Here is a 72,089-nt window from a genome sequence, read left to right as displayed (position 1 = left end):
ACAAAACAGCAACAACAACAAAAACAACCAGAACAGAAATCTGACTCCTAGCTCCCAGATATTGTCAATTCCCTGTGTTTCAAAAAGCTAGAAGACAGACATTATTTTGACGGATTTTGGTGAAAGAAATAGGAAGTATTTGGAGAGATAGAGATGTTTAGCAAACTTTAAATATGTATCAAAACATCAAATAGCATTCTACAAGTATGCACACTTTTTATGAATCGGTTAAAGGCAAATTGAAGTAAAAATAAATGTAGAAATTGTAAAGGTAAATATGCTGAATAGTCTAAAATAGAAATCTGACTTTTAGGTAATATTTTTAGTTTCAGTAAATGGGGTGTCTAGAAGGTTCCCCCAAGTACCCACATCCAATAGACAGGAACTAAACATTCAAGAATCAACCTTGAACTTTGGAATCTAGGTACAAAGGTCTCTGGAGATTTATCTGTGAGAATAACATTAGAGAAATTGTTAGTTTTGCAAAAACTGGCTGAATTCTAGCACGTTTAGTAGTTTGCTTCTAACTTTATTACTCCCCCAACAACAACAACCACAGCAAAAAAAAACCCTATTAATTGTAGTTTTACAAATGCATTTGCTTAGGGTATATAGCAGAAAGGTTTATTGTAAAATGCCCCACTATAGTCTTGTTTCACCATTAATAAGCAGTTCTTTCTGTAAATTGTTTTGTGTGTGTGAAGCATGTGTCTGTGTGTATACATGTATGTGCATGTGTGTGTGTAAATGCAGGCACATCTATGCAGGTCAGAGCACTGCCTTAGAGGTCATTCCTGTCCTTCACTGTTGTTTAAAACATAGTCTCACTAAGTTGTTCAGTCTAGGCCTTGAACTCACTCTGTGTTCCCAGCAGATTTTGGTCTTATCATCAACTTTTGATGTAGCTGACATTAAAGATCTGTGTCAGCAGGTTAGGCTACTAATTTTATATTTGTATTTTATATTTTATCTCTCCTTAAGATGTGGTCTTTGTAGTGATATGGTAGCTGCAATATCAAAGAGTAGAAAGCTGTAAATACCTCTGACCACCACGAAGCAGTTACTACTCGGGCTGCATCTCCACTATTTTGTTGTTGTTGTTGTTGTTGATACTGTTGTTGGTGGTGGTGGTCATGCAAGCAGTGGTCTCAAACTCATAGAGTTTCCTACCTCTGACTCCTAAGTCCTGGAATAAAGGTGGATGCCCCCTCTAGTTTATTATTGGCATCTTGAGAGCAGGAACAATTGAACTTCTAAAGCCACACAATTAGTGGGCCAAATTACATCTGCTGGCTGGTAGAGCAGGGGGCATGGAAGGGAGTTTGGGACTAGCTGTTTTTCTTTCTTATATCCTTTTATTGATGGAGGAGGGTTATCTGTCTATTGTGTTATTTTCATTGGTCAATAAAGAGACTGCCTTGGCCCTTTGATAGGATAGAAACTTAGGTAGGCGGAGTAAGCAAAACAGAATGCTGGGAAGAGGGCTATGAGGCAGACGCCATGGAGCCAGCCACCAGGTCAGACATGCTGAATCCTTCCTGGTAAGCCACCACCTCGTGGTGCTACAAAGATTATTAAAAATGGGTTAATCAAGATGTGAGAGTTAGCCAGTAACTAACTCTCTAGAGATAATTGGCCAGGCAGTGTTTAAATGAATACAATTTGTGTGTTGTTATTTTCGGGGCTAAGCTAGCTGTGCGGGAGCCGGGCAGGATGAAAAGCAGGCCTGCCCGCAGTCCCTCACTACATTTTATAACCTTTTGAATTTCTTTTGGACGTATTGGAGCTAACACCAATACTCTTCAAATTATTACACAAAATAAAAACAGAAGGAACTTTGTCCAGTTCATTATATGAGGCCACAATTACCCTGATACTCACACCACACAAAGAATCAACAAAGAAAGAGAATTACATACCAATTTCCCTTATGAGACTATAAATAAAAAATACAATAAAATACTTACAAACAGAATCTAAGAACACACCAAAAGGATCACCAACTATGATCAAGAAACCTTCATCTTGGAGTTGCAGGGATGGTTTGAGATATGAACATCACTAAATGTAATCCACCACATAAACAAACTGAAAGAAGAAAAAATCACATGATCATCTCAGTAGACGAAGAAAAGGCCATGCAAAATTCAACCTCCTTCATGACAAAAGTCCTGGAGAGATCAGAGATACAAGGAACATATCTAAACATATTAAAGACAATTTGCATAAAGTCTAAAGCCATTATCAAAGCAAAAAATCAGGGACAAGACAAGGCTGTCCACTCTTTCCATATCTATTCAATACAGTACTTGAAGTTTTAGCTAAAGCAGTAAGACAACAAAAGCAGGTCAATGGGATACAAATTGGAAAGGAAGAGGTCAAAGTATCCTTATTTGCAAATGATGTATCATGTATATAAGTGACCCTAAAAATTCCATCAGGGAACTGCTAGAGTTGATAAAGACTTTTAGTGAAGTGGCTGGACACAACATTAAATTAAAGAATAAATCTGTATCCCTCCTATATACAAATGGCAAATAGACTAAGAAAGAAATCAGGGAAACAACACCCTTCACAATAGCCTCAAATAATAGCAAATATCTTGGGGGGTGATTCTACATAAGCAAGTGAAAGATTTGTGCAATAAAAACTTTAAGTCTTTGAGAAAGAAATTGAAGAAGTTATCAGATTAAGGAAAAATTTCCCATGCTCAAAATTGGCTATTTTACCAAAAGCAATCTATAGATTTAGATGCAATCCCATTCAAAATTTCAACACAATTGTTTACAGATCTTGAAAGGACAATTAATTCTCATTTTTATATGAAAAAACAACACACACACACACAAAAAAAAAAAACCCAGAATAGCTAAAACAATCCTGAACAATAAAAGAACTGCTGGACGTCTCACCTTCCTTGTTTTTAAGTTGTACTACTGCATTGTAATAATAAAAACCACATGGAATTGGTTTGAAAATAAACACACTGATCAATGGAGTTAAATTGAAGACCCAGACATAAATATACATACCTCTGGAAGCCTGGTTTCTGATAAATAAGTCAGAAATACATATTGGAAAAAAAGACAGCATCTTCAGCAAATGGTGCAGGTCAAACTGTAGAATAATGTAAATAGATTCGTATTTATCAATATACACACAAAACTCAACTCCAAATGGATCAAAGACCTCAATATACAGCCAGATACACTGAACTTGATAGAAAAGAAAGTGGGAATAGTCTTGAACACATTAGTACAGGAGACAGATTTCTGAACAGAACACTGATAGCATAGGCACTAAGATCTATAATTAATAAATGGGACCTCATGAAACTGAAAAGCTTCTTAAGGCCAAGGATACTGTCAATAGGACAAAACATAAGCCTACAGAATTGGAAAAAAAATCTTCAACAACCTCACATCTAATAGAGGACTAATATTCCAAAATACATAACTCAAGATACTAGATATCAAAAAACCAAATGATGCAATTAAAATGGGGTACAGATCTAAACAGAGAATTCTCAGTAGAGGAATCTCAAATGGCTAAGAAACACTTAAGGAGATGCTCAACATCTTAGCTATCAGGAAGTGCAAATCAAAATGACTCTGAGATTCTATCTTATACGTGTCAAAATGACTAAGATTAATAACACAAGTGACAGCTCATGCTGGTGAGGATGTGGAGAAAGAAAACACTCCTCCATGGCTGTAGGGAGGGCAAACTTGTACAACCACTCTGGAAATCAATATGGTTGTTCCCAAAAATCTTGTGACTCAGTCGATGTCAAGATCTAGCTATACCATTCCTGGGCATAAACCCAAAGGACCCTCAGTCCTGCCGCAAGGACACTTGCTCAACTGTATTCATTGAATCTTTATTCATAATAGTCAGAAACTGGAAACAACCAAGATGTCCTTCAACTGAAGAATGAATAAAGAAAATATGTTATATTTACACAGTGGAGTGGCACTCAGTTGTTTTTAAAAATAACATGAAATTTATAGGCAAGCAGATGAAACTAGAAAAATAAACTCATCCTGAGTGAAGTAATCCAGACCCAGAAAGAACAATATGGTATGTATTTACTTATATGTGAATATTAGTCATTAAGAAATTGATAACTAACCTACAATCCACAGTCCCGGACAGGATAGGTAAAGAGGAACTTTTCAGGGGATGCATGGATCCTCTGGTGAAGGGAGAATAGAACAGATTTTACATTTGGACTGTGGGTGGGTGGTGAAGAGGACACGGATGGATCAGGTGAAGGGGGGAGATGGATTGGAGAGAAAGACAGCTGGAATTGGGGGGCATTTGTAAGTGGTCTGGAAATAGTGCAGTGGAGACTTCCTGTAATCTATGAGGGTGACCCTAGTGAGCACCCCTAGAAATGGGAGGATACGGAGTCTCAACTGGCTATCTTTTGTAGCCAGCCCAGCATTCCAGTAGTGAGACTGGGTTGCATTCAATTAAGTTGTTGTATGAGGGTGATCCCCAAATGACCCAGGATGATCCAAAAACTGACAGTGGGGCCCCAATCCTGAGGACAACATCCACACCGTTCATTGGACACTCGTTGGTTTGGAATGGTACTCTGAAGACTATGGGAAGAGAAATGTGGACACCAACCCAGCCACAAAGCCTACATTCTGTTCTGCTTGCAAGATGCGCTGGGGCAGTAAATGCTGGCACAGAACTTGTGAGAGAGGCCAGCCAATGCCAATGTCTGGCTTCACTTAAGGGTCCACTCCACAAGAGGGAGCCCATGCCCTATTATGCCTGGATGTCCAGAATCAGAAACTGGATAGCCCAGAGACCTGGGATAGAAGCAAACATGACTGGCCAAAATAATAATAATTAATAATAATAATAATAGTAATAATAGTAATAATAATAATAAATAAAATAAAAAGGAATCAACGAAATGATTTCTAATGATAGTCTACTATATTCATAGATCAGTGCCTTGTCCAGTTGTCATCAAAGAGGCTTCTTCTGACAGCAAATGGGAGTGGGTGCAGAGACCTACAGCCAGACATGCAGAACGAGAGTCTAAATTCCCTCAGAGCTCAGGGATCCCCTCCCAGAAATATGGGAGAAAAGATGGTATAAGTCAGAGGACATAGAGGACACCAGGGGACATGGCCCACTGAGTCACCTAAGCAGGGCTCACATGGGTTCACAGAGACTGACATGGCACGTATGGGGCCTGCAGGCATCTGCACCTCGCCCTCTGCACATATGTTATGACTGTTAGCATGGCGTTTTTGTGGGACGCCTAACTGGGGGAACAGGTGTATCTTTGACTTATTAGCCTGCCCTTGGGACTCTTTTTCTTTTGCTTTGCCCAGCCTTGCCCAGCCTTGGTGGAGAGGGATTTTGCCTTGTTTTATTGTATTTTTTTTTGTCTTGCTTGTTTGTGATATCTTGGAGGCCTGTTCTTTACTGAAGGGAGTTGGAGGGGAAGTGGCCCCAGGGGAAAAGGAATGTGTGGAGAAGCTAGGAGGAATGGAGAGTGGGGAAACTCTGGTTGGAATTTATTGTATGAGAGAAGAATCTATTTTCATTAAAAAATAGTTGTGTGTGTGTGTGTGTGTGTGTGTGTGTGTGTGTATGGGCACCATTGGAAGCTAAAGCTGTTGAGTTCCCCGGAGCTGGAGTTGCAGGTGGTTGTGCACTCCCAGACCTGTGTGATAGGAAGGGAGTCCTGGTCCTCTGCAAGAGCAGCAAGTGTTCTTAATCACTGAGTCCTTCTTCCAGCCCCTGTTCATTTTCTTCTCCGTGAACTTCTGGCATGGAGATAGCCATGTCCACCTTGGTAGTTTCTAGCCTACAGAGGTCTCCCGTGAAGGAGATCAGTGAAATTCAACCTTCATGTCATAACCCCGCTATGGTGGAGGACCTGTTCACAGACTACTTCATCTGACTTCTTTCATATGTAAGGAATTTGCCCGAGATGTATAACTTACGAAACATCCCTATTATTTGGAGAAAACAACCGATGTATAATGACTGGGGTAACTTCCTGGCTCCTTTCACACTGCTGCTCCTCAGGACAAATGCCCAGCATGCACTCCACAGAGGCTTCTTTCCTAAAGCCCCACGCTGAATGGAACATGGCTGCCTCTACTTCCTCCTCTCTTGCAAGAAGAGGTCATGTTTGTTTAGCACGCTCGTGTCTGTTCAGCTCACACACGCCGCAGCACCTGCCAAAGCACACAGTCCCCAAACCACTCATTCTCCAGTACCCTCACTTTCTGATCCTTGGCTGTCATTACAGGAACTGGATCTAGCTAGACTTTGCCTTTGCTGCAACAGGGGACTATCAGGGCACCTTGTGCAATAATTCGCAAACAGTGGCTTGGGAGAAGTGGGACATAGAAAAAACACATTTCACACTCTGACCTCTCTACGTTGTCACAGGGTCTGTTTGACTGGGCTGGCTTCCCAAGGCATGTGGGGATAAGAAAGAAAGAAAAACAAAAAGGGGAAAAAAAGAAGGTAAGAGCTTAGAGAGGTGGGAAAGCTGAGGTTAAGTCTCGGCTTATCTAATTAGCATGACAACTTGTACAAGATACTGTTATCTTTAAGGCTCAGTTTCTCCATTCATAAAATCTGGAAAACGTGAGCTGGCTGGCTGGCTAGCTCCGTTGGAAAAGGGTCTTGCTGTCGGGTCTGCTGTCCTGTATATGGGACAGGTAAATAATTAGCAGAGTCGAGCGTGTGGTGAATTTCTTTTTGCTGTTGCTGTTGGTGCTGTAGTTGGGGTCATTAATGAAGTTTTACGTGGTCTCAGGTTTACTTGGCCCCAGGACAAAATGGCTACACATCTGACAAAAAGCTTATGGAGGCAGGGTTTACTTTGGCTCACAAGAAAGGCATGGCAGCAGGAGCTGAAAGAAACCAGTCACATTGCTTCCACAGCTAGGAGGTTACACACAACTGAGCCTAGGCTCCCAGAGTTCAGGGCTCGCCCTCCAGGTCCTCACCAAGGAAGCCCTGCCCCCTAAAGGTTCCATAACCTGCTACAGAGTCACACCAGCAGGAGACCAAGTGTTAAAAGACAATGCCTGTGCAGACATTGCACACCCAAGACAACGGTGGCTGAGGTGAAACATCTTTCCGCCATATCTAATGCTCCCACATAAGACAGCCATGGCCATTGTGCTGCTAGAGCTGAGAAAAACTTCGTAACTGTGGGGACAAGAGTCCTTAGACTCCCCTTGTCTATGGAAATTCCAGCAGGGACACCTCTTCTTGGACAGGCAACCCTGAAGTGTGGCAGCTGGTTCATGAGAATTGACTTTTAAGAGCTTCAGACAATAGGACATAAGTCTCCTCAGCAGGCCTGTCTTTACACTACTGGAGTAGACACTGGGGTGGCTGAGTGTCTGTGTGGTAAGTTCTTGACTCTAATGGTGCCGGAGAGACTGCGGTACCTGTTTGTCATGACTTGAAGCTGTGAGAAGTTTAGCACTTTTTGTGCTGTTAAAAGGTCCAACATTCTAAGTCAAAGCCTTCCACATTTGGTTAGCTTCTGAAAGCTAAAGGCGTACAGCCTTCAGGGACCATAGACTAGGTGAACAGGTTCAAAGGCTTGAAACGGCAAAAAGTCACAACAATGGAAATAAGAACAATGGCAATAATAAATGGCATAAGACATTTGATCAACTCAAGATTCAGGCAAATATTTCTTGAAGTGGTTTTAATAAGATGGGAGAACAAAGGCCCACGCGTGTTTATTGGTCAGTGAACTGCTAGTCTCTCTGGAAAATGCCTCCCCGACTTATTTCTGCTGGATGGAGATACCAGTTTACACAAAGCTCTCTCTTGCTGGCTCCTGGCTATCTCTGATGGGTTGCCTTGGTGTCTGCTGGGTTTGGCAGAGGCAAACGAACCAGTGTTTCTTGGTCGTCTCCCTCCCCAGCTCACTGCCGAGCAGAAATTCCTTCCTAGGACTCTGACTTCTGTTCTCTGTAACCAGGAAGCCACTTTTCAAACTGTTTAAAAGCGTGCACTCGGGCATGGCAAGCTTGACCACTGTAGGAGCTGCTTTGTTTGATTGACCGCCTTGTTCTTTCCTCTCTCTTAGCAGCCCTTCTGTTGATTTAGGGAGGACTCAGTGAGAACGCTTCAGAGAGCTTTTTTTGTGGTTTCACAAATCACCCCCCGTCTGTCCCTCCTTTATCTCTTCCGACAAGAGCATATTTAGTGTCACCATGTACAGTCGCTTTTGCCTAGTTTGGCCAAATCCCTACTCATTCTCCTTTGATGTGAAAAACACTTAAATTTACCAAAACAGGAGAGAGAAGGTTGTCTTGTCCTTAATGTAAAGTCGGTTTTGTAACAGTGCCCTTAAGAGGTGAGTTGGTTAAAGCATCACTGCAATCTAAAACACTAGGTATCATTATCATCATCTTTTGTTTATGAATGAAACAGACTTATGAATGAAATAAGATTGTGCAATGATATTGGAGATGCTAAGATGGAGTTTTAGTGAAAAACAGAACAGAGCACATAATGGACCATATTATCATGTCACTAAAATGAAACCCAGTATATACATGTATAGACATACATATCTAAATATCCACATAGGGATGTTTGTCAGGAAATCCCTGGCTGTCATATCTCCAGAAGGGTCCTTTAGTAGAGCACCATTAGGATTATCTACAATGAGATCATTCGGAGGACAAGGTAACTTTTCCTTTCTAGAATCTTCTACAGTTTTTGAAAGCTACAGCATAAGAATGACTTAACTATATTAAAAGATAATATAATCTATCAGAATTGAAAATGTTCTTGTTTATGAGGAAAACTGACTGTCTACATGCTAAGATTTACATGTTACTATACAGTAATTAAGGCATCCACTTATTTTTATTATGTATATTACTGAATGGACTACATACCAGGGAGAGTAAAGAAGTTGGGGACCAGGTACAAGTCCCCACAGGGTTATAAGCAGGACTGCATTCTTGCTGGCTTGACTTGGTTGAACTGATTCAATGGCGTTTGCTTCTTGTGAAATTGCCACATTTGAACTTCCTTTGAAATTGGTTTTGTCTTCTCCCAGGCTTCAGGATCTATATGCCAAACAAAACCAGAACCCATTAAAGGCCCCATTGAATTTCCTGCACACTTGTGAATGTCTGTGGTTTTTCTCATCAAGCCACAAGAAAAGCAAGATGAAGACACGTGTGCCTTACCGCGGGGGCGAAGACTTCACATTCATTATGGATGAAAGACTCAGCCGGGCCCAGAAAGTTTGGATTAAGTTTGGCAAATTTATTGTTACTTTCCAGAAAACTAGCCAAATCTTGTGGGGAAGAGCAGGAGGGGGGCTGCTTGCCCACAGCCACATGCTCCCCTGTGCATCAAGCACACACTGAGATTTGGGCAATTGCTCTCTGGATTTAGGGGAGTTGGAAAGACCACTGACAGGCTCTAACCTTTTGGAATCTTTCCTCCACGAACAGACATTCTCATTGAAGTTTTTATTTTGAATTATGTGATTGCTGGTATCTGCCTCTTGTATTAAATCTAACTCGTAAAATGTCCAAGACTTTGTGATGTGGCTAGCTGTCAGCAAAGCATTGCTATGCAGGATAGCCAAGAGTCCTTCATGCTGTCAGGAGAGTGTCTTCACCAGCATTGCTCATTTGAGAACAGGGTAAAAACTGTGCCCTGCTACACAGACACTTGCAAGGGCCTGGTATCAACATTTGGTCAGTCTTAGACCACCACCTCGTAAAGCAGCATGTACGATACTGGGTTTTCCTTTCTGTTGTTTACTGTAGACCTTTAGAAAACCACTTCACTGGCCCCAACACTACTTTCTCTAGAAGAAATAACACTTAAAATCCATATCCACATTAGAGGTCTAGCAGAAAACTATGGAATATTAAAGATGGTTAAATTAAGGGGACTTAATGAGGCCACTTAAAGTGCTGTAGGCACATTTAAGGAAGAAGAAATGGAAGGTGGAGAAGCCATCAGCAGGGCGTGGCCACAGCCATGGGCAGACTGGGAAGAAAATGTTTAATGGTGCCAGCCAGAACCCTGGCAAGAGAAGAGAGAGGCGCTAGTAAAATGGAAATATTGCATGTACAAAGATGCAACAGCACACAGGCACACCAGCTTTAATTTAAAATATTACTAAAATGTCCATGTCAAAATAATGAACTGTGTAAAGCTATCAATACATTTTGAGAGTGAAAGCGTTCTTCACACTACACTGCAGACAAAAGCAAGCACTGACACAAATGACTTAAAGTATTGGGAACTGTAAATTCTGGCATGCGTGGCTGTCCCTTAGCAGTTGAACTTGTGTTTTCTGTAGTTGACGTTAGCATTTGCTTCCTGTGTTGCTTCTGGCATTTGATTTTTATGGGCCCGCATGTAACTTTCTTATTTAATCTGTCTTGCAGCCATGCATTGTGGTTTTCGAATTTGGACGTGTGGCTATTTTATACTTTCAGCATATATTATCAAGTCTTTGAATGTTTTCTGTTTTCCCATTCAAGTGAGGTCATCACTTGTCTAGGAAAGAAGTTCTGCACCATAATCTCTCACTCCCTGACCATCTGTCTTAAGTGTCTAGGGGGTGTTTCTTGTGTAAAAGAAAAAGCCATGGTAATTTTATATTATTTTCTCTGTCAATGTCTTACCCTTAACTCCACTGGATAAAGACAAGTGATCGTTATCTTAGTTAGAACCCAGAAAATTCTTTTCATTCCCAAAACTAGCTTCTAAATTTCCTTTCCTTAAGGTATTTTCAAAGTATGAAAATTTAGTTACCTACTTGAGAGAGCAAAATTTTAAGTAAAGTTTGTGAGAATTATATTTTGGTTAAAAAGTTTTGATACCATTTAATACTTATAATTTAATAATTATAGGTTTTATTTATAATTTTTGGGATATTTTCTTCTAAAATCATGGTCCTACACTTTTCTTTTTGCCATTTTTGAGATTATGTAGGCCAGGCTGGCCATGAACTTGCTATATAGTCAATGCTGGCCTCAAACTCCTGATCTTTTTGTCTCCGCTTCCCCAGTGCTGGGATTACAGACACGTGCCATCTTACTGAACTTGTTCTGTGTTTTGACCCATGAAATTCCTTTTTTCCAATCTCAGGCAATTTAACATTGTTAGAAAGGAGTTAATAGTCAAAGTTTCGAGCTTGGAAAATATTTAAACTTTTACTTTCCAACACACACATGCAGACACACACACACACACACACACACACACACACACACACTAAAAAAAAGTTCTAACACAGAAGTGGAAAAAAGCCTCAATTACAAGAGATATGGAAGAAAAAAATCATGGGAAGAATAGATGAACAAAGGAGACCTACGAAAGACTTGATCATGCCAGGCAGTGGTGGCACACCTTTAATCCCAGCACGTGAGTCAGAGGCAGGTGGATCTCTATGAGCTCATGACCAGCATTATCTACAGAGTGAGTTCCAGGACACAGAGAAACCCTGTCTCAGAAAACAAAACAAACAAACAGAAAACCAAAGAAATAATAAGATTATATCATGTTCAATTCAATAAATTGATATGAACAGGGAAGAATGCAAAGAATATCTATCTATCTATCTATCTATCTATCTATCTATCTATCTATCTATCTATCTATCTATCTATCTATCTATCTATATTACACAAATAACCGGGCAAAAAGAACAAAATTATAGGAACCAGAAATTACTTTGCTCAGTAATACCCTAAATGTAAATGATCCTAGCTCATCAACTAGAAGATGAAGACTGTCAGATAACAAGAAAAGCTTCAATTATTTTCTACAAGAAACCAACCTTACTAGCATCTTTAATATATTAGTTATTATTAAGCTGCTTCTTTAAATCAACTAAGCAGACCCTTCTTGGGTGGTAGTACATGGGAAATCCTTTAGAAATATTAAATCCCACATTGCACAGCAAATAAGAGAAATATTTTAAGCGACAGTGTCTAAAGGTCACTGCATTTCGTCCTTAAGTTTCTACAGTCCCTTGAGGAATCTTTGCTGTGTTGACCCTGAAGATGGAGACGTTCTTGTTTGACTCCATGTTTAGCACACTCTTCTCTGTGTTCTTGATGGCAATGAAGAGAAAATAATCATAAACTTTGGAAAGTACCCCAGAAGTGATCATCAAATCCTTGGAGACTGGAGCCTGCATGGGGAGCTCCTAGACAGGTGTCCACGAAGAGCTGGCAGCAAAGACAGTATGAGGTCAACAAGGCAGAATCTGGCAAGTCCCAGAAGCAAAGGGGAGCAGTGGTCTAAGCAGGTTCTGGCTTTCCTTCGGAGCTGATTGACTACAGAGCCTCTGGGTGCCGCCATGTGCACAGGTACAGCCAGTTGCTTCTTCAGTCTACAAGAGGCAATACTTCTGGTTCCTTCTTGTAGGGTCCGATGCTTGAGTTCTACTCTTTTGGATTCAGGAAATTCCAATAGGCAAGGCTGAGGACACATGGCTCAAGATCCCACAAAAACACCAGCCCCGAGGGGGTTTTCTCGGGTCCAGCTTTGTCTACTCTCCAAAGATAGTTTGTGATAGATACATGGTGCCTATTTCTTGTGGCAACAGCCATATTGATTGCTGTGTGTGGTTTTGGGCACATGCATGTTGGCTGGAGTGTGTGCATGTGTGTCCACAGGGCAGACCACAGGGCAACCCTAAGTGTCATTCTTAAGACAATGTCCATTTTATTTATTTATTTATTCATTTATTTATTTCTCAATCAGTGTTTCTCACTGGCCTGGAGCTAATGACTTAGGCAAGGTTGACTGGTCACCATGCCCCAGGGATCAACTGGATTCTACCTTCTACCTTCACATAGAACAATTCATTTTCCCTGAGTTCTGGAGATGGAACTCAGAACCATCTCCCCAGCTGCTGGAACATCTCAATGATTTTAAGGTTAGTAGTGAAGACAACATGTCCTCTTCACCATAGAGAACCCCACGGGATCAGGGAACAAGACAGGAACAAAACAATGTGGTTTGATGGCATTCAGGAGGGTGGAATTCTGGGTGGTCAGTCAACACTAGATACACTTTACTACTTCTGATTTTTGAAAGGAAGAAGCACAAAAATGGAAAAACATGTTGGGAATATTTAGATATTCTCCCTAATATGTCATGAAATAGTCTAGCTTTTGCACCGGAAGTTTTCCTTTAAAGGCATGAGGAGGAATCTGGTTTTCTCCAGTTGACGGGAGCACCAGGTCAGAGAGGCACAAGCTGCCCAGAGCCAGGGCTGCCCCTGACTGGCTTCCTGGAGTGCCCGGACCCAGCTAAATCTCCGCACTTGGATGCACTCCATTGCCAGGAGAGAGGAAAACACCCCCTTTGCTTTCCTTTCTCTTCCTTCCAAAGGCCAAACATGCTATCTTTGGATGGGTTTCAACCCTGCTTTCATTCATTAAAAAGTGAAACAAAATCGCCACTGACTTCCTTGACAGCAGTCAGGTTTCACTGGGTCTTCAATGCCTGCCAAGAGGCATAAGTTCCATTCAACCCAGTCACGGTCCTTGGAGCCCTGTGTGTGTGGAGCCCATCCAAGCACAGTAGTGATAATGACTCGGGACCGGAGGGCGTGGGGGGCGGGGGATAACACCAGTGTACTGGCGCGTGGGAAGTCTGAACTACAAACTTCAAAAGGAATCATCAGGGAAGAGGGCCCAAATTAGGGGGGTTTCGGTTCCTGCAAGGTTAGAACACTATCAACATTTTTTTTTATCTTTAGCATAGTGTCTAGATCTTGCAAACAAGAAGTATTCTTTTAAGAGTCTATGCATTGTTTTTTAAAACCAAAGAGAGCAGCAATAGGCAAACACAGAGAAAAACCTTGAAATGGAAACACAGCAGAATCCTCCAAGCTTAAAATATGTTTTATTTTTATTTATTAAAAGAAAATACATCTCTTAAAGGCGGGGCAGGATGTGGAGGGTGTATGACCTGGGTGTGGTGAGGAGAAAATTCTGAGTTGTGAGATTGTTTCTTCCCATTGTATTGTTGAAGAGAGAAAAGCTGAATGAAAACACATGTCCTCAAGAAGTGTCTTGCTGTAAATTAATTAAATATCTCTTTCCAGTTGTCATTTTGTTGGCTGAATAGGGTCTGGGTTAGTTGTGACCACAGTCAGTCTTGTGACAAAGTCTTGGGTCCTGGGGCTAGGGCATGGAGTTGGGACACTGGAGCTGGGTTGGGGTGTTGGGGTGGGGCATGGGAGTTGAAACAGGGGTTCTGGGGCACAGAGACTTGAGCAAGGGCGCTGGGTCATAGGGGCTAGTGGGAGCCTGGTGATAGCTCTCTGCCAGAACTGGACTCTCTGTTGACCGCATGAGATCTGTTTTGGAAATCCACCCTTGGAGTTACATATTACTGCCTTCACAGATAAAGCTGTGGAACATTATACAAGTTACTTGGTCTCTCTGGGTTTTTATATCTTCATATACAAAGTGTCATAGAACAATTGCCTCCGTCCTAGATGACAAAGAATCTCAAGACAGAGAGATGGCACAGCAGACAAGAGTGATTGCTGGATCAGTCAGTGTTCAAACCCCAGTACCTGACTAACCCAAATAAAGTTAGGTATCCTCCTTGATCGGTCCAAAATGGGACCATCCTGTTTTCATGCCCAAGGTCCATATTACCCTGGGAGGATGACACACTGTTCCCCTTACTGGAAACCGCAGAGGACAATGACCCTGGGTACCCGATTTGTCAGCATCACTTTGTCTCCAAGGCGTCACTCGCTGAGCTTTATTGAGAGTGTAGTGGCTCCGCCCCTGCTCCAGCCCTCTCCTCTGGAAGCTTCTGAGAACCCCGGTTCACCTCTTCTATTGTTCTTTTCCTCTCCGATTCCAACGAATGTCCCGAGTTTACTTCCGAGTCCATTTTGAAAGTCTTTTACCTATGAGACCAAATCATGGCAAGGGTGCCCTTGCTTCCTGACGAGATAGGAAATGTTGAAGGGATTATTAGGCGTTTCCCTTCATCTGTGTCTTTTGCTCTCCCTAGAGGCTGAGCCCTCCTCCCTGGATTTCTTGCAGACAATATGGTATCATGAAGTAATGCGGGGTAGTGGTTGCTGGGGCAGATGCTGGGCCTTGGAAGGGAAGGGCCATGTCTGTGGCTTTGTAGAGGGTGGAGTGCTCTGAAAATTTTGCTCCTAGTTTCTAAATGTAGGGTCTTCAACATCTCATCATACTCATAAAGGAGCCATTCATCCAGAAAGCAATTATGGTGGTTGTTGTTTTTTTTAATGACCAGTTTATAAGGCACCAAACTGTAACCAATTGCCTTGGATTTCCTTAGAAATTCATTTGTTTAAAACAATGAAGAGAGAAATGAAGAGATCACCATTCAAAACAGATTTCCTGAGTTTTTAGAAGTTCTGAATAGAAGTTGATTTCTGTGGGAGAAACCGCTGGCTTCAGGACACATTGAGGTTGACGTCATTTCTCTTCAACGCAATGCCCATTGCACCAGAAGTCTCTTTATCCCCTTAGTTGTAATTTCTCATATTGTAAATGCTAGGAATAAGCATTCTATTTATATTAGAGTGTTTTATGCTTTATTAGGTATGATATGCTCATACTAAACAGGTTTTTTTATTATTTATTTCAAAGTTTCTTTGCATATGAAAGTCACTCTGCAGTGGGTAGTAGTCTTTGGACAGAATAAAATCTCAAGCCCAGTCTTTATCCTCTTAGGACAAGGATGACTGACCACAGAGACCCCTGAACAGCAGGGGAAAGGACTTCCTGTCTGTGACATAAAACAGGTGATGTAAATGGGAATGGCAGTGGCAGAGAGACAGCTCAGCAGGAGCAACCATTGCAAGTCAAACCAGAGAGAGAGTCCAGTCCCAAGAACCAGTGGTAGAAGGGGAGAACTGACTACTGAACGCTGGGCTCTGACCTCCACATAGTGCCCCCAACATAATATCCATAACAATAATAATTGCAGCAATAAGAGTATAAAAAACATGGAAAGGGTAGCCACTGACCTGTGAGCAGGAAGCTGCTGGGCGCCAGTTTGGATCAGGGAGCCTTTCCTAAGGAGGCCAGGGCACAGAAAGACGCCGACACTTGGACAGTGGCCTCATCTCAGCGCACAAAACATGATCTCTGTGAGGCAACTTGTATGTAAATGAGTATAATGATAACACCATATTGTGCAGCTGAGCACTCAAGTAACAGGTAAATGTGTCATGTGACCCAGTATGTTAAGCATCATTAGCTTGGGCCAAGTACTGGCAACACTAGAAGGTTGACAGGAATGTTGTCTTCTGTGTCAAAGCCTGTAAACTCTGCAAGTGTCACGAATGTGCAAGTAATTGTAAAGCTGGCAGAAGGAAATGGTTCTGGTTCCTCTTGGAACCCTACACTTCTAACTAGAGACCTGGGAAGCACTGCACTGCGGAAGCCAGCAGAGAGTTCTGACGCAGCAGTACTGGGTCCAGACTTCCCCGTGCCCTGTCACTCTAGCGACATTATGCAGTCTGGGGTGTGAGTTTCCTAGGAGACAGCTTGTGCCCTCTGTCAGTGCTCTTCTGCTGGGTGAAATTCGTTCATTCTGCCTTAGAATCCTTTCTAGCCAGAAGCACCGCATCTTCACGGCTGGAACGGAAGGAGTACTTGCCACCTCGGAACGAAGCGTGAACGCTTTCTCTAACTTTTTCGAATCTTCTGGTGTGGGAGAGATAGGTGATGTGCTCTGAACGTGAAGTATCTCCCACAGACTCTTGTATTTGAAACCTGGTCTCCAGTGGGTATGGTTGGGAGTCGCTGTCGAAACCTTAGGAGGTGGAGCCTGACACAGAGTGCGTGAACAGCTGGAGGTGGGCCTTGTGTTTCATAGCCAGATCCCACTTCCTGTCCTTCGTCTCTTGACTGAGCATGCGTTGTGATCCCCCATTCCATGCCGCATCTTCCCTGGCACATTGGGCTATATCTTCTCCAACTGTGATGAAAAGGAATCCTTTCCCCCTTTAGTTGGCTTTGTCAAGGCAATAAGGAAATTAAAAACTGCAATCCCCAAAGCATGTAGGCACCACTGAATCCATGCTTTCCTGGGAGCTCTGCAGAAGCTGTATTAAGACACCCCCCCCCAAAAAAAAAAAACTTCTGTGGCCAAAAATCCCAGAAAACCTTGAGATATATAAATGAAGTATTTCCTTTCTGCAAGGCTGTTAAAGACTCCCACAATGCATTGCTTTCCTTCCCAATCTGTAGGGAAGACATGGAGGACACAGTCTACATGTCTGGGAACACCTTCTCCATGGGACCGAATTCTCCCGAAAACAGCCTTCCATGAAACATACTCTGGAAAACACCCATCCTGGTGTATTACCGTCAATCTACAAGGAAACTGAAGTACTGTCTGCCATATTTCAAATGAGCCCAGCCGGAACAAGGACGGGCTAAGCATCTGATGGTGGACAGCAATGGTTGTTATCCATGGAGAGCGGTGGGTTCGGAGCGTCTCATCCACGGCAGTACACTAGTTAACCCACTCACAACGAATGAGTGGAGACTTCAGGAAACCCACTGGGTCCTGTCAACTATTTGAATCATGCTATTAAGAAAGCAGCACCAATGTGTCTGAGATTGCATCAGAGGAGCACACGTGAATGGGAGATCCTTCCTCTCTTTTGTGTGTTGAGATTTTCTTACACCGGCCTCTTTCACCTTCATTTCCTGTTTTCTTCAGAATGAGATGGTTTCGCTGTTTGGATGTGATTTTTTTTCATAACTTTCTTTTTTTTTTTTCACTTACAAGCAGTTACAAACCTCCCAGCCTTGACCCATGTTTCCCAGCAAGCTCCTCCTGTGCCTCAGGATACTCTGTGACTTGGACAGACGGACAGACAGACAGGCAGACAGCATCTTCCCTCCTCAAGCATTAAGTCCTACGTTGTAAAGTGTCTATATGGGGACATTTCTCTGTGATGAGAAAACTGCCTATTTAAAACTGATGAATAAGCCACTGTGGTGGAAGGTTCACGTGCAGACCCGGGGTGGGAGACTGTTGCTGTAGATTCCCCTCAAAAGAACATTTTATTGTGCGCTGAGAACTTTCCCGAAGGGCAGTTCTTGGAGACAACACGCCATGTGCCTGTTCCAGCTGTTAAGGTAAGGCAGCATGAGAGGAGGGGAACATAACCAAGTAGCTCATGCTGAGTAGCCTTCCAGTCAATCAGTTTGATTATTGATCCCCGATAACATTATTTATCCCATAGGCCAGTATTTCAGGCATTGTCCATAGGAACGTAAATATTAGGGCCATGGTAGGAGGTTTCCTTCCTCTTGGTTTAAGTTCGAAGTCAGTAGACACCTGAAATATGCCAATTAACAATGCTGGGGGAGTAGTGGAGAAGGTGGATTTGGGGTCTCAGTCTCCCAGGAGATCTTTCTCATGCCTGGCTCTTTCCTGGCAGTGAGAGGTTTGCTCTCGGGCTTCCCAAGGCCTCACATCCTTCTTAGGGCTTCAGGTGTCTTCTGGGAATGAAAGGAGTGAGGCAGTGGCTGCTGTAACTCCTGTAGCTGCTCCGTTCCCATTACTTTCTTGGTTCTCACCATGTCTGCACTGAGCGGACCCCTCAGCATTGGTGTAGACGAAGAGTAGAAAGCTCAGAACACTTGGGTGTGTCTCAGCATCATGGGAGTCCACTTTACGATCTTCCAGACTCTGCCTCTTGCAGCAACTTTGTGCCTCGACTATGGTGTGGCTGTGAGCAGTGATAGAGTCACCCCAGTGGGCTGAGTCGTGCCCCATTCAGGGTCAAAGAGACAAAGATACTATGTGGTACTAGATTTACTTCAGAAAACTAAGGAACTACACAACGTAGATGTCCCATTTGCATTATTTTGCTGTGTTGACATCACGACCAAAAACAGTTTGGGAAGGAAAGGATTTGCCTCAGTTTCCAATCCATCATGAAGAGAAGTTGAACTCGAGCTGGAAACCTGGAGGCAGGAACTGGAGTAGCGACCATGGAGGAACACTGCTTACTGACTTGCTTTCCCTGGCTTTCTCAGCCTGCTTCATTATTCAGACTAAGACCATCTAACCAGGGGTGGCATCACTTACAGTGAGCTTAGTCTCCTCGCCACATCACTCACAAATTAAGAAAAGGCCCCATGAACTTGCTTATTGGCTAGTCTAATGCAGGTAGTTCCCCAGCTGAGGTTCCCTCTTGCAAGGCGACTCTATAACAATTTGACAAGAATTAACATGAATTCAGTTCCCTTTGAAGCCACAAAACATCCAGCCTAACAATTTCACATGAGCATAATGTTCAACCATAAGAGAAACTTCATCTGGTAGAATTAGGTTTGATAATTTGCTGATTAATAGAAAAATTCAGATAATCCTGGTAACCATAGAAATGAAAATTCTGCGTTAAACTTCATTTTCTCTGCCAGCCTGAGTAGATCACATTTGAGGTAAGATAGATTTTTTTTTTCCTAAGTAGGACCTCTGTCGTGCAATCCTTGTTTTGGGTATCAAGAAAAATGAAAACTCTGTGTTTTATCTCATTAGTGTCAAAACTTTCAAATAATACTTGTTAAATCTGCTTCCTCAGCTGGCCCTCCAGCTGTGTCTGAAAGTGGGCCATTTCTCAGCCTCTCTCCCTCTTCTTCAGGCCTAGCTTCTAGCCTTTGTCTCCGCAGGCTCTTATCCACCTGGAAGCCCATGGTTATGTGAACGGCAGGTAGGGAAGGTTATTCTGCCCGTGTCTTGCCTCGTTGTGTAGGATCAGGGTGTTCCTCTCTCAGGTTCCACAATTGCCTTCTTAAGGCCCCCTAAGGGCCCTCAATTCCAGTCATCTCTCCTAGTATTCTCTCCCTACATGTCCTTCTAATTTCTCCTGTTCCCATCCCCCATCTGGCCCCATTCCATCCACAAAATCTATTCTCTTTTCCTTCCTAGGAATATCCATACAACTACCTTGAGCCCTTCTTGCTGCTTACCCTCTCTGGGTCTGTGGGTTGTAGCATGATCGTCCTTTATTCAACAGCAAATGTTCACTTATACATGAGTACATACCATGTTTGTCTTTCTGGACCTGGGTTACATCATTCAGAATGATTTATTTTCTCTTCCATTCATTTAACTGCAAGTTTCATGATGCCACTTTTTTTAATTAGTTGAGTAATGATCCATTTGTAAATATACTACATGTTTTTTTATCCATTCTTCTGTTGAGTGACATCTAGGTTATTTCCACCTTCTGGCTATTATGAATAAAGTCACAATGAACACAGCTGAACAGGCATTCTTGTGATAGGATAGAGTGTCCTTTGGGTATATGTATAAGAGTAGTATAGCTGGGTCTTGAGGTATATTGAATCCCAACTTTATGAGGAACTGCATACTGATTTCCATAGTGGCTATAAAAGTTTCCACTCCCACCAGCAATGGAGGAGTGTTCCTCTTGCTCCACATCCTCACCAGCATGCCAATACCATGTGGTTTTTATTACTATAACTCTGTATTAGTGATACCTCCAACAATTCCTTTAATGTTCAGGATTGTTTTAACTAACTTGAGTAATTTGTTTTTCCATATCAGTTTGAGCATTGTTCTTTCAAAGTCTTTAAAGAATTTGGTTGGAATTTTGATGGGGATTGCACTGAATCTGTAGATTGCTTTTGGGAGGACTTCCATTTTTACAATATTAATCCTAATGCTCCATAAGCATGGAAGATTTTTCTATCTTCTGATATCTTCACCCATTTATTTCATCAGCAACTAGAAGCTTTGTCATATAAGTCTTTCAATTGCTTTTTTAGAGTTATACCAAAATATTTTGTGTTATTCATGGTTTCTATGAAGGGTATTGGTTCCCTGATTTCTTTCTCAGTCCATAAATGAATTTGGCAATTGATGTGGGATTCCCTTCTGAATGCTGTGAATATATTTTATTGCTATTGGCTAATAAAGAAGCTGATTTTAGCCAATGGCTTAACAAAGTAAAGTTAGGTGGAAAATCGGAGCAGAGATGTAGAGAGTGAGTAGGCAGAGTCAAAGAGATACCATGTAGCTGCTGAAAGAGACAGACACTAGATAGAACCATACCAGTAGGGCACAGCCATGTGATAATACATTAATTAATAGAAATTGGTTAATTTAACATATAAGAGCTAGTTAGAAATATGCTAGTGTTGCAATTAGTATAGTTTCTGTGTGATTATTTTGGGTCTGAGTAGTTGGGAACAAACAGTCTCCATCTATAACTTGGCATGCCCACATAGGATCTCTATACTCACATAAAATCCGAGAGAGCTTAAAAAGGAATTCTAGACACAAAAGAACAGAGTTTAGTGCAGCTTCTTGGTAGCCACATATTTTTCAGATGGACTCTGTTTCCTGGTGGCGAGCATGGGTGCAGCTCCTTTTGGAGAAATAGTCTTGACTCAGCATTAGAAGGAGAGAAAGCTTCCTGGTTTATGCTGGGGCAGGAATGGTTCTGGCTTTTTCAAGAGGCCAAGCACTTCAATGGGGTCTATTATCAGTGTGTTACAAATTGCTTAATGATAACATAGACCCACTGTGACCCTGGAGCTGGGGCGATTTGCATGGCTCTCAGAGGCAGTGAACATGCTTCTGCCATGTTGGACTGGGTGGAGCAAGCAGAAAGGGCCCTGGAGTTGGTCCTAGTCACACATGTTTAGCATTTAAAACAAACAAAAAATAAGCACTCATGGTCAGAAAACAATTACAGATATGCGCACAATAAAGATAAATTCAGATGGAAAAAGCATCTGAATGGGTCACAGTGTTGGATAAATGTACATAGGCTTGAAAGAGAGAGAGCAAAAAGAACATAGACAGTTATAAGAGAGTACAGACAGTCATAGATTAAAGGAGTAAAGATAATAAAATAAATATTAAACTTGTAGAGAAAATAATAGAGTAAGAAATATAAGTCACATAAAGATGGAAAATACACAGAGAGACTGGATTATGTATATTATTATGTTTTCTTTGAATTTTTAATTATGAATGAACTAACTACAGAGAGACATCTCATTGTACAGGTTGCTAAGCTAAACCAACATGTATTTTAAAGGTATCTTGACTTCAAAATTTGAGTCTAAGGATATGTTGCTTCAAAAAAAGAGGCTCTGCTTTTGTTTCCAAAGAGGATGAGAACCTATGGATTCCTTCCAGACTAATGTGGCTTGATGGACCAAGACTCCCCCTCCAAAAGGTCTCCATGAAACCCCCCAAAATACTCTCCTCAACAAAAAGCAGGAAGCAGTTTGGAGAGAACTCTGCCCAAATTTCTAAATATTGTTTATAAATGTTTGTTTTCATTTAAAGGGGGATATGCTGTAAAGATGAATACTTTGCGTTGGTATGAATCTTGGTTTATTGATACAAATTTAAGGTCAATTTTGTTATCTTGTTTAAGGTATTAATGTTTATGCAGCTCATTTAAAATGTACCATATAATTTAAAATTACAAATTAATAGATAGCTATCTATAATAGTCAAAAAGAGGAGGGACTGGATAGTCACTGAGGAAAGTGGGACATCCGAGGTTAAGATTATTATGTGGGATAGCCAGTGTGTCCTCTAGCAAATAGGGCCTTCTGCTGGAGCTGTGGGCCAGCGATTACTTTTCGAGGTAAGAAATTAGAAAGATATTTAGAAGGGCAAGTGTCAAATTTACAAGTAAAGGTTCACTTGAACGTGCATATTTTAATATAGTAATCATTTAGTTAGTTTTCAATTCCTAACAAAAACAGTTAAGATCCATTCCAATTTATCTTTTATGTAAGTGCTTGAGTGATGTTAAATAACAGCTTATTTGCAAGTATCTGCCACAGCATCTCCTCTCTGCTGAATTTATAAGCAGTGTAGGGAAATCCATTGCACCAGGATATACGTGGGTCTAAATTGTAAGGGTTTATTGTTTTTTATGTGCTATGTGGTGTCTTGGAATTCTACAGAAAAGCTTGGGATTTCACACCCAGATGACGCACTGCCATGGAGACTGCAGTTACCGTAGGGAAGAGCAGACAAAGCCATTGGTCAATGTGGAAAATGATTTTTCTTCCAACCCCAAAGAAGTCACTCTGCTGTTTTAGTACATGGAACTCTCTGCCAAAATGAAAACAAACAACAAAGAAACACCACATTGTTCTGCTCCTTCCTTTATCTTCCTTCTCGGCTCTTCTTTTGGTACCAATTTTCTATACAATTCATGTGGTAAATTGATGTTTGAGGAAGAAAAGTAATACCCTTTGACGTTCCTTTAAGAAAGCCCGACATATGTACACAGTCAGGATGAGTGAGAAAGGCTGAGCCCCACATGGTCTCTTCCAGTCCAGACCCCTTCATGTCCCCTTGACAGACCAAGCCCTAATTAAAATACACTTTGAAATAAGAATGACATGGACCAAAAGAAGTGTTGTCTGCGCATCCTAAGCGGTCAGTCAGCCATTTCTGTTTCCATAGTGTCGCTGAGCAAGAAAGCCCTTTGCTGGTGTGCCCTTCTGGAGAGAGGAGAAGTGGTCGACGGACCCCTCCCTGCTGCTCGGTCCTGAGGTGATGCTCAGCCATGGAGCTCGCAGGGCAGATACCATTCCAGCCTGCAGTCATGCAGACCTTCCTGCCTCCAACGGGAGTCGGGACCTCAGGAAGTCAGGGGCAGAGCTCGCAGGGAAGCAACTCCTCTTAGGAGAGACCAGAATGCCTCCTTTTCACTCACACGTCTTCCCTTTGCTGTGAAACTCGGTGGAGAGGAACGCGATTCTGTTTTCAGCCATTTATGCATGGTGACCCTGGTCAGCTTCCTGGGCCCATCTTCACGTGGCCTTTCTTCTGCTTGGTTCACATCCTTTCCCAGGGTCATTAGAAGTCAAGCTTGAATTCCCCTTTTGAATTTTCTCTCTCCCAGCCATCTAAGTTGTTCCCACAGTAACTAGCGCTTATTTGATCCATCGTTCTCGGCCCACCGTGTTTCCAGTTGCTCTGTCCATCTTTTATTTTCCTTTTATCCCGAGGCGAGCTACATCACCACCACCACCATGCATGCTTAGTGCTCAGATACGTGTCCTTCAGGTTGGGTCTTCTCACATCACATCAGACAGTCAAGACACTCCCCCACAGACATGGCCATAGGCCAGCCTGATCTAGACAGTCCCTCACTGAGACTCTTCCCAGTTGATTCTAGGTGTGTCAAGTTGACAAATAAAACCACCTGTCCCCAGAGAGGTCCTAAAGCATGTTGGTCAAGGCAAACTGTTTTCCTTTCTCCATTTCATATCTGGTTCTTGGCTTCAGGAACAGCAAAGGCTTTGGTCGCTGTGGAAACTGGCCACTGAAGCTGTACCGAGTGAGCCAAGAAGCAAAGGCAGAGGAGGAAGAATTGGCTACACCTTCAGAGGGGCCGATGAAGCATCCTGGTACCCAGTGACTAAAATGGGTGATCCTTCTGCACAAAAGAGGGAGCTAAAAATTCTAATGGTGCCGGAAAGTGGTAGAGAAGGTTCAGCTGTCTCCCTCACCAGCCCAGGATCCAGCCAGGAGCAGGGCTCTTGTCCTGAGAAATGACAGCACGTTCAGGGTTGTGACAGGCATGGCAAATAGGCCTTCTTGGAAACTCCATGCTAATGGCCACAGGTTCAGGGTTAGCTTCTCTCTGACTCCAACAAGAAGCATCTCTCTCTCTCTTTATTTACAGCACTCACTGTAGACCAGCGCTGGCTATTTTCTTTTGGTGAGTTCTTCAGTCTTCAAGCACAGGCTGCCCGCTTCTCATCCACCCCGCCAGCCGCTAGCCTGCAGCATGACCGTTGGGTTTCAGAGCTGGTGTCAGAAGTTGGAGCCCTCCTCCTGCACTGTCTACCAGTGCCAAAACAATCAGATTAATTCGGGTACCAGCCTGCCAAGCCAGCCAGCCCGGTAAGTCTTGGAGGTATATCTAGACATTCATATGGGCTCATTTTGTTTTTTCTCCCTGGGGGAACCTCAGGATTCTTGCCAGCCAGTCTAATGGCTGTCATCAGATAATACCGCGTGGGGGTTTTGTAAGCTGACATTTCCTGTTGCTGGCTTCCATTTCTAAAGGCCAAACCAAACACCATTTGGACTCTTTGGATCTCAGACTGTTTCTGTCTCTCACTCTTCCTCCTCCTGATCCGGCCCTTGGGTCCCCACACCTCTGCCTTTCTGTCTAGTTTATGCATAGGTGCAAAGCTAGGGTGAGCCTGCAGTTACTGCCCTCCACCCAGGCAGAATTACTAAGACCCCACCTCAGAAAACTGAGGCAGCTGGAGGTGTGGTAATGGCGTTGTTCTAAGACCCATAGGGGAAGCCCTGGCTGGAATGCTTCCTGTGAAGTGCCCAAAGTGTTAGATAGAGTTCCTGTTCCCAAGCTCTGCTTCCTGTCCCTTAAAACAGCTCAGCAGAACACCCGAGGTCCTAGAACAGAAGTTAAGAGAATGAACCAGGAAGGATAATTGCCAGACTGATGGGGCCAAGTGTTTCTCATTAGGTTGTTGTGATCGCTACATCCCTGCACCACTGATTGGCGGTATAGAAAAGGTATGGGGATCCTTGGATGTGGGAGCAATTTGCGCCGGCAAAGCTGCTGGGCAGACAGTAGGGACTCCCCTTCTCTTGAACAGGTGGGTGAATGGAGCTCCGGCCTGAGCAAGGCACAGCTGTGTGTGTTTCTCCGTAGCCCTTACCTCCTGCTTTCAGAAATGCACAGAAATGGCAAGGGACATGGCTAAGTCGCTGGAGTGCTCACCCTGTGTGCCTCCCTGGGATCTGTCTCCAGGACTGTATAAACCAGTAATGGTGGTACACACCTGTAATCCCAGCTCTCCAGAGGTGAAGAGCCAAGGGTCAGTAGTTCAAGGTCATCCTCAGTTACATAGTACCTACATTGCCATCCTGAGCTACAGGAGGCCCTGCCTCAGTAAAATAAAACAAGATAGATTTTGGGGAAAAAAAAAATCAACTACAGGAAGGTGCTGCGTTGTCTGGATTGTGTCCCTAGCTCCTCCAAGGCCTGTGGCCTCAGTATGAATGTGTCCCCATATGGGCCTTTGCTAGCATTGTTCTGACCAATCCCTTCCTCAAGCAAATCTCAGTTCACTCAAATTTATATAAAACTTAGTTGCTCGTGACTGGTTGATTTTAAATCTTGTCTGGTCCCCAAAACTAACCATCACACCGAGGAATGAGAGCAGAAGAAAATGCGAACCCATACTGGGTGTCTGGGGTGAGGACTTAGATGATGCTCTCGGCTAGGACGAGAGCATGAGCCTTGAAAAGAAGGCTGGGGGGGGGCAGCATAAGGCTGTGTTGAGTTTGCAAAACATATGGAATGAGTACCCTGAGTTCTGTGGTTGTTTATGTTTGAAAGAACAACCTAGATCATGGCTTTCTCTAGTTTCGCTCCCCCTTAATATTTTTAAAATGAACATGTGTAAAGTTAGTAATAAGACTAAAGACATAATAAAAATATTCACTCCTCTAGCCGCTAATAGGAAGGATGTGAAATTATGGAAAGCTCATTGCTTAGGGTCACTGCTGTACCTCCCAGGGCCCTGCCCAAGCCCTCTCAGACTTCCCCTGTGGTTCATGACAGGGATCAGTCACTAAGGTTGGGGCCTGCCAATTTTTGAGGCTCAACGATTAGCAAACCCTCATTGTTCTCGTGTCCTAAGGGATATTGGCCAATCTGGATTTCCTGGATAATGTTCCTAGCTCTTCTAAGGCCTGTGGCCTCTAATGATCATTTCTTCACATGGCTTTGGCCAGCATAGTTCTGACCAACCCAGCGTAGGGGGAATCTTACTTCTCTCAAATTTGTATAGTCCTTGAAGCCCCCTTCCTGCATGCGACTCTTGGGTCACTTTCTGCTCAGGAAATAAACCCCCATGTTAGCTGATTAATCTCTTCACTGGGGACTTATTTCATAAATGACTCCTGCTTTTTGCCATTTCAGTGTGTCATTCCACCTAAACCAACACAAACCCTGTCACAGCCTTGAATGTCACAGGCACATGAGCAAAGCCAGAGCTCATGAGCTCTGAATCACCCTAGAACAGCCATCATCTTCAAAAGAAACCAAGTGACCTGCAAAGTCTCAGACATACAAATTCCCTACGGCAACAAAAACAAATATCATCTCAATGCATGGAAAAGAAAAAGAGGAAAGGGGGTTCTGAATTGCGTGAGTACCCCTCTACAGGGATATCAGGGTGAAGAGTATTGAGAAAAGATGTCAGATAGTGACCCGTGTGGAAGCTCCAAAACACTCAGTGGAATAATGCTCAACTCTCCTTTTATTTCAGACATGGGTTCTCCATCCCACCCAAACCACACGGGATGTTAAGGTTAGTGTCTATGGCAAGGAGTGACATGAGCTTCCCATGCAGGCAAGACATGTCTGGAAGACTGTCCAGAGAAATTTACCAGAGGAGCAAAGCCTCATCCAAAATGGCTGTACCATCTTGGATCCAGGGCTGGAGAGAGAGAGAGAGAGAAAGAAAGAGAGAGAGAGAGAGAGAGAGAGAGAGAGAGAGAGAGAGAGAGAGAGAACTAAGCATGGGCATTTATTGCTTCTTGGTTCTGAACAGAGCCATGCCATCCCTGCCACAATGGGGTTTAACCTTCATCCCAGCCAATACCATCAATCTCTCTAAAGCAGTGTAGACTCTTTGTCTCCCCCAGCCCCAAGGATTCTTCATTATCTTTACTGACCACCACCTAATACAGCCACATGATAGTTATTTCCCTGCTTACTATATACATCAAGACATTTTTTGCTTGGTATGAGCTAAATAAATACCCAAGAGAGAGAAAAGATTTCACCTTAAGAAAATATTGATGGTTTAGATTACATTGCAAATGAAATATTTCCATTTTTTTCAGAAAATAACTTTCATAGCTCAAGTCAGCAAAACCACATCAGGGAAGGAGGTGTTTATAACTCATAGCATCATCAAAGATCTCCCTTATATTTTAGGAAAGTCTCCAGATGTTTGGGTTAAGAGGCAGACGGCCTAATCAACACAGGCACATGACCAATGTGAGAGAGAGAGAGAGAGAGAGAGAGAGAGAGAGAGAGAGAGAGAGAGAGAACAATAGCTAAAACGTTCAGGAAAAGGAACTAAGCGGAGAATCACAACCAAGCTACAACTGGGGAGCACAGAGAAGAATACCCACCCACTGTTGGTGCATTGATCAAATCCACTGTTAGGATATTCAAGGCAGAATCCCTACTCCAACTCCATGTGTGCCTTAGGGGACAGAAGTTCTTTTCTCTGTTCAGCCGGATAAAAATAGGTCTCCAAGGACAAATCTGTCCGTCAACGATAGCCTGGGTGAGGCTGTTGTAGAACTGTGTTCAACAACAAGAAAGCAGCCAGCTGCCTTCCTGTCTCCAAATCTCAGTCCTTGGTGGGTCGGGGAATAAGTCAGATGCAGAGAGCTCACGTGTTGTGATGTCTCCATGCACATCAGAAACCCGACAAAAGTAATGTGTGGTGTGAAAGAGAGAGACAGAGACTTCCTTCTGCAAACAAAGTGAGCCAGAAAATGCAGGGCAAAAACGCTGCTAGGATGTTGGAAACCCTGTGTTTCTACCATGGCTTTCAGCATGGGAGTGAGTGGTCAGAGCTAAAAGATTCCTGGGGCTTCACATCCGTGACTGCACTCAGTTCTACCTTCGTATTTCCTTTAACCAACACCTTTGAGATTGTCATGGAAAGTGTGTGGACCCAGGCCACTGTAGATGACAGAACTTGACTAACATAGCCTCCCAGCAGTAGCGATAAATGCCTGTTTCCTTAGGGAGGTCACCGACGAAAGACCAGAGGAACAATTCCATCCACGTTCAGCTTCACGAACCAGGAGATGTTTCTGAGGTCACTCATAGGATCGCAGGTGAGAGTTGACTACAGGGACCCAAGTAACTCAAAAGCAGTCGCATTGCTGAACAGTTTCCCCAGCGTGGGTTCTGACCACCACGGCCCTGAGTTGCAGTATGGAGTCCTGCCTTTAGTCATACACTGCAGCATCTCCCAAGAGCATTTTGAGCTGGGAGGAGGGAGTAGTGCCCAGAATTTTAGATAAGTTCTGACAAATCAACTTTTTTCTCCACCTACAGCTAGTGTTAGCAGACCATTATGTTTCCTGTGTGTTTTTCCACCTCTCTGTTTCTTGTTTTAGAGCCAAGGCTGTGGGACTGTGGGGCCCCAAAGCCATCTCAGCTTCCTGGTGGAGACAGCCGTGCTATGCCCTGAGAAAGCCACCCCCAGCACATGCCTAAGACCAGAAATTCTGTGCTTGCCTCTCCTTAGCCCTTACCCGATTTGGGTCATTCCTACTGATTTGTTGTTTTTATAGATACACTATGCAGCAAGCCTTTCCAGTGTCTCTCTGGGAACCTCTTTATTTTCCAGCATGTGTTGCCATCAGGAGAAGCCCGTGCATAGCGGCTGTCAAAATTTTTCTTTCCCATCCCCATCACCCCGAAAAGGAAGGTGTCTATAACCCATGGAAAGTTTGGTGCTCACCTAACCCAACTCCGAAACCCATATTCTCAGGGTGTCAGTCACTGATCTTACTGATAAACTTTAGTGGGCTTCACAGTACTATGGTACCAATTAAAATTGTAGTGATAGTCTTATGGCTATTTCTCTTTTCCCTATGCTAAAATAAGAAAAGACATTTTGATACATAATTAGTATGATACTAATCAAAATGAAAAGATAGGGCTGAAAAGATGCTTGGTGGTTAGGAGCCAGGGCGGAGTTCCCAACTACACCTACACCGATACAGTGTAGTTACAAATGCCTCCAAGTGCAGCTCCAGGTAACGTGTTCTTCTGGTCTTCATTGGTGCATACACACATGTGCACATACACTAACACAAGCATACTCTCACACACACATAACTAAAATAAATCTTTGTAAGATAAGAAAAAGACAGGAAATGAGCAAAATTCCAATCAAGTATGGTGACATATGCTTATAATGCCAGTGCAGGGGAGAGGTGGAGGCAGGAGCAACACTGTGAGACCGAGGGTAGCCTGGGCTATAAGTCCGGGCATGGCTGTATAACTACACAGCCAGACCTCATCTCAAAATCCCAAGCCAAACAACCCCCACCAAGAATGTATAAAATTAAAACCATTGTGATTTTAAAAAATGTGTAAGAACTTATTCTGAATGGAAATTGATAAACATGGCTAATAAACAGGGCTAATAAATAATAATCTCACTTGTTAAGGTGAAAACTGAATAATAAAAAACTTACCCTTTTATTTACAACTGATTAAAAGGAAGAAACTCTTATTTAATTACCCTTCTCTTATGAAAGGAGTTAATTTTTCATGATTGTCAAAGACTTATATCAGAAACATTATTTACTAAATTAGAATGTATTAGTTGGGGCTGGAGAGATGGCTCAGAAGTTAATAGTTCTCACTGTTCTTCCAAGGACCCAGTGTCCCCTTCTGGCCTCTGTGGGCATCTACACACACAGGACATACACTCACATGGACACACACACAAGCAAAAGAGAAGTAAATATTTAAAAGAAAAACAACAAAAAAATACATGTCCCCGTGGTAAACTTTCCAAATATATAAAAGTAATTCAGGTTGAAAATTACAGAATTCCAGCTGTCAAACCCAGAAACAGAATTCAAGGGCTGAGAAAATCAGAAATCTTAGCAGCAGGTGGGGATCAAACATTTCTGGTTGTATAAACCGTGTTTATCTGTAGAGCCCTGTGAAGACTTCCCTTCAGACTGAGTCTCACCTGGCTTTGGTTCCAAATCAGCCTGACGCTTGCACAGGTCAACAAGAGTTTTGCCAAGGTTCATGAACTTCCATCAGATACGGGCTGAGATTTCTAATTTTTTTTTTAACTTGGGCCATTCAATAACTTTAACCATGTTTAAACTAGATCCCCTTTCAAATGAAGAGCTTCAGGAGAAAGACGGAGGGAGAGACGTGCAACCACTCTTGGATTTTGTAAAGGAAACTTGCTCCTTTTTTTTCTTCTCATCTCCTTTTAAAGTTTCAAAGAAAATTCGTCAGAGCAATAAATAATAAATGGATAGATAATAGATAAATAAATCCAACTTAGTCTGAGTCTAATAGTGCCTTTTTTTCTCTATAGAAGACTCACCAGAATTTATATGACCAGCAAAGTTAGTTTTAATGCAAAACCAGCTTGTATTGCCAAAGCAATGCAGATATTTACTGCTGTCTTATTGTTCAAAGTGTCTTATGTGTATTATATAACTTATTTTTGCAATTACTGTGTATTATATGATTTATTTTATTTCTTTTGTAACCCCCTTACAGACTAAGCCAAGCTTCGTCAGTCACAGCAGGGGCCAGAGACACAGGTCTGGGCTCCATGGGCTCCAGTCTCTGGAATGTGTGCAGAGACCTCCACTCAGGTGAAGCCAGGACTCCTGACTGCATGACAGGAAAGACTCTCAGAGTTGATGTGAAGCAGTGTTGGGTTTATTAGGAAGATATTTTAACATTGGATTGAGCAATAGGTCTTAAGGAAGAGGGAGGGAAGAGAGAGAAGGGAAGGAGGGAGGGAGAAAAAGAGAGAGAGAGAGAGAGAGAGAGAGAGAGAGAGAGAGAGAGAGAGAGAGAGAGAGAGAACTGGCTGGCTGAGGTCTTTTCAAGAGGTAGCTTTTAAAAGCTATATATTTTGGTGTTCTGACTCTGCGTTGTTCAAGGCATTTCTATGGACCTCCCCGCCTTCTTTTGCCTTTTTAGTGAAGTCAGAGGGTGCATCTGTAGTTCACAGTAGAGGAAATCCTCACTGTCTCAAGTGGTTGTGGGGTGGGCAATATGGATGTCGAGAGCCGAACTTGGGTCCCCGGAAGAGCAGAAAGAACTCTTAATGACTGGCTCCAATCTTAAAATTTTGTAACATTCTATTGCAAATAAGACTTGTAGACTTTCCCAGGTGATGTAAATAATCTAGTTGTCCTGTCAAAGATGGGCTAATTCACATGACACAGCAGGCTCGTGTGACTTGGCCACCATGTTGAATGCACATGTGACTGGAACCTTAGAGTCTGCCAGGAAGACCTGGAGGAAAGAAATAGAGTCACTGGTTACAGCTTTCTCCTTAGTGAGGCTACTATCCATCGTCATGGCCGCCCAAACCCAAGGTTCTAGAAGGTTTCCAGTAAGAAAATGACACCGTTTGCTATGGAAGTCAAAGCAACTGCACGGAAGGCTGGATCTGTGAAGCAGACCCTCGACTGTTTATCGTATACACATTCCATTGTTCATGGTTTCCCGGCCTCTTTGTAGCACAGCTCTGACAACTGTCCATCAACAGCAGGGAGGCGACACAGGGGGGGACAATCCAAGTGCAGAACCATTATTCAAATAGTGGAAAGTGTGTCTGTTCGGGTGACCATATACAATCTGTATAGCTTTTAATAGGGAAATACAATAGCTCTTGATTATGCCAAGACTATGAATAACGACATTGTTTAAAGTCTTGGCAGAAATACATAGAGGAGTAATTAATGTATGGAAAATAACAATTGCAGGGAGTCTAATTGTATAATCAAATTAATAATGGAATTCCACAACCTCGGGAGCTCCCCCTCTCCTCATTCATTCACTTACCCTGCTGCTTTTGGTAGAAGTATCATGTTTTTCTGACCCGTCCTCCGTCCCATAAGTCTTGGGATATAATTGAAACCTGAGCTTCGCCAGGACAAGAAACAGTGTTAAAAAGTTCTGTTCTTTATGGCGGTCCAGTGGCTTAGCCTTTACCCAGGGGGCTTTGCGTTAAGTTCATAATGCTACACTCACAAAGCTTCCCTTGGTTTAAATAGTGTGAGAATAGCCTGCATGCAGTGCACACTGGAGACAGAGGCTGTCATTCATATGTTCTGTCAATTTGTGTGTGTGTTGGTACTTTTTAAAGTGATTTATTTTGCTTTCACATATATGTATCTGTGTGTGTCCATGCCCGTGCAAGCCAGAGATGTCAGAATCCCTGAAGCTGGGGTTACAGGCAGTTGTTAACTTCCTGATATATGTGCTGGCAACCAAACTCTGGTCCCCTTTAAGAACAGTAGGCTCTCATAACTGCTGAACCATCTCTTCAGACCCCAGGTATGTTAAGATCTCTTTGTCGGTTAAATCTGAAAACAGACCAATCAACAAACAGAGATTTTGGGTCCCATTATAGTCACTTGACCTCCTGAACTTTGGACAACATAAACAAGTTAGGGCCAGTGATGTTGTTGCGACCTATCGCAAGTACTGAGCATATATCCTTATGCCACGACTCCTGTGCCAACACCGTACAAATGCTCTCTGTGTAAATATGACACATTCAGCTCACGGAAGGAGCCAGAGTGTCAGGGAGGTGTTCACCAGAAGGTTGCGACACTTGGCCCCCTGACTGTGGTTTTATTTGGATTCTCTTAGCAACAGCTTATGGTTTGCTTAAGATGAATAGTTTTCAGGAGACTGACATGGAACTGACTTAGTACAGAATGTGTCTTGTGTTAGTTAAACTCCAAAGGATTAATCCTGCTAGCTTTCCATAAATAACACCTGCTCAAGCCTGCTGGCGTTGTCTGTCCACATGGAACGCACCAGCGCAAATCCTGGCAGAACTGACAGACTGAATAAGCAAAACCACATAATATTTAATTCTTTTTTTTTTAAAAAAAAAAACCCTGTTGTTCTTCTTTTGATAATTTGGAAATTAACCCCCAAACAGCCATTTTCAAGCAATTGTGCAATCACTCGATTTTATGCCACTGTAGAAAAAGAGCATGCAATATTGACTCTCTAGTCTGAGTTTCCCAGTATCTTCTATGGGGATTTAAGAGTTTTCCAGAATGTCTCTGGATATTAGCAACAAGTACATTGCTGACAATCGGCGTAGGGTCAAGGGACTTGGCAGGCTCAGCAGGTAACTTTCTCAAGTTCATGTGGTCGGTAGATTGCAAAGTCGGCTGCACTCTGTACCATGCGCAGCAGCCCACTTCTCTCTGCTGCTCTGCTTTGCAGGCAATTCCAGTGGCAGGCATGCTTCCCTTGCAGGAACCTGAACTGGTGGGCATGCGGCCTGTTTTGACCCAGGCTATCTTTCTGTGTGCCCTTCTGGCTGTCTCTGTCCTGTTTCCCTCTCTCCCGTCCTGCTCTGTCTCCCTCCCCAACAGGTTTAAGCTAGTCTGAGGAAGAACTATAAATCCTCTGGAGTATAGCCCTGGCTCCCTGGCCTGGGACTCTATCTGCCAGTCAACCCAGCTTCCTAAAGACACCTCAGCAAGCCGGATAGTATCTGTGGAGACAAGCTGAGCCGAGCATCGCTGCTCGGCTGACTAATGAGCTCAGGAGAAACAATAAATTGCTGTTTTAAGTCATCAGGTTTTGAGGTGAAGTAAGTCTCTCTCTCTCTCTCTCTCTCTCTCTCTCTGTGTGTGTGTGTGTGTGTGTGTGTGTGTGTGTGTGTGTGTGTCTGTGTCTGTGTCTGTGTCTGTGTCTGTGTGTGTTCTCAGTAGAGCATTTTTTTGGGAGGGGGAAGTGGCTTGACTGCTTCTGTGAGATACTGGAATTCTTGAGGGAGGATAGGCCTTCACCCAGCTACCCTATAGGACCCACATGAGGAGCAAATGAGGCCTCTGTGCATTTAAAAGCAGCCTCCCAAGCAGGTAGTATGCAAAAACTGAGAAAATGTACTTTTTTTTTTTTTTTTGCTATTGTTTTAACAGCTCACTGGGCCAATGGCGCACGGATGTCCGTGAGGACACAACACTAAGAACTTGCTTAGGGAAGTCGCTAAACAAACATGGACGACCAAAGCAGCAGCATCAGAACACAGGCAGCTCCGAGAACTTGACGTATGAGCAACATCTGATATCCAGAGCCATCACACTCTAAAATTCAAAATGTCTGGGTTTTGTAAAATTTGCTTTTATTTGCGTGTGTGTGCATGCACACGATGGTGTGTGTGTGGATACTAGTGGAGGCCAGAAGAGAACGGTGGATCTCCTGAAGGGTGTTACAGGCAGTTGTGAGTCACACTATGTGGGGTCTGGGAACAAAAATGGCGGCCTTTGCAAGAGCAGCAAGTACTCTTAAATGCCAGCCATCTCTCCAGCAACCAAAATGTCTAGTTTCCATCAAAAGTTATTAGGCATATGACAACAGAAACAGAAAGCTTGGTCTCTTCACAGGGAAAAAGAAATCAGTAGGAGACATTCATGAAGAGATTTGACCGTAGCACAACGCCTGCTCTATGTGCTATGTGCTACAGTTTGCGAGTCAGGAAAGGACCTGGAGATACACACACACACACACACACACACACACACACACACAGAGAGAGAGAGAGAGAGAGAGAGAGAGAGCCAAGAATGCCCAAAATGCTCTCTTTATTGTGTTCCAGGGCAGCTTATATAGGGTCTCTTTGACTAATGCCCATGCCCTAACTCTCAGCTGCAAACCCACCAGAAACCACTCCCCAGACATCAGGAGCTTTTGAGAGTTTCGTGCTCAGAGCAGCTGCAAGCACAGGAAAACCAGTTGTTTACTCCAGCAGGCAGGGGTCACAGGAAATTCAGGGTCTGGGGATCCACTGTCCCCAACACTTGACCATGGAATGAAGCAGTAGTCAAATACATTGAATATGTTCAAAGATATGTGAAAAGCATGGGTGAAAAATGAAACTAAGAGGTCAGTGTTAATAAAAGAGTGTGATGGGAATTACTGACTCTCAGCTTGATGGGACCTACAGTTGCCCAGGAGACTAACCTCTGGGCATAACTCGAGCTGTTTTCCAAATTAGGTTGACTTCTGGGCACACCTGTGAGCAATCATCTCCATTAGATTGATTGAGGTTGGAAGAGCCAACTAACAGTGGGTGACACCGCTTCCGGGGCTTGGGTTCTAGTCTGTACAGAGGAGAGCTTGAGCTAAACACCTCGATTCGTCCCCCTGTTTCCTGGCTGTGGATGTGCTGCAACAGTGGCCCCATGCCCCCTCTGCCATGGTGAAGATACCCGCGGGAGAATATAAAGAGATTGGGGGATTCTGTACTGATTGTACATTTTATGTTTGTATATCTCATAAAGCTAAGTGCCATGGACATTAAAGGAGCTTCTGCCAGCCAATGTTTGTCTCTGACCACATGTTTCCATTGAGCCAACATGTTTCATCCATGCTAGAGCATGAGCAACATTTATCATGGATAAACTGCATAAGATCTCAGATCTGCCTGGAAAGCTTTCTTATCCCAATAACTCTGATGTCAGCATGGGGCTTTGAGGAAAGATTTTGAGAAACACAGAAGCATAATTTAAAAAAACTTGAAGGTGGCAGCAGGTTATTACACAAATACTTCATTTCTCTCAGTAGAAATGGTCTCCCCCATGGATTTCAGAGCAGAGTAACTCAGAACCATAGCCTTTGATCAAGAACAACCTAACCAATAATATTTTTAAAAAACAATTTTTAAAATCTATATTAATAGCATAAAGATTCCAATTATTTTAAATAGCTTCTTTAATTCCTAAAGAAGCAGAAGGAATTTTAAACCAAAATGTAAAGACAATAACTTAAAGCATTAACTAGAATTAATTCACAATTTGACTAGATCAAAACTTTTCCCTCCTCAGGTGCCTTCAGATGACTCACATCCCAGTGTCAGCCACAGTATCTCTGGTCCAAGTCACTGAGGGATAGGGAAGTATTCTCCAGGTGCTCAAAGTGATTCATAAACCCTTGATGTGGGAACTCCTTCTGTATATGTGTTGCTTTTATTGGTTAATGAATAAAGAAACCACTTTGCCTGTGATAAGAGTAGAGTCAGGTGAGAAAACTAAACTGAATGCTGGAAGAAAGAAGGCAGAGTCATTGAGAAGCCATGTAACTTCACAGGAGACAGACACACCAGAACTTTGCTGGTAAGCCGTAGCCACATGGCAATACACAGGTTAAAGGAATGGGCTAAGTTAAAATGTAAGAGTTAGCCAGAAATTCGCTTAAGCTATTGGCCAAAGAGTATTGCAATTAATATAGATTTCAAGTCAACAAATGAGCAACCTCTGGGAAACAGACCCTGTGAATAGAACCTTGTAAAAGCCATGCCCTGAGGAAGACACAGTGTCTCCCATAAGCCCTTCTTGGAAGGAATCTACAATTCTGCCTCAATCTGAAAAACGAAGCAAAACTAAAATAAGAACAGTGTTGAAAATGTTCAGTTGCTCACTTGAAATTTTTGTGCAATACTATTTTGGGTGTTTATTCAAAACACTGTTAATTTCTTCTTGCCAGGAAATGAGAACAGCTATCAGGTCTGCGCCGGAGGGTGAGTCCACAGAGCTCAGAGAGCCCTCCCTGGGGCCTTTCTGTGTGCAAAGGCCATCACTTGAAGAAAATGTCTTACGGGATATGGAGGTGTGGCACAAAATTTAAATACAAAACTCCATTCATCTAGAAATCAATTTGGTACAATAATATGGAAAGTTCTCTTGAGTTTCAAAGGTTTCAAAGAAATGTTCATTGTTGTTTCTAATCTTAGTAGTTTGGGTTTTTTTTAATTGACTTCTTCAGGCTCTGTCACACAGAGTCAGATGCTACATCAGTCTAGCACTATCAGGAAAAGTATAGATAAAGGGTTAAGGAGTCCTTCTGCGTCTTCACAGGGTCATTTGAGAGATGCAAGCAATTCCCCCTTTTGGCCTGAATAAAATGCAGTTAGTTCATAACCATTGTCAGATGGACAGCAGTAAGGAGGCCTGGTGTGTCTCAGTCCATAGAGCACAGAGTATATGCTTAGCATGTGTGAAGCCCAGGTTTTATCACCAACATATAAACCAGCCATGAGGGTGCATACCTATAATCCCAGGACTCGGGAGGTAGAGGCAGTAGGATCAGGAGTTCAAGGTCATTCTTGAACTATAAAAAAATACAAATGCAATAAAATATAAAGCGGGTTGAGTTTGGGGATAATTTCCTTGCTAAAGTCTCTGGTGAGAGTTCAAGTAATCATTTTAAGGGGTGGGGGAATGCAGTTTTGCAATGTTTGTGCTGCTTCTCAGAAAATGTTCTGCTGTTAGAATCTGCTCTAGGCTCTCCCCTCTGAATGTCCGAGTAGCCTGAGATTGATTGATAGTAATCAGAATACAAGAGTTCATTTTCCCTGTCAGTACCAGAGCCAAATGGCAGAGAAGACCTTGGCCTCTAAGCTGGGGTTTATTCAGAGATCAGGCAATCTGGGAAGAGAAACTTTCTTAACACTCCAGCAGATCAGTATTCCTTTCCTGTCTCACCTCTGGCTAGCATCTCTACAGGACTCTGAACCAAGGCTGTCAATCAATCCAAAGTTTGGTCTTAGCCTTCTGGCCATGTGGAGAGCCTTGTCTCTGAGGTTTGTGGTGCTGTTGTTTCGCTCAGTGTCTCCTGGACTTTTCCTTCATTATTGTCCCTTTCTGTACAGCAGAAGTTTACTTCCTCCAAAAGCTTCTGAGTCTTGAATTCTTGCCACGATAGCACCTAGGTTGCATCTCAGTTAGAGGCTAACTCAGAGCAAGCCAACTATGCCTGTGTGTATAGATTTCTTTCTATAACAAGGAGCACAAACACACTCTTAAAGGATGAAAATGCCTCCGTCTTATGTCTCCTCCCATTCTGTGCCGTGATGTCCACAAGCAAGCTTAGTAAATTATTGCTGATTCACGCACTGTTACAGTAGGAAGGTCCTGTCATCTTCTCTGACTCAACAGGGAGCAACAGACCCAGTTCTGTCTCAGGTCTATGTTAGGACCAGTGTGTCCTGTTCATGGTGGCTGTCAAGAAGAATTTGGCAGGTTTAGAAAGAGCAGAACAGTGGGCAGGAGATATGTAAGTGACCATTGCTGTTATAAATACCAAGGCAAGAAGGGAGCATTCTAGAAACTCTGCTGATGAGACCACACTAAGCATCTCCCCAGACTCAGACCTCCCTGTTCAATACCTAGCACTTTAACAAGTTATGGCAGATCCCTGGGAGACGCTGGAAGATCTAACTTCCTTGTGACTTGGAGTTAAGTATTAAACAAGATGTTGCCTCCTGAGGTCAGGCTCTCAGGACCGGTGTTGGCCCTCAGCCAGGCTGCCCTTCTGCCTGTGTTTATCTCCTTCCCCATGGTGCCTTAGCTAACCCCAGGTCACAGCTTGTTAAGGCTGCGGGGCTTGTCTGCAGCTGCTGCACGAAGTTCAAGGGTTCATGCCCAAAAGAGACAGTCCAGAAACGACACACTGCTCACCGACCGTCTGCTGGTGTACAGGCCATACACCTAAAATGTTTAACTGATTTATTTTTATAATCATTTCTGTTTACCTTGGAAGAAACACTCTACACTATAAAGTTATATAAACTGACTCTTCTTAAATACTCAGAGACTCCGCACTTCTGTGATCATAAAACGATTTTCACTTTAGAAGCGGTATTAACCACTTACTGATGTACTGGTCTCTTCTAGAAAGCATTTAAATGGCTTAATCCTTTACAACAATACTGTGAGGTACACACATCGGTCACCCCCTTTTCACACCTGGGGAAGCAGGGGAGCAGAATGGTAAAGTCTCTTGTTCATGGTCATAAAGCTTCCAAGTGGTAAAATTTCTCAGTAAAACTTATAAATACTATTTAATCTTATTAAGACATCTCAGAGGCTGGGGCTCACCGTGATGCCCAGGCTAACTTAACTCTATATTCTCCTGCCTCCTCTCCTGGCTCTAGAGAGTCAGGATTCCAGGAATATGCCCCTAGACAAGGCAAGAACTTCTTAATACTGCCGGCGACCCTCAAGAATTCTATAGCTCCAACTTAGAATTAACTAAAATCCTGGGCTAGATAGCACCACCAGGGAGAGACCAAGCTATTTGAAATATAATATTTAATGATCATTTAACATTTTCTTCTAGACATTTTGTACACATGAAACAGTTTAATCTTCCCAATAATCAAGTAAACTTGATCTCATTAAAATCTCCATCTTGTAAGGAAAAAATTTATCAAGGAGATATTAAATGATGTACCCCAAACCACACAGTTTTGAATGGCATCGATGGAGCTTGGACAAAGCAGTTTGATTTAGGTTTCTTTCCTTAGCCACTATAGTCACTGGGCACTTTCTAAATCACGAAGGCACTTAAGCCCTCCTCCAGCTCTGGGTGTACCATGCCCACTCCTAGATGCTCTTTTGTCAGCATTTTATGATGTTGGCAGCTCTGACTAAACATTCTACTTCCAGTGTCTAACAAACTCCTTGCGGTCCAGGAAACAGCCAAGAAGCAGTCACGTGAAGACCACCTGATCATTTCCTGTGACGCACACTGAGACACTCCACACACTGGTGGCACCTCAGTGAGCTACTTTTAAATTCATCCGAAGTCTGTTACTTCGTCTTTAGATGGGTTTTTGTAAAAACAGTGACTGGCTTTCCTGTCAGCGAGTTCCCCACCCCCTCATTTCTTGTCCTGTCTTGACGCTGTATCCATTGGGCAGGAAGTATTCAGAAATTCCACTGTCCTCGTGAAATCCGGTTCAATCACAAATTTAGAAAATTCATGGCATTCACCCTAGAATTTGAGGACCAAAGATCAAGATTATTGAAGTAACAGCTGCTCCCATGGGTTGTTTGTGCTTTCTGGACAGCAACTTTTCACTTCTCTTTTAAGGCATTATTTTAGAAGCAGAGATTTGGAAATTTCACAGGATTCACTGGCAAAACACATCATTTAAGCTGCGGGCTTGGAGAAGCTGTAGTAAGGCCAGTGTTAAAGACTCAAGACTGTAAGACAGTTTAGACAAGGCTTCCACCAGCAGCCAAATGTTCTGAAGCAGAATTCCAGAGCTGTTTACAATATTATTTAGCATAGAGATAGCTCTTTGTGAACGGTAACCATTAATCACTGGCATCCTCCGTTTTGGATGGTGCTTTAAGATTTCTGGAGAGGTGAAAGGGGCATTCAAGCTCACAGCCCGAGTTTCTTCTTCAGTTGGATTGATGCATGCAGGTTTTCTGAGTCAATCCCTATCATATTCCGCAAGACAGGACCCGATTTCTGTGCCAATTTTTTTTTATGTAACAGCTTGAATACACAGTGTCTTTTAAGGTCTGCTTGCAATCCTCAGGTTGTTTACAGAAGACCTTGTGGAAAGGAGTCTCAAATCTTAGGCTGCGTTCCTCGTGCACACCTCCAGTCTGTGGAATCTGTAGTTGATTGCCAAGCATCTCTGTGTCTCATTTTCTTTTTTTAGGTACAGAATAGATCTCTGATTTTCAAATTATGGAAATGTTGAGAGCTAAACATAATAATGTATAGATAATCAGGGCTACAAATTGATCATCTTTTGGAAAAACCACTATATGCCAATATTCCAATCAGCAGCAGTTTATTCTTAAGGTAATTTGTAATTACATTAATATAAAATGAATTCTTTTCATTTACTTACTCAAAGACACTGTATTGAATTCCTGCAAGGCAAATTGCTTCATGAAGTGATGATCAAAAATAGTTCATTCTTGTGTCTTCACAGAAGCTAGCCTACAAGAAACTAATCAGCAAATACACCCACAACACAAGGTATAGATTCTAGTGGGACCAATTTCATGGAGAAAAACAAAGAAGGATGCAGAGAAGGGAGGCTTGCTCCTCTCTAAAGAACAACCAGTATGATGCTCATACAAATGTGTTTGAGGAAAGCTTCCAGGCAGCCCTTGGCTAGGGGACATTCTCCCCAGAGGGCCCTTTACCCACAACCCCACTGGTCTTTGGGGCCTTTCAGAAGTGACAGGGACTGCACAAAGGCTAGAATGGGGTTAAAGAAACAGAATCAGAGGACACAGGCACAGCAGGCTGCCAATCACTTGGTGGTAGACCCCTGCAGGAATTTTGGATTTTGCTCTGAAGCAGTCTAACAGATTTTAAACGTAACATGTGTGGCATGAATTGGTTTTCATTTTAAGATGCTGGTCTGGAGATGAGATCTAGAGCATGGGAGATAGCAGAGAAGGAGCTGAAAATGATGGTGTGGGGCCAGAGATGACTCAGAAGTTAAGAGTACTTGGTCCTCTTGCAAAGGATGCAGGTTTGGTTCCCAGCACCCACATACGTCAGATGACTCCCAGTTGTCTGTTAGCCTCAGTTCTAAGGGGCCTGATACCGTCTTCCTAGTCTCCTTGGGCACCTTCAGTTAAACACACACACACACTCACACTCACACACACACACACACACACACAAAATAGATCTTTCAAAATGGTGGCATAAAGCAGAACAACAGCAATGGAAGCTAGGCTTAAAGTATATTTTGGCATGGTTGAGATGTAGTAAGATATTGATTTTAAGGCCAGAAAGGGAGTTCAGGTTGATGTTGCCTGCATGGTGCGCTATTAAAAATCATGATGGAAAATGTCATTTCCTAGAGAAGTGTGGAGAGAGAAGGATGCAGGAAAGCCCAGAGATACTACTGTCCATCGCGGGCAATAGAAAGAAAGAGGGAAGGAGGCCAAACAGGACGATGATGGCTCTGGAAGACTGGGCAAAGCAGTACTGCAAGGAGGGAGAAGGGAACCCCCATGTGCGATGCCTCTGGGCAGTCAGGTGAGGGCAACATCTGACTGTGCCAATGGAAGGTCACTCTGTGCCTGTGGGATTAGTTGAGTGGTCTTCCCAAGGCCAGGTCCTCCTGCTTACACAAGCTGACACCTGGTGTCTGAGGCTGAAGTCAGCAGTTTAGTGGAGCCAGATGAAACCAGTTGGAACCGAATGGAGCCAGCTGGAACTGGATGGAGCCAGGTGGAGGAGCATGGAGCCTCTCTGTGGCTCACCTGCACATCTGTCCCCGGAGCACCAACACATAGGGAGAGCAGGAGGAGATCTGTAGACGTAAACTTTGTCCTTTCTACCTCTCATCTGTCACCCATTCTGCAGCCAGAGTTAGCTTCTCAAAACAAAAACCTAACAATGTTTTCCCAGTTAAAAAACAGAAAACAAAAAACAAACAAACAAAAAAACCTTCTGTTTTTACATCTTTCATGATAAGAATGCAAATCCTTACCCTAGTCTCCAAAACATTGTTCTGGGAAATTCAGACACAAGGCGTTGCCTCAGCTTCTGACACTTCAGGCCTGGGGACTGTGTTCCATTCCCTGAGAGGATACCACAGAATTGCAACTTCACAATCTTGTATGAGTCCAGAGCACAAGGTTTAATTCTGTAAATTCTGTATGTAAAAATGAGCAAGCATATTTACTTTCACTTTTAAATATTATATACCCAGTTATTGTTTAAACAATATTTGCAGATGATTTATTATCAGAAAATAACTGATTTTTATACTTATTTTATATACATATACCTGGGATTGTACGACTATTTTAACTGGAGAATTTTTTGTCATGCCTTGTCCCACTGCTGCTTTTAAAATAACCACTCAGAGGCTTAATATTAAATATATACTGTTTGGCCTATTGGTTCAGGGTTATTATTAACTAGTGCTTACAACTTAAATTAACCCATTTCTATTATTTTATATTTTACCATGAAGCTCATGGTAGTACCTGGCAGATGTGCAGTTTCTGGGTCCACCTAGGGGTATGTTTATCCTTCTTCAAAACAGTCAAAGGCTGCTTGCAAAAATCTCCAGGGAGGAGGCTTGAGAGGTGGCTCAGAGGTTAAGAGCACTGACTGCTCTTCCAGAGGTCCTGAGTTCAATTCCCAGGAACCACATGGTGGCTCACAGCCGTCTGTAATGAGATCTGGTGCCCTCTTCTGGCCAGCAAGCATGCAGGCAGACAGAACACTGTATCCATAATAAATAAATAAATCTTAATAAATAATAAATAAATAATTATTATTATCCATAATAAATAAATAAATCTTTTAAAAAGGAATAAATTTATCATCGTTAAAAAACAAGCTCCAGGGAAAGGCACGGACTGAAAAATCGCTGTTTTATAGAGTAGGGCATATCTGCTCTCAACACTTTGCAAACATTTTTTTTAGCATTTGTGTTTCTCCTACGTCACCAAAACTGCGTTTGGTTTCAACCACATCCTTCTCGCTTGTCTGAGCTATAATGGACTGCCAGGGGAGGTTTCGGAGAGTTTCTGCGACCTCAAGTTCACAGCTCTCCGTGCTGTCTGTAGCCCAGGAGAGGAGCTGACAGCAGAGAGGGCAGAGCTCTCCCTTGCTCACGGTGGGTGATGCATGATGGGTAATGACAGGTGAGCCATCCTGTCTCCTCACTCTTCACAGTGACGGGTGCCACATCCAGTCACAGCATCCCCACACCCGCCGCTGCTGAACAGTTTTCAACAGTTTGAGCCACGACTATGGAAGGGGCTTAGCAGAGGAACCGTGGAAAGACTATCTGTGAAAACTATTCGATGTGGAACAGACACTCAGAGAGAGGCTGGCGGACCGTTCTGGGCCTCTATGAGCTTGACCAAGACTTGGAAGAGAAGCGGAGGCAAGATCAATTTCTGACTCGGCAGCAAGCTGGGTGATGTAATGGTCTTTTCCCTCGGCATGAGGTCTCTTTGATGTGTCCACCGAAGCAGGAATTTAGTCTCAGAAGCAGCATTTGGATGTGGGGAAAAGACTCAAATTTCAATGGAAACGTCACCAAAGAAAACCTGCAAGGGAGGTGCTAGGGCATCAGCTACCCAGCTACCTGGCTTCCTTTTCGCGCTGACCATGGAAGATGATGAGGCAGCCATCTGATGGGTTTCCTGGCACCATCCCACTGTGCTTGTTCTTCATCTGTGTGTTTATCTTACTCCGACCAGAAGTCTACTTCCCATAGAAACAAGTAGTTCTGACGTGTTCACTAATGCCTGCCACAGCGTGTACCACCGCCAAGTGCTGCGTTCTTTCTTGCCCTTTGGGCAGACTTCTGAATTGAATACACTGCATTAAAATGGAGACCATTCTATTTAATGTGGTAGGAAGATTGACGCAGATTGAAATGGCCACTATCAATCGAAGCCAGTGGCTTCCCGATGATGGGATGGCTTCTGTAGGCGGGTGTTGTCTAGGAGGAGAAAAAACTTGGGACTCATGCACCAGATAGCCCTGTATTGCAGCAGAAGTGAGTGGAGACAAACAAAAGGGGAATTTGATTGGATGCAAAGGCCTGACTCTTTTTATGAATGATTTTCATGTGTTTATTTGCTTTTAACTTTTACTTAAACATGACTATCACTTAATCTCAACAGGCCTGATCTCTGTAGGCCATAGTTCTTGATTTCTTATGTTAGGATTGTAGTTGTAGGGGTGATATGGCTTTGGAGTGATTGTCCTCCATCTCTTATTATGGAGAGCATGACTAGTGGGTTGTGAGGCATTCACAATTAGTGTGTCCACACGAGATTTGCCATAAAGAATAATACCATTATAATTACGATTATACTTATATTACATAAGTATATATATTATATATTATACTATTATATTATACTTATGATACTATTATAAGGCAATCTTATGTCAACAGACATCTTACCTAGTTGGGAACATTTGGTGGAGTAGACAATGTTGCAGGGAATCCTCTCAGATAAGGATGCTTCTGGAGCATTCTAGCTTGACCCCACATCTGCCGTGAAGTTCTTCAGCTGTTGTAGGCTGGGAGGATGGCATTGCTGGAGGCCCTAAAACATCCTTGAGAGCATCAGACATTGCTCGTGCTGACAGGCATGTGTGAACTCAGCAACCACGCCAGAAACTTGATGGCCACTGAAGTCAGAGTCATACGATGGCAAGGCTCAAAGTCCCCTTGCCAATGACTATCCACACAGAGGCGTGAGAAACCACAACTCAGGAGCACACCACTGCCAGCCAGGAGGTCATCCAACTTCTGTGTTTGTCCTTCAAGGCTTAGTTTTGTGTTTGGGGGGCTCATAGCTTATGGCTTTTTCATTAATATATACTGACATCTCGGGGTTGGTTCCTTAGAATTTCAAAGGCTATCTAGGACTTGACTCCTATCTTGCAAATATTGAATTATTTCATTTTTTTCCCATCTGGGTGATCATGACTTAGTTGTTTCTCTATCTCTCATAGCTCATGCACACCCTGTTCTGTGCATAGAGTTACGAGAGGAGCAACTGTCTGCCTTTCCCGTTCTCAGAGGGGCAGGACCAACAGGGCAGGACCAGAGGGGCATTGCCACAAAGCAAAGATTCCTGCACCACACGCCAGTGTTCACATATGGCATCTGCCTTTCCATGAAGCAGCAAGCTAATTCAAACAGGAGCAGTCTGAACATAAACCTGGTCATAAAAGCTCACTATATATTCTCAGCTCTATTTAATATTTCCACCATTCTACTAAGAATTTTATAACTCAACATCCAAGAAAGACAATATGCTTTTCCAGAGGCCAGGGACATTCCAAGGTAGAACCCTAAGCCCAGGTCATCACAGACTGCTATAAACTCATTTGCCCTGGAGGTGAGACACGGTCAGAATATTCCTCCTGCTGACAGACGAGGCTGCAGTTCATAGCGGGAATGTACATCCACTTAGACACACAGAGTGTATTCATTAGGGTTCTCCAAGAAGAAGACAGATGGAATGAGGGTATAGCACAAAAGAAATTGATAAAATTGGCTTGGGTGGCCCAATGACTGTCTATACACTGGGGTGTCTGAGGGCCTGGACGCTGCCCTCTTCACTCAAGGGGAGGCCCCAGTAGTCCTAGTCTGGTAGCAAGGGGCTGGAGACATCCTAGAGATCTGCTCACCTCCTAGCTGGAAGGTCAGAGGAGCTGGGTTCTGGTATCACAGAACATGGCAGGTGTAATGGGGTTGATGCTCGCCAGCCAGAAGCAGAGGCAGCAAGCAACACAATTCTGGGCTTGGACCTCTGCCTATCTGAGCCATGCCTTGGAAGGTGCCACCCACTCTGGAGGGACATCTTTTCCCTTTAGTTAATTCCTGCTGCAAATTGCCTCACCGACAATTAAGGGGTGTGCCTCTTAATTGATTCTGGGTGCAATCAATTTGACAATCAAGGTTAGCCATACACAAAGGAAACAAATAAATCACTCGGAAGAACAAAGAATACAGCTTCCAGACAGACACGATGAAATGAAGGTTGTTTGGGGAGATGGGGAAGGTGTCAGGGATGGGTGCTCTCCGAGTCACACACCACTCTAACAAACCAGGACGATGTCTTGACATAACAGGAGAAGGAGCCCATGTGTACCCAGGAAAACACCCCCGCTTAGAAGATTTAGGGGAGTTTGGGTCCCATAAATGTTCTGGGAATTTTGTCTGTGTTGTGGTCTGAGGTCCAATGGAGTCAGGTGTTGCTTCGAGACGCGGCATTCACATTCAGGCAGCTGAAATGGATCACGGGAGATGGGTGACGGTGTATTGTGGTCACATGTGGTCATCTCAGGTTTTATCCTTAGTATTTATCACTGTGTTTTATTTTTATTAAACAATAAAAGAAATCATAACACGTGGGCTTAAACTTGAGCAAGCATCTTGATTGCCTCCCAGCAGGGGGTCCCCATTGTGTTCTCCAGGGCCCCATTCCAGTGCAGACCCGTAAGCTCTGGTGAGTGCCGGGAATGCCGGGAGTTTTAAGATCAGACAGGCCTTTGTCTCAGGGATCCCGAGGACGCCTTGGTTGGGTTCCCCACAGCCCATGCACAGTCTCAGCAGTTCTTTCGGGAATCATCTGGTCTCTTTTCTGTATTTGAAAACATCTTTCAGCTGGAAGTTAAACACAGTGATGCCTGTCTGCCGTTCTGCTGGCTGAGGGATATAATAGGCAGGCTGATGTCTAAGATACAGTTTATTGAGTGTTCCTAGATGCTGGCTCTTGAGCTGTCTTGTTCCCAGGACAGTGGAACATAAAATGTCCTGATCCTGTTCGGTAAGACACCAGCTTTGGGCTCTGAGGAACTTACTATGGAGTTTTCCCAACCTAACATTTGAATGTCCTTCACTATTAATAGACAAAAGTGAGGTTTAGTTAATCGAAAGACAGAGCTGAGCACCCTTCCCATTGCTTGTCATTATAAGCACCAGTGCATCCTTGGGTGGACTCTTCTTACAGTGCTCCTCCTTTGGTGGGCTCTCCTTTCAGTGCTCCTCCTTTGGTGCACTCTCCTTACAGTGTTCCTCCTTTGGTGGACTCTCCTTACAGTGCTCCTCCTTTGGTGGACTCTCCTTACAGTGCTCCTCCTTTGGTGGACTCTCGCTACAGAGCTCCTCCTTTGGTGGACTCTCCTTACAGTGCTCCTCCTTTGGTGGACTCTCCTTACAGTGCTCCTCCTTTGGTGTTCCTAATGTTAGCATGAAGCTGCTGCAGATTCCTCTTATGGTGACTTCTAATCTGATGTTCACTTTAAAACGTGTTTCTCCCCTAACTTGTCATTTGCCCTTTCCCTTATCCAGATTCGGGATATTCTTTAAGATAGTAAACCCTAAATTTAAGCTAGAAAATTTCAAACCTGGTTGGACTCTCTAGATTCTTTAACTCTGGATGCCTGGACCACTACTCCAAAATTTCCTACTTCACGTCTCTAGGGTGGGAATCAGAACCTGCGGCGTGTGGTGTGGGGTGGCATATGGGTTTGGGTACATGTGTGTGTGGGCACATTTGTGGAGAGGTAGGTGAGTGTGTGGGCTGGATACACGGCTGGTTGCCCAGTGCAGCTGTGGAGGTCACAGGACAACATCCGGTACTGATCCTCAGGCATCTCCTGCCTCTTGTTTGAGACAGGATTTCTCCCTGGGCTGGGGCTGATCCACGGATTTCTAGAGACCCACCTGTCTACACCATACATCTCACTATTGCTGGGACTGCAGGCACTCGCTCCCATGCCTGGCTTTTTTCTGCGACTTCTGAGAATCTGAACACAGGTCCTCTTACTCGTGAGGAGAATGCTTTACTGACTAATGTCTCCCCAGTCCCAGAGTCTGCACAACCCTTCCCATGAGTCTCATGAACATTTGGTTGGATGCTCAGTAGCCCTAGGAATTGTGTCTATGTTCCTGGGTGAAGAGACCATTAAATATATATATATTTCATACCAATGGTTCACATTCACTGAGAGACATGCTCCTGCATTATCCAGTCACGACCAGCTCTCACATGGAGACCTTACCAAGCATGACATTCCCCTGGACCTCCGTTTCTGGGAACTAACGAAAGGACACTCCATGTGACTGCATCTTCTGTGTCCCTTAGTGGGTTTGAGAACTGACTGAGCTCAACAGTGGATACTCGTTGAATCCTGGTGAACTTCCTCCACCTCTCCTGGCCATCCATCCCCTTTCAGGAAGCCGACCTTTGGAGAAATGTACAATTTCAGCCAGGACCAAAGTGAGTGTCTTGCTGCTGGGAGATAGTGTGGCAGGGACTGGACCACAGTGAGTGTCTTGCTGCTGGAAGATGGCGTGGCAGGGACTGGACTACAGTGAGTGTCTTGTGTCTGGAAGATGGCATGGCAGGGACTGGACCACAGTGAGTGTCTTGTGTCTGAAAGATGGCGTGGCAGGGACTGGACCACAGTGAGTGTCTTGTGTCTGGAAGATGGCGTGGCAGGGACTGGACCACAGTGAGTGTCTTGTGGCTGGAAGATGGTGTGGCAGGGATTGGTGGACTCTCACAGTTTCATAAGTATCACATGACTAAAACATTTGGGTCTTTATTTCTTCACTACACATACACAGACATTTACAATGTTATACAGCCAGCACGACTAATTCTAGTTCAACAGACATATGCATATTTGCATACTAAAATCTGCTTCAGAACTGACTTCTTCTTGTGTTAAATATGCTTTAAAAAGCATCAATAGACTGTACCACTAGCACCATACAGAAAGCAGAAGTTGCTCATTTGAATGCATTTGTAGAGAGCAAAAATCACGCTCATGATCCACTCACTTTAAGGTCTGGGGATGAGGCTCAATGCACAGGGGTGGGCTGGCATGGTCAAAGCCTGTGTTCAGGCACCGCAGAAATCAGAGGTTATAGGGCTGAAGCTGTCCCTGGGGCACAGTGAAGCCCTGGGTTCCCCCAGCAGCACAGGCCGGGGTTCACTCTGAAGTACTGCAAGCTGGCATGTTGTCTTTCCAAAGCAGGAGGCCCTTCTAATTTCCGAATATTCACCAAATGGCTGACGGACTACGGAATCCTCACTTCCACTAAAGGGCCACCTCCCGCATCCACCCTCCAGGGCCACAGCTGGAAGACAGATAAGCCCCTCACCGCTCACCCAGACTACAGTGTCCCCGGGAAGGAAATTCCAATGATTTCTGACTTTTAAACTCGGCTCTGTGCTGCCAGGAAACTCCTGTCAGGAAAACCAATCGCAGAGATCCAATCTCATCGCTCATTTTCAGCTGCTCCCTTCATTTCCTGCGGTCCTGGGAGCGGTTGTGGAGGGCGGGGGTAATGGTTACCGCAGAAACCCTGCAGAGCCATTCCCTGCTCCCACACCGATGACAGCCAGTCAGGCTTTGGTGCCTGTAAGACAGCAACACACCTGCTAATTGGAGCCCCAGGAAGCACATTTCTCTTCTCACTTCTTTTTTCTTTCCCAGTTAAAACTTACAAGACATCTACAAAAGCTTTCCCTGAGCTGGATACAGCGCCCATGGGAAATGGCAGGCCCTGGAAACCCTGCGCTTGCCTTCACAGCCACCCCTTCCGCACCATTTCCCACAATCCTTTCATTACCCATCTTGCAACATATCGAAACAACATTGCATTTCTCTTTAATTCCAAGCCAGCCCTTTTTTTTGTTGTTGTTCTTCTGGGGCAGCACACATTGGAAAGGTTGAGCCGGGTTCTTATTTATGCGCGAAAAACTAGATGGAACTTCTGAGCTTCTTCCATAGCTGCAAGTTGAAAAAAAAAAAAACCCTAACGTCTGAAGCAGTGAAATTTATAAGACTATAAATCACATTCCATCCTCAGAGTCTGAAAAATAGCAGAGACGCAAGACCTTGACGGGGGATGCTCATCCCTGCTCCACGCAGAAACGTGGTTGCCAGGCGACTGAGGACCACAGGATTTCTCGGAGTTCCCCCACGGGCCACTCAGGTGGCTTTGTGGTCACATGCCTGTTTGCCAAAAACAAGTTAAAGACTTGTCGCTGGTGTGAGATATGAGGTGGACTGGAAACACCGTCTAAGTCTCCGGAAATCTTTAGAATGATGTGCAGAGCAGCCCCACAAATGGTTCCGTGCTCCAATTTGGATTTATTTTAGAATTGCTTATGTTACTGGGATTTATAAGTGTTTCATCCCGTGAAGAGAACAGCATACCCGTCAGCCCTCAGAATAGATTTGGCTGCAAGCGCTGTTCTTCATGGCACCGAGCCTCTCCGAAACCCTGATGAAGACTGTCTCAAAGCACAGCCTCGACTCCGTCTGGAAAATCGCTGGTCGACAAACACACCAGAAGGACGGGAATCTGGGTTTTCAATTTTCTCTGGGAAGCTTTGTGTGCAGCCTCTTTGCTAGGAAACTCATTGTGTGGAGGCCGTGGAAGAGATGCGGTTTCATTCTGGAAGGTTACCTGTACACGTAGACCCTGTGTCTCCATCTCACTTGTCTTCAAAAGCTGCATCTCATTTGACTATTGAAGGACTCTATAGAGCAAAGCTTCTCAGAGGTCCTGGAAGCCACCTGCATTTCCAAGCAAAGGCAGGAGGGGTTGCTGAGCAGCAGCGGGGAGGCGCTGATGCACGGCCTCCTGAGACAACATTGCTTCGCTCAGAAAATGTTCCTTGCTATACCTGTAACATGTAACTTACTATGGATTGATGCTAATCACAAAAGACATCCCTGAAGTAGAACTATGACATCCCACGAATGGCAGAGCAATCGGGGGAAGAGTCTCGTTGTTTTAGTAGCCACTGCCTCATAGTGTACTCTGCTGACCTGCACATGCACACAGCATGCCCTTCACTTTTCTTCATTCTCTTCTGGGATGCTTCACCCGCAGCATGGTGGAAGTCCACCATGTGTGAGACCGAGGCAGGAAGATTTCCACAACTCTGAGCCCCCTGAGCTACCATGAGATCCAAAGATGTTCATGCCTACTGTGCTTCATGTGTGTTTTAAATGGGATCCTGTGCAGCCCAGGCTGGCCTCACTAGGGAGTTCTCTCTACTTCCCAAGTGCTAGAATTACACATCATACACACACACCACACACATATACACACACTACACACACACACATATACCACAGACACACATCCTACACACATACCACACACATACATACACCACACACACACCACATATACCACACACAACACACACAACACACACAACACACATACCACACACACACATTTACCATACACACACACATACTCTATAAACACACACACACAAAAGTACTCAAATATTTATAACTCTACACAACTAAATCTTCACAAGATAACATTGTCGTGAGCGGATTCACTGTGTGAGTTGAGGAATGAGGGAATATCCACTTGTCTATCCACATGTTCTCAAAGGACTAGGAGTTGCAGGAAAATGAGCAAGTTCAGAGCTTGGCTGGAGGCTGTGACAGAGGTGTGAGCCCCTTAACTAACCTGTGCATTAGTTTCAGTCACGAGGCAGACCAGAAGGATGACACACCCCATTTATCATTTTTTGCCTTTTCAGATCTGTTTTTAGACATTTGCCTTGTAATTGTTTATTATGAAAAATTGCAGCCAGGACCAGAGAGATAGCTCAGCCATTGAGAGTGCTTGCTGCTCTTGTAGTGGATCCAAGTTTGGTACCCAGCACTCATCTAAGATAGCTTTCAACTACTCGAAGCTCCATCTCCAGAAGGTCTGATGCCCTCTACTGGCCTCTGAGATAACTGCACTCACATGTAGGTACTCCCACACAGATATATACATATGTACAGAATTCTTTTTGGAGACAGGGTTTCTCTTTGTAGCCGTGACTGTCCTGGTACTTGCTCTGGTAGCCCAGACTGGCCTCAAACTCACAGAGATCCACCTGCCTCTACCTCCCAAGTGCTGGGATTAAAGGCATGTACTACCACTGGGCTATGTATATAATTTAAAAAATCTTTAAAAAACAAAGCTTTCTGCCAGTTTCTCAGGTGAGCAAGCAGGTGACAGACTTTCAGGTGACACATCATCAGTCTTTATAGTCTAAGCTATTTCAAAGCAAATTCTACTAAAGTATCGTTTCATCTTGATTTATACACCTAGCTACAATGTTACTATCATCCCAAATAAACAGCATTTGCCTAATAGTGTGGCATAGCTCACAAGTGTTCAAATTTCTACAGTTGCCTTCTAACTCATTTTCCAGAAGTGATGGGTTTTGAGGCAGAGACTAGAGGTCTGTCTTCCGCCATTTTCCAGACCCTGGGTTTTCCGACAGTCCTCGTGGGTGCTGTTGTGTTAGTTTTGCTGGTGAAATGGGTGAAGGGGCTGTGGGGGGGGGGAGTAAGATTGGATAAGGTGGCAGAAAAGGAAGTTCCAGGTCACCTTGCACAGCCTTAATAGGAGAGAAGGTTGCCTAGTCTTATTGCATCTTGATATGCCATAGTTTGTTGAAACTCATGGGAGACCCGTCCTTTCCTAAACAGGAAAAGGAGGAGGAGTGGATTTGGGTGTGGGAACAGAGGGGGTGTGGAGGGGATGAACTGGAAGGAGTGGAGGGAAGAGAAACTGTGGCCGGTATGTAAAATAAATAAATAAATAAATTCATAAAAATAGTATGTGCATTTCTATGTTTGTGTATAGGTATCCCCTGCAGCTAGAGTTACAGGCATGTGTGTGTGTGTGTGTGTGTGTGTGTGTGTGTGTGTGTGAGAGAGAGAGAGAGAGAGAGAGAGAGAGAGAGAGAGAGAGAGAGGCTCAAAGTGAATTCTGGGAACTGAATGGGGTTCTCCAGCGATACACACTCTTAACCACTAAGCCGTCTCCCCCACATCTCTCTTTGAATTTTTAAACTATATCCCCGCCCCTTGTAGGACTTGACTATCAGCAGTTTCCCCTTCCCTATAACAATTTCCAAGATGCTTCAGTATTCTCTTTCACTTGCCCCACACCCTTATAAACAGGCTTTATCAATAGGCTTACCTCGAATTAGTTGACTGTGCCATTGGCCTCCCATCGGGATCTAGATAGAACACCGTGCTAGAAGAGACCATCTGTGAATCATGAAAATTTTACTTTTTTTTGAGAATGAGATGTACACAAACAATCTGACAAACAGTAATTATTAGCTTCATAGGTGAAAATGTCCACCAAGTGTGACATCATGACATGTCTGCCTCTGGCAGGAAAGAGATGGCATCCTGGATGTGGACCAGTCTTCCTCAGCAGGATATCTGTGTGGACAAGAAATGCTTTCTGGGACCCTTTTGCTAAGCACTGAGGATGCACTAAACAAAACCTCTTTACATGTAGATACTACACCACTCATACTTAAACAGTCACAATTACATGTCCTATAAGAAAACTAAAATTCATTTAATTTTAGTTTTCTGTGGTGGGGAAGGCATTGAAGTTGATCTTCGACTTTAAGAAACTACATGGTCCCACACTAAAAGTGGTTTTTTAAAAAGGTTATTTCGGAATAAAGTTTGAAGATCTTAATTTATAAAAGTTGCACAATTTCAACCTTGGACCTGAACACATGTACTTGGCCTTGCATCACCAGCAGCCCCCGAGAACGCAGAACACATCTCTACCAAATCCCTTACAAACTGCTAATGGCGGCCACATGGTGCCTGTGAGACAGCCCTCAGAGATGCAAACCCTGAATTACCGCCAGTTATTTAACCCCACAAGGTGACCTTATCTGAAATGCAACTCCAGATCAGCTCTCATGGTTTCCAGAGTTCCCCAGCTCCTTGACTCAGGCATCATTTCTTCTGGTGGATGCAAGTCAATGGAAGGCTTGAGCTTTCTGAACGTCTGTCTCTGAGCCTGCGGGAGGAACCGTCCAGGGGTGTGGGTTGCCTGCTGTGTGTGATTCTGTTTGACCTGCAGGAGAAACTAAATGCTTCCCAAGGCCTCTCTCAGCCGGCCGGCTATCATTGTCAGCATTTCCAATCCAAGAAAAAAAAATGACTTTGGCTTATTGCTGCAAGTTTTAAGAAGCCATGAATTTGCTTACGGTCGAATGGGAGCTAATAATGGTGCAAGCCTGGTCAACTATTATTGACTGCCCTTAAAAGTCATCTGAAGTGGTATCAAGGCTTACTGGGGACCACACTCAGGCTGTCTTGAGGAGGGGCCGAGGTGCCCCCATGTGTCATTCCTGTCACACTACCATCATATAGCCTCTCAGATGTTGGTAATCAAAACGATCATGTTTAAAGATAAAGGGATATCATGGATTTTTTTTTATTTGTCAGTTGTGACTTGAGAAAGCTGAGGCAAGCAATTTTGCAATGGTTATATGGAAGTTGTGAAGAAAATACTAAAAGATGCTTCAGGAGGAAAGGCAACCAGAGGAGTGAATGAGAGAGGCGTGTTGGCCCTATCGGGAACTGTCGGTGTGGAATCCGCTAAACCATTTTAGTCTGTGGGGATAACGGTTGTGAAATACATTAGAAAGAGACAAGTTAATTCACACACAGCATTTGCTAAAAGCAATCATCAGATGGGGAGCACCCTTATACAACAAATATCCAGCCTAAGTATTGCCAACAATGTACGGATGGTGTTTGCTTGCAGTACTGAGCACTTCTGGACCATCTGGGGCCAAAAAAACATCCTCTCCCCTTGTAAAATGTAACGCCTTCACTACAGAAGCTTTCATGAGCCAGAAGGGCCTGGAGGTTAAGGAACACAAGAGACGTGGGTCATCCATGAAGCGAGAATACCGAATGCCATTTATTCGAGCTTAGAAAAAACCTTATATACCTAACTGCTGCATGATGGAAATCCCCCCAGGCAGGTGGGAAATTACCAGACCCAAGAGTAAACAATGGCCCTGTAGCTAACCACCAGCTGGGGCAGAGGGAGCACAGGAACAAACAGGATGTTTTGCTGGAGATGTTTTGCCAGAAACTGGAAGCTATCCTCAATATGAGCGCCCCCAGGAGGAGGGGTATATCTGTGGGCCCTACTGCAAAACCCTGTTAATGATTTCTGTAAAGTGACCCTCATCCCTTTCTCATGCTGTGTTTTCTTTGTTGTTCAATGAATACAAAGAAAATCCCTTTGTTAGGGTCAGAGGAACAGACAAGTCACATAGATCAGACACACACAACAGACAGGCTACAGACAGGCCAGTAGCCACAAACCACATATAGTCAGAAGACCCAAAAAGAAAAGCGGAGAATTCCAAGTAGGCTCAAATTAATTCAAAAGAAAGACTTTGTTTTTGTTCCTTGATGTGACACCAACACATCTTTGTGCCTCTGAGTTTCTTTACCAGGTTAATGAATGCACTGTAGGACTTCAGAGTCTTAAATTCTAATCCTCAAGGTTATATAACTGCATATAAATACAGTGGGAGACAGCTAAAGGTGAGATGCAGTTATCATCAATGTTTTCCAGAAAGTGAGAACTTCATTTATATGTACAAAAAAGAAAATGTGTAATGTATTTAATGAAAAAGCTACAAACATGCTGTCAAATGTATTAATTATTTGAGATCATGGACACCTACAATTAGCTAACAAAATAAACATCGGAATTAAAATGTAAATGCAATGATAAAAATCTTTATTTTATAAAATTATGTGTTGTATGACTATAATCTGCCAGATTATAGTAACAAGATCTGAGAATGCAGATGATAGACGACATATGATAAATAGGTAGGTAAGAATGTAGATAGATAGTTGGTAGATGATCAATAGATGACAGATAGACATTTGATAAATTATACATAGGCAGAAAATTGATAGTGATAGATACATAAGTGATAGATGTAGATAGACATACATACATACAGACAGACAGATGGTAGATAGATAGTTAGATAGACTGATAGATAAATGGGGGGAGGGAAGAGAAAAAGAAAAGAAAGAAGGAAAATAGATGTAGATATACATACAGACAGATGGTAGATAGAGCTAGATAGATAGATAGATAGATAGATAGATAGATAGATAGATAGATAGATAGATAGGGAGGGAAGGAAGAAAGAAAAGTAAAGAAAGAAAGAATGAAAGACATACAGAAAGAAAGGTGGTAGAATTACTTGGTAATATGCAAGGAAGTGAGCACTATGGTACAATAAAAATATGAATAAAAGTTCATTGTTGTAGAAGTGGATTTATCATCTTGGGAATAAGACCAGAATGATTTAAAGAATGAACTTTTAGCAAATGAACATGCATTGAAAGAGTCCAGGCGAAATTAAGCCCAGATGTAAATGTTCTGAAGAGTTCATAAGAATCTATTCAGCCTGGTTAATTCTCTGAAGACTGCCATTGTTTCTTTACACACAAAGAATGAATGGATTTGGCGTGGGAGAGGAAGAGAAGTAGAGGCCAAGTAGGAAGAACTTTGGCTTGAGCTGGGAAGTCAGTACTCCTATGGTTGAGACAGACTAAGATAAATGCATATGGAAAACATACAAACCCCCTCAGCACTAGTGAAGGCAGACAAGATCAACAATATAGTAGTCACGTCAAGATCCCTTCTTGACTTCTCATGCTCCAGTCAGTCCTATCAAAAGCCCACCTGTCTTCAAGGCAAGGCCACCTGTCCTACTTACAGGTTACTAGCACCTTTCCAGGTGTGGTTATGTAGACCTGGCTTATATATTTGATGCTATATAGAGCTAGTTTCTTTTACTTATTCGATGGATTAAGCATACTTATTCCTGTAACCCAGTACTAGGTGAGGAAGACAATGAGGAAGAGAAGAAGTAGGAAGAGGAGGAGGCAGTGGGAAAGGTGGAAGAAGACAAGGGTGTCAAAAAGCTGAAAGAGAAAGAGGAGGAGGCAAAAGGGTAACATATTAAACATGATAAAGCTGTAGGTGGAGTTTCCCTATCCTGCAGGTGCTCTCCAATAAACACAGTGAGGCTTGTATTAATTACAAATGCTCAGCCAATAGCTCAGCTTATTATTAACTAGTTCCTATATTTTAAGTTATCTCATATTCCTTATTTATGCTCTACCATGTGGTGGTACCTTTATTAGCATAACATGTTTATCTCTTGCTCCCTTTGCATTGGCTGACAACTCCAGACTATGCCCCTTTTCCTCCCAGCAGTCTCTTAGTCTGTTTTTTCCACCTAATCTCCCCCTGCCCAGCTAAAGGCCAGTCGGCTCTTTATTAGCCAATGAGAGTAATACATTTTCAAAGTGTACAAAGAGATTGTTCCATAGCATAAGGCTGAGACAGGAGGGGAAATGTCCCACCCCGAGAACACACAATGCCACAAGTGGACCCCTAAGCCAGACTGTGATTACTGGTAAAGGTGATGTGTCAACACAGCTTCATTTATCTAATCAAGTGTGCTGCTATATGGCGCTTCTGACCATCGGGGAGGCTGTCTCCATGCAAAGTGGGAGTATGTGGGTGATCTCTGTCTGCTCTCAGCTCTGCTGTGAGTATAAAACTTCTCTACAAAATCAAATCCATTTCAGAATGACGCTAGAGATGTACGGGACAACCTTTAACACGGGAACTGTGGATGGGAAGAAAACCATGGAAGATGGCTGGAAGAGCAAGGGATTCTAAGAGAAGAGATGGCATGTGTTACCACTGCATCACCACCCAACATACTGCAGCAGCTGGAGGATCTGGTCTGTGAGAGAACCATGTTGGAAAGACTTTGGCAAAACACGGGACAGTCAGTTGTGCTACACAGGGGAAGCTCTTCATTTCCCATGAATGCGGAATAAAGTAGGCAAACTCAAGTAGAACTGACTGGCATCTCTCTGTCCTCTTGGGATTGTTGATTATCCATTTAGATAGAACTTTCTAGAGCTTAGTCACTCTGTCCTTCTCCAACTCAAGAACTTGCATGTTTGGGTTTTTCTTCATGATCACCATCTTATCTATACATACGTTAGTTTGTGGAGAAACAAGAGTTTGGGACACACTCATTCATTATTATTGGAAGATAGATTATGGGCAGATTATCAAGTACCACCCTGGGGCACGTATTTTGTTGGATTCTGGACCTAAAGCATTCAATGACAGAAATCACACTGGTTCTCACTGCGAATCAGATCCAATATTCCATTACAAGCACTGAGCCCCTAGCATTGCCCGTGGCAATCTCTACATGGATTTAGCTGCGTTATGTTTGGGCCTCACTTAAAAATATGCTTCTTCTCATCATGTGATTCCTAGAGCGTGAAGCAGCTCCTACATAGAGCACAGACAACCTGAAACAAAACAAACACACATTTATCAAAAATTGTTGTGACTAGGTTGAAATACTTGGCCAATGTGTCTGGCAAGCTCACAGTCCATAGTCATAATTCCACATGACTTCTGTACCTCTCTCCTCATAGCCGTGATTGGAGGAAGGAGTGCCAGAGATAGAGTGGGAAGTTAAGTCTGTAGGCACAGTACCACATGGCCCCTGTCTCCTCTCTTCGTAGCATGATTAAATGAGAGCATGTTGGAAATAAAAAGCATCATGCGTTTAGTCAATGTTAGAGGAACATACATCCCCCATCGTGAGTCCCGTTTACACATCTGCATGCAGTGGATAAGGGCAAGGACAGAACATCTGGGTTTGACTCTAAGTTTCTTCTTTTACCGCCAATGCTAGTTTGTTCAGATCACTCAGCTCCACTCTGTTTGAGGTTTATCAAACCTAGCAGGGGGGTGGTGATACTCCAACATACTGTTGAAAGAATTTCAGGCCATCATACACGGGAAGTGTTTGTCTCACAGACTGGCAGACCGTCATCTCTAAAACCTGTCAGTGATTCCTATTCTTCCAGGGTTACAATCCTTCTTGTTTTCACCAATTACTACCCAAAACTTGGAAAAATACAAGACGGGATGAGCTCTTGATATGAACGTTAAGGATGGGGGCTGCCAAGAAAAGTTATATTGTTTTATTGCCATGGAGAAAGAAAACAGCCACCAGGGCTGGGTTTCTACCTGTCTAATGAGGCAATGATTGTTCTATAGCCACGATAAGAAGCCAAACTCAGGACTGGATTTAAATCTAATTGAGCAATGACAACTTGCCTCAGTGAACATGTCCCCGAAGGCTAATCAATTAGGAATAACCTCATACATTGAAAGCCACCCAGCTGGCAGCCAACCGACTTCAGGGAGCATGCTTCTGCTTCTGATACTGAACTGCTGCTATCTCTGTAAATTATTAACGAGGCTTCTAAGACGACAGCAGCCACATCCTCGGCTGCAGTGAACACAACACTTCTGTAACTAACACCAAACGCGATCCCATAGCTGACGTCAGTCACTCTTGACGTCCTAGAAGCACAACCCAAAGCCATCTTTCCCTAGGCAGAAATTCAGGTTGCTATGCTGAATGAGGCTACATGCGAACAACACAGCTCTTTTATTTTGCTTAAGCCAGCAAAGTTCAGCTTTGATTTAAGAGTCAAGCATCGGTTCCACTTTCTCATAACTAATGTAAATTCGAAGGCCCTTGCTTGGTAGGCTGAGCTGTGATTTCCAGGCTACTCTTTACACCCAGCCTCTGGTCCGAGGTTCCTGGATTTTTCAGATCCGCTCCCACTGTGCTCTCGTGACATAATGAGCGTTCTCCAGGATTTGTCTCTGTGTAGCTGTGGCGTGGGAGCTGCTCAGATGTGGAGGTTTGACACTACAGTCTTTGGCAATGGCTTCTTGTCAGTGGCATGCTTACCTCAGCCCTTTGTTTTTGCTTCTCATGTTTCTCTTTGTGTAAACTTTCTGGGCTGTGGATTGTGTGTGTTGTGAATGAGTTGTCTGTGCTGGTGAGTGGAATCAGAGCGCCTGGGAGAGAACTGCTGGGGGACTAGGTAGACAGACCAACAGTCACCTGAGCCTCCTGAAAACTGAGGATTGGACATCCATCAGGCTGAAGGTGAGCCCACCGTACCCGCATGCTTTATTTCTTTCTTGAATTCATGACAGTATGCATTATCCCGTCATTCTATGGAGCAGGTCGGCACACACTTGGCATGCTGTGTAAGTACCCGTGGGTCAGCCTCTGCATGGTTTCTTCCCAGCCTCTTCCTGGGTGATAACAGCAAGTATGTTCCATAAGAAAGGGCATCGAGGCACTTTCCTGCTCTTTGTGGGCATGAGAGCAGTGAACAGAGCCTTTTTCTGAAAACGCTCTTATGGACTCCTAATATTCCGTGCCACTTGCTTTTCTAGAATGATCTAAAACTATAAAAATTCTCATTTTTAGGAATCTTAATAATTCAGTTGATACTTTTCTGAGTGTGTGCATGTGTGTTTGTGTTCGTATCTGTGGGAGCATTCTGTGTGTGTGTGTGTGTGTGTGTGTGTGTGTGTGTGTGTGTGCGCGCGTGCGCGCGTGCACATAGGTGGAGATAAGAGGACACCTTGAATGTCCTCCTTAGGAACACTGTCCACCTCCTTTGAGACAGAGCTTCTCATTGACCTGACTATCACCAAGTAGGCTAGAATGACTGGTCATTAAACTCCAGAGTTCCTCCTGCCTCTGTCTCCCCAGCACCGGGGATGCAAACATAAGTCACAAAACCTAGCATTTCCACTCCTTACAATAGTATCTCCTAGCATAACTTTTTAAATCCCTAAATAATTTCAAAATTTCTATGATAAAGTTGATTGACTGGTAATAATATTAAATGTCAATAAACATGGCTTTGCTTAAAATAAAAATGCCTGCTTAGGTCAAAGGATAATAGTTGATAGCTTTGAATGTGGAAAGGGAGCGGTGAAAGTCTTCAGGGGAGGTGAACATTTGTGTCTGCCTCAGTTTCCTTAAACCATCCAAATTCTGGAAATGTCTACAATCTCAAATCTTGTTATAAGAAAGCTACTTAATCCTTATTTCCCACAAACTTAGTGGTAAGTAAGAATATACTCTCCCAATGGGAACACAAGGTTAAATCTACCATTGAGGGATTATACACGCATTTACATTATGGATGAATTTGACAAGAGTAGACCTATAAAAGGGCAAGGTCCCAGAAGTGACCAAGGAAGATGAGCTGGCCCCAGAATCCTGACATACAGAAAATGTATGAGGATCCACATGAATTCACATGTCTGGATATACTACTGCTTCTGCTGCACATTCTTGAATACATTAGGCCAGGTTCTAGAAATAAGAGATAAAACACATTATCAGAATGTAAAGGTGTGGGGTTACTAAGATGGCCCAATCACATGCATGAGGAAAGCATATCTATAATCCAAGTGTAGGAGGGATGGCATGAAAATTGGTCTCCCGCTAGGCTGATAGTCTAGCCAGTCAGTGAGCCCTGAGCTCATAGAGGGACCGTGTCTCAAAAAATAAGGTGGAGAGCTGTTGACATTGAATGTTAATCCCCCAACACTAACGTGTTTCAAAACAGTGGGCACATGCATGAAGGCTGGTAGACACAATGTTCTGGGGTCAACCCATGACTTTGAAAGGCCTTGGACACACAGAAGGAATCCAAGTTCTTGTTACTGTAGAGACACTCAAATATGAAAGAGTTGTTTCTCAAAATAGACGTGGCTAGCTAAGATCCCCATGCAAGCTGGGTACAGTGATTCAAACCCGTAATCCCAGCACAAGGGGGAACTGAGACAAAATGACAGCCAATTCAAGGCTAATCTGTGCTACACAGTGAGACTCTGTCTAAAACACGACAAATAAGCAAAAATGATCCTGCTGCTAAGACCTACTCTAGATAAAAATGCAAACCCACAAGAAATTCAGTTTCACCCAGTGCACCAAGGTGGAAAGAAAAAAAAAATAACAATTTGGGTATGAAATATCTCAGAAGAAAATAGCTGGCAGAGCAATCCAAAAAGAATATGCAGAATACACTGTGAGGCCATGGGCTGGGTAATGTCTTCCTTTTTTCCCATTTACTGAAAATAAATTTCTCTCATGTAATATATCTGGATTACAGTTTCACCTCCCTCCACTCCTCCAGATTCCTCTCCACCTTCCCTCTCATCCAGATCCACTCTCTTTCTGTCTCTCATTAGAAAACAAACAAGCTTCTCAGAGACAATAATATAATATAAAAGATAATAATATAATATAAAAGATAATAATATAAAAGACAAGATGAAACTTAGCACATTGGAATTGAACAAAGTAAAACATGAGGCAAAGACCCCAAGCAGTACAAGAAGAAGAGAGCCAGCCACTCACACGCAACACTAAGATGGAAGCCGTGACATATGCCCAGAGGACCTGGTGCACACATGTGCAGGCCGTGTGAATGTGCATCAGTCTCTGTGAGTTCAAATAACCTTTGTTCCTGTTCACCTTGAGGGTCTTATTTTCAAGGTGTCCTCCATCCTGTCTTGCTCTAACATTCCTTCTGCACCCTTTACTGAAGGGTTCCCTGAGCCCTGAGGGGAGGGAATTGGGGGAGGCATCCTGTTTACGACTGAGTGTTCCAAGGTCTCTCACTATCTTAATAATTTCTGTCTCTGGCTGAGACTCACTCTCTGTTTAATGTCTGCCTGTGGGTCTCTGTATTTGTTTGGCTGGGTAATATCTTAAAGTTGGACAAATTAGGGATTTTTTTAGCAGTTAAATTAAAGCAAGTGCCTCTGAGGGGGAAAAAAAACATAGGCAAAAACTCTCTTTTTAATTTTTAACCTTTTCTTCATTTTATATATCAACCATGGTTCCCCCTCACTTGACTCCTCCCACTGTCTCCCTTCTCCCCCCACCAACCTGTCCTCCATCCATTCCTCAGAAAGGGTAAGGCCTCCCATGGGTAGTCAACAAAGCCTAGCACATTAGGTTGAGTTAGAAGCAAGTCCCTCCCCCTGCATCAAGACTGAGCATCCAACCGCAGGGAATGTACTCCAAAAAGCCAGCTCATGCACCAGGGATAGATCTTGGTTCCACTGTCAGGGACTTCTCAAACAGATGAAGCTACACAACTGCCACCCACATCCAAAGGTCCTAGTTTGGTCTCATACAGGCTCCTCAGCTGTCGGTCTAGAGTCAGCAAATTTCCACTAGCTCAGTTCTGTTGTCTCTGTCAATTTCTCCTTCATGATCTTGACCTCCCTTGTTCACCTAATTCTTCCTCCCGATCTTTAACTGGACTCCTGAAGCTCGATTCAGTGCTTGACTGTGGATCTCTACATCTGCTTCCATCAATTACTGGATGAAGGGTCTATGATGACAATTAAGGTATTCACCTATCTGGTTCCAAGGGAAGATCAGTTCAGGCAGCATCTCTACTATTGCTAGGAGACTTAGCTGGGTTCGTTGTTGTGGATTCCTGGAAATTTCCCTAGGACCAGGTTTCATCCTAACCCCATAATGGGTCCTTCTATCAAGATATTTCTTTCACTGCTTTCCCACTCCATCCTTCCCCTAACTTGACCTGCCCATTCTCTCATGTTCTCATCCACCATTCCCTCCTTCCTGCCTCCAGTTTACCCAGAAGATCTCACCTATTTCCCCATCCCAATGCCAGCCATGGGTCCCACTTAGGGTTTTCCTTGTTCTCTAACTTCTCTGGAGTTGTGGATTGTAGTCTGGTTCTATTCTTTGCTTTACATCTAGTATCCACTTATGAATAAATACATACCATGTTTGTCTTTCTGGGTCTGGGTTACCTCACTTGGAATGATTTTTTTCTAGTTCCATCCATTTGCCTGCAAATTTTATGATATCATTGGTTTTTTGGGGTTTTTTTGGTGTGTTTTTTTTGTTTTTTGTTTTTTTGTTTTTGCCAAGAAATGATGTGGGGTGTCATTTTGTATGTGTCTTGCTTTGATTGGTTAATGAATAAAACTGCTTTAGCCTATGACAGTACAGAATATAGCCAGGCTGGAAGAGATATACAGAGAGAGAGTAAGCAGAGTCAGAGATGCACTATGTAGCTGCCAAAAGAAAAGGACACACCAGAACCATACAGGTAGGTCACAGTCTTGTGGTGATACACAGATTAATAGAACTGGTTTAATTTAAGATGTAAGAGCAAGCTAGAAAGACGCTTAAGCTATTGGCTGAACAGTGTTGTAATTAATATAGTTTCTGTGTGATTATTTGGGTCTGGGTGACCAGGAAATCAACAAGCAATCTCTATTTACAAAATGGCACCTACCATTGGAGCATGGATCCACATAAGACTTGAGAAAGCTTAAGGAAAAAAAGGAGATCTTCTAGACCCACAAAAAAAGAAGCCAAGTCCAATTTCTTGATAGTCACATTTTTTTTCAGATAGTCTGCTTGCTGGCAGAGAACAGAGATGTGGTTCCTTTAATAAAAGGCTTCCTGATTCAGCATTAGTGGCAATAACTGCATGACTTCTTTAAGATATGGATTCCTAGCTCCTGCTGGTGCCACAAATTGTTCTGGCTCTTTTGAGAGATCTGGTTATGGAGCACTTAAATGGGGTTTGTGAGCAGAGTGCTACACATTGCTTAATGGTGACATTGGGGTGGTGAGCATAGCTCAAAGAGGCAGTGGACATGCCTCTGCCATGATGGACTGAGCAAAGCAAACAAGCAGGGCTGTGGAGTTGGTCCTAGCCGTGCCCACTTAGCATTTGTTTTTTTAAAAGGTGCTTCTGGTCAGAAAATGATTACAGATATACAATAAAGACAGTCCAACAGAAATAAGTCTCTGAATGGGTCATAGTGTGTTTTTTAAAAAAATGTACATAGGCTTGGGGGAGAGAGAGAGGAAAGAGTATACACAAAAGTTCAGACATAAAAGATTAAAAGAGTAAAGATAACAAAATAAATATTAAAAAGAAACAGAGTTTTAAAAGGTCACATAAAGATGGAATATACACAGAGAGACTGGGTTGTGCATATTATTATGTTTTCTTTAAACTTTTTGACAGTGAATGAGCTAAGTACAGAGTAACATTTCATTGTACGGACTGCTAAGCTAAGTCAGCATACATATTGTAGAGGTTTCTTGATTTCAAAATTTGAATCTAAGGTTATGTTACTTTGAAAAATAGATTCTTCTTCTGTTTCTACAGAGGACAGGAACCTGTGGATTCCTTCTAGGCTAATGTGGTTTGATGGAACAAGACCCTTTGAAAGGTTTCTGTGAACCCTAAAAATACTTAATCCAACAAACAGCAAGGAGCAGTTTGGAAAAAACAATGCCAAAATTCCAGAAATGATTGTTCAAAAATGTTTATTTTCATTTAAAGGGGGATATAATATAGACATGAATACTTTGTATAGATCTTGATCTATTGATACAAATTTAAGGTTACACTGTGTTTATGTATTTCTGCTCTTGTTTATAGTATTTTGTTTGTGCAGCTTAATTAGAAAGGTAGTGCATAATTTAAAAATATAGATTAATAGTCATCTATACTAGTCAAACTTGTAGTCATATTAGTGAGGTTTTCTACATATATAGAGGTATATTTCAGTTAAGTAGTCTTCAACACTTTAAAGACCTACAGAATATGGTATTTAAAAGATATAAGAACTTAGACTTTTCTCAACAGTGAGACTTGTCTGCTTTGGGCAGTACCAATCTACGTTCAGAGGTTGATAAACATTGAAGAAACTTGTTATGAAATTTGCCTTCAATGTGACAGGGCTAGCCATTTAGGCAAGAAACTACACTTTCCTGGACTGCTTTATGGCATGCTTTATGAACTGCATATACAGGACTCACAGAAAAAAGACTGATGAACTTACCAAAAGACATAAGACAGTCTTGCAAGGTTCCTACTTTATGAAAGAGTCTACCAGACATTCTGCAGGACACAGAAGAAAGTGACTGACAAATTGCCAATAAAGGCTAAACAGTCTTTCAAGCTTCCTGCTTCATGAAAAAAGTCTGCAAGATACTATGGGCCTGTAGGCTGAAGATGGATGCTCCAGTATTACAGAAGAACTTTGGGTGACTGTGCATGTAGCAAGATGTCTCTGTCAATTATAGAACTTTGGAAGTTGCTCACAATGCACTTCCTGTTTACTTAGGTAATATCATATCATTCTGGAGTCTTTGAAGAGTTGAAGACAGGTAATTAGAGTTATAATTTTCCTTAGTTATGATAAAAGATAGAGTATTTTACTTAATTTGCCAAATGTAAAAGAACTAAATGTTGTAACTATATTTTTAGCTTGATAACTGTTTTGTATATGTAACTTTAGTATGTTAAAGTTAAATCCTTCATTTTTAATTAGACAGAAAAGGGGAGATGATGTGGGATGTTCTTCTGTATATGTGTTGCTTTTATTAGTTAATGAATAAATCTGCTTTGGCCTATGGCATGGCAGAATACAGTCAGAGTGGAAGAGATTTATAGAAAGAGTAGGCTGAGTCAGAGAAATGCCATATGAGAATAACACATTGAGGTAAAGAAATAAGAGTAAAGAGAATGGGAAGGGAAACAACTCACTGGGGACTCAGATAGCACAGAAAATAAGATGTTAAAAGGCTTTCAGACAAAAGAGAGTTTAGTAAAGTCAAGTGACTCTCTAGCAGTATGGATGCACATCTTTAACAACTCATGAATGAAACAATATAAAATAATTGTCATCTTAGCAACATGGAAGAGGTGGCATACTCAGTATAATTTAAGACAGCATTGCAGACTTAAACATTGCAAGCTAAACAACTTTGGCTAAGATGAAGCTATCATTCTGTATGGAGAGTCATGTGATACTTGTGGATAAGAACCCTGTGGTAGAAATATGTGAGCTCTTCTCAGTCATCCAACAGATTAGTCAAACATTTCAACTCAAACCTGACCAGGCTTTGATTTTTCATTCCTAGAAAATTGCTAGAGGACTAAAATTTAAAGCAGTCAATCTGAATAACCAGGATGGTTTTTAATGAACAACCTTGGGATTCTGGTAACTGATTTGTAAGACTGTATAGCCTGAGTTATCATTCTGGGTGCTCTTGGTATTTGGATTACATAGTTCTTTGCTATGGGGAAGCACCCCAAATACTGTAAGTCATCTGCTCCATCCTGCACCCACAAGGCCTAGAGCCTCCTCCAGACCCTATAGCCATGATTACTAAACATGTCTCCAGACATTGCAAAAGGTACCCTAGATTATACATCAGCCCTTGAGAAGAATTGTGGCAATAAAAATTTACAATGAAGGCAGTGTGTTAGTGAGGTTAAATCAAGAATAAAGAACACTGGGATGAAATATGCTAAGACAGGGCCTAATGCTTTTTTTTAGCTCAAAAGGAGCCAGTATGATTAAAAGAGGAAAATAAGTTTCTCACAAATGGTTCTAGAAGAATTGGATATCCAAATGGGGGAAAGACTTTCATTCTGACTTCTTGACTCATACGGAAATAGCTTAAAGTGAAAAACAGCTCTAAGTGCATTACACCAAGCTCTCCTCTTCTAGAAGAAAACAGGCGAAAACATCAGCAACAATGGAATAAACAAAGATTTTCTTTAGATCCAACCACCAAATTATAAGAACCCAAAAGAAGGAAAGCTTCATGAGCTCTACTCCATGAAAGTTATTCATTTCTCTTCATTTAAAGACATGAATGGGAACACAAAGAGTCCATGCCACCAGACTGGAAGAAAACATACATGACATGTACAAATGACATGAGTCTACATCCCACACATATGTGAGTGTGGGTGTAAAATACACAAGCAACCCCTAGGACCCAGCAAAAAGTGGCTCGGAGTATTTTTTTAAATTATAAATTATGTACATGATTCAAAAAGACAGGGCACCACAAGCCAAGGAGACTAATGCAATTACTATTATTTCGTTACACAGTAAAATGTCCTAACACGTTCTAGAATGGCAAAAATTAAAGTCATTGTCAAAATCAGAAGTCTGTGAGAATGCCAGGCTGTTGGGAGGCTAATGCTTTGCTAGTAGGAAATGGAGGTTGTAGAAATCCTTACCAAAAAATTCAGGCTCTCACTACCAGAGTTAGCAAGCTTTGTCTACATGCTTACAGCAAGGGTGTAGAAATTCATATCCAATCAGAACAAATGGCACTGCTGACGAGGGAGGTAGTCTCAGTTTGGGGTTTTATGCATCATCTTGGATGTTTCCAGATTCTGGCTATTATGAATATGCTGCTATGAATGGCAAAAATTCTTTAAACTCATTAAACATTAATGACATGAACTGGTATCATTATTATTTTTTTTTTGCATTTGTGACAGGGTCGAACAACACTGGGTCTCGATGGCCAAATTTGATCCAATATATGCAAAGACATAATACACCATGTTTAAATAAGGTTGTACCAGGAATGTATAGATTGTCTACTATTTTAGAATATGCCTGTGTAATTGATCATATTAGTAGCTTAAGAGAAATAAAGATCATTTCAACTGATAGAAAATAGACATTTGGCTATATTTGACAACTATATACCTTCCTCATCAGCAATAAATAAGTGAACAAATTGTACTTTGTTTATATCAAAAATCCCTCACCAATAAGCAGGATGAAGCTCTTTAATATGCGATAGTGCATGTATAAATTAAAATGTGCTTAGCTGCAGTCAGTCCAAAAGAGAGCGATCTAGGCAAGTCACTGTATAAGTTTGCAGAGCCAGGTATCCATCTGCAAAGAGGTACAGAAAAGCATTCCGGTTAATAGTTTCCACCTTATTACATGTGTTCTTCACTTGGGTGAATACATTTATTCAATCATATCATTTTAAAAGGTATAGATTGTATTTTAAGTAAACTCAATCTCCATAGATCTGTACACAGGAAAGGATACAAAAGCATCCCTTTCAGAAGGGACTGTAGAGGTGGCTCAGCAATTAAAGAGCTTGCTAATAGGTCATGGCAGTCTGTCTGTAATTCCAGCCTCAGAAGACAGGACTGGGCAAAGCCATAGAGCACACTGGCTAGTCCAAGCTAGCCACGTCAGCAAGATCTGTGCTCACCTGAGAAACTCTGCCTCAAAGGGAAGGCTGGAGGTACTAAGGATGATTCCTGATATTAGCCTCCCACACACGCACATGCGTGTGCACGCACATACACACACATACCACATACACACAGATAGGTGTGCATACACACACACGCACATGAAAGTACACATAAACACACCACACACACACACAGAGAGACAGATACACACAGAGAAGCACACATATACACACAGCCATACATGAGATAAGAAGGAAAGACCCCCAAAAGGTGCCTTTTTAGTTGAATGTGATTATGCTTGCCTGTAATCACAGCCACAGAAGGCTGAGGCAGGAGAATCACTATTTTGAGGACTGCCTGGGCTATCTCTAACATAGATAAATTAAAAAAACATAACATAACATAGATAATTTAAAAAAAAAAGCAACAAACCAAAAGACTAAATTCCTCCTTCCAAACTCACTGCAATGTTTTTGCAGTGTGAATAAGGTCCGAGGTGGAACCCTAAATGTGCTTGCTTTCCCTCATGAATTATTCATAGATGTATTTCCTTCCTCTCATGATTTATTCATAATTGATGCAAAATAAACTTTTCAGAAACTTTCTAACAAGAATCTCGCTTTGGACTTTAAACTCTGTCCAGATATTTACAGGAACTGCATGGCCATTTGATGACAATGGCCTTCATTTTCCCTAATGCGGCTGTACTAATATGACTTATTTAAGCAGGGGCTAAGTCCTCACCTCATTCTTGAGTGATATTTTATGTGTTGTTTAATAAATAAAGCTGGCCTGAAGACCAGAATGAAAAACAGTCACGCTAGTCAGCCGTACAGGCCTGGCAGTGGTGGCCCACAGCTTTAATCCCAGCAGCCACACTAGTTAGGCACAGAGGCCAGGGTGGCAGTGGCGCTCACCTTTAATCCCAGCACTAGAGGGGACTAAAAGGCAGGATGAGAGAGGAACTCGCTCTCTCTTTCATTCTGAACATTTCGTAGAGATAGGAGCTCTCTAGTGGCTTGGCTGCTTTGCTTCTTTGATTTTCCAGGTGAACACGAACATCTGTCTCTGGGTTTTTATTATTCGTGCCGCACACGCCAATCACAAGCTTGCCACTAACCTTTGTTTTCAGTTCTGGACCCTTCTGAAAACTGCCACAAAATGACTATATAGTAACCTAAAGCTAAAGCCGGATTATTTGTCGAAAGCCGTTTCCCATTTCCTTCCCATCTGTGTAGAGATAATGCGCAGAAATGGCCTGTACCGGCCAGGGCCGGGAATAGGAAGTCTGCTCTCATTTTCAGGGTTCTGCTGCCCTCTGCTGACCCTGCATCCTGAATCCATGGAAACAAAGCCCCTGGTACTCATCTCCTTGCAGAGTCCACATTTGTATCCATGGCAACACAGAATGCGTGGGAACTCTGTGATCTTTGCTAATCCTAAATCAGACACCTGTGGGGAGATGGGTACACAGGAACCCTGCGATCCTTGCCGCTCTGACATAATGGAAATGAATGTATGGAACCCATCAGAACTGGGAGGTCCTTGCTGGTTGATGTCCTGCCTCTACGGGGACATGGACTTCATGGTGTGATCCCTGCATATAAAAAGAGACGCATCTGACACCCCAACCACCTCTTGGTTACCCCTGTCAGGTGATCTTAGCTCATTGTCTATCACGTCCACTAAAGAACAAACATGAATCTGTAAAATTTAGGATCGCACGTATTATTATATCCTTTACAAAGTGTGAGGTCACTGTCAATATTAGATATGATCAAATGCCAGCCCCTTCCAAACTGAGGTTGCCATGAGACAGATAGTTCAGCAGGTGAATGTGTCGTGTCTGCTGCCTGGTCTGACACCCCAAGTTCCATTCTTGGACCCCACATAGCAGAAGGAGAGAACCAATTCCCACAATGTTCTCCTAACTTCCCCAAAAGGGTTGTGGCATGCATTAACCCTCTCCCCCACACAAAATAAATGTAATCAAAATTTTAAGTAGACTATTTTAATATCAATTTATTCCATATATTATTTTACATGAGATAATTAAAATGACAGGCATCATAGT

At 42.9% G+C, this 72,089-nt stretch overlaps 3 long non-coding RNA genes across 6 annotated transcripts; 1 reads left to right on the top strand and 2 right to left on the bottom strand.

The window, feature by feature from the left end:
* Positions 1-3,032: 3,032 nt before the first annotated feature.
* Positions 3,033-16,325, bottom strand: LOC125394130 (uncharacterized). The gene is made up of 3 exons (XR_014999243.2): positions 16,037-16,325; positions 8,919-9,092; positions 3,033-3,117 (listed from the first exon to the last, which is right to left on the bottom strand). It is a non-coding gene; the product is annotated as an uncharacterized LOC125394130 (long non-coding RNA).
* A 9,151-nt stretch (positions 16,326-25,476) lies between these two features.
* LOC125394003 (uncharacterized) lies at positions 25,477-36,192 on the top strand. Its single transcript, XR_015735773.1, has 6 exons — positions 25,477-25,593; positions 27,008-27,235; positions 27,357-27,398; positions 28,858-28,950; positions 31,382-31,479; positions 34,792-36,192. It is a non-coding gene; the product is annotated as an uncharacterized LOC125394003 (long non-coding RNA).
* Positions 31,447-45,795, bottom strand: LOC146890042 (uncharacterized). Of its 4 annotated transcripts, none has more exons than XR_014999319.2 (4): positions 43,633-43,838; positions 43,131-43,295; positions 32,684-32,759; positions 31,447-32,131 (listed from the first exon to the last, which is right to left on the bottom strand). It is a non-coding gene; the product is annotated as an uncharacterized LOC146890042 (long non-coding RNA). The 4 variants fall into 4 exon arrangements; XR_014999316.2 differs by lacking the exon at positions 43,633-43,838 and adding an exon at positions 45,579-45,795 and having other exon boundaries at positions 31,450-32,131; XR_014999318.2 differs by lacking the exons at positions 32,684-32,759; positions 43,633-43,838 and adding an exon at positions 45,579-45,795 and having other exon boundaries at positions 31,474-32,131.
* Positions 45,796-72,089: the final 26,294 nt, after the last annotated feature.

The sequence above is a fragment of the Myodes glareolus genome, chromosome 20 (genome assembly GCF_982192425.1).
Source record: "Myodes glareolus chromosome 20, mMyoGla1.1, whole genome shotgun sequence".
Classification (NCBI taxonomy): domain Eukaryota; kingdom Metazoa; phylum Chordata; class Mammalia; order Rodentia; family Cricetidae; genus Myodes; species Myodes glareolus.
Note: the sequence above shows the minus strand (reverse complement) of the source record. Positions and strands in the feature narration are given on the sequence as shown.